Raw genomic sequence first — 72,089 nt, 5'->3', positions numbered from 1 at the left:
CTTTTCATGCTGAATCTTGTACTGCTTTTCAAAAGGCAACAGTAGATTGGTTGTCTATGCATGGATTGAGAACAATTTTCTATTTTGTTCAAAAGCACACCATTCTAACCATAAAAGCTAGAATGAAGTATTTGCTCTTATTTCATCAAATTCTACTGAATTATTCAGCAGTTTAGGATGTATTTAGTCTACATAGAAAGGGTAAGTCTAGAATGCTAATCTTATTCAGTTAGAGTAGGTATTAAGTACTGGGATTTGAATCATTCTACCATATTTAATTTACTGCCTACAGGGGCCAGATCTGTTTTGAGTATATCCTAATGAAGACCTGATTTAGGAGGCTCTCTGCTGTGCATTCTTCAAAGCAATTAGTGAAAACAATCCAATTTAAAGAACAGTTGTTGGGATTAACATATACACACTACTGTATATAAAATAGATAACCAACAAGGACCTATTACCTAGCAAGAGGAACTATACTGAATATTTTGTAATAATCTATAAAGAAAAAATATGAAAAGGAATCTGTTTATCTATTGTACAACTCAATCACTGTACTGTACACCTGAAACTAACATGACACTGTACATCAACTATACTTCAATTAAAAAAAAGTAGATTAAAAATAAAAAACATTTGTTAAAACAAGAAGACATTTTCAAATAACATGTTAAATCTTCTGTGCTATGATATTATTTGCAATATATATACATATGAACATATACCACAGACTCTCACTTCGATTATATATATATCTAAATTCTATTATCTTGACCCAATTAAATTGCATATTTATTCTGATTTCTACTGTATATATTTCCTTCCATTAGCTGGACATTGTATCAGAATTACTTCTGATTTTCTTAAAGTTAAGGTAAAGATGTTTAATTTTGCTTCATTCAGGCTCCAGTGATAGAACCTTAGCCTAGAAGTAAAAAGAGATGGGTTTGAGTCCCAGACCTCGCTCTCTAGGTCATTCATGGATCTCAGTTTCTTTATCCAAGATTCTTTCCAGAAAAAGTAATATATAAACATATGATCACTTTTCCAATTTGCTCACTATTCTTATTTCAGTCTCTTGCTAGTAAATCACAATTGAACAGATTCTTCTCTGGAGATAGTTTGGAGCTAGGATTTCTAGATACTGATTTTCTTAGGGAACAGGGCTAGAAATGAAAAGGAAAGAAAACTGGGGAACTCATCACAAAACAAACTATTTCTATTACTATTAGTAGTTAAACATAGACTGAATTCCAATGCATTAGTGAAATCTTGACTTGCATTTTTCTTTTCAACTACTCTGTACCCAGAGTAACCAATAAACACATCTAGGAATTTCAAACCTGGGACTGATTAGCCTCTTTGCATTTTCCAATTAAATACGTTTATATTTATGAGGAATTTTTTTTTTCTATCTGGATTTAACTTTTTCATGGGGTATGACAATCTAAAAATAAGTTAATGTAGTTTATATCTATATTGAATGCTGCTAAGTCGTTTCAGTCGTGTCCGACTCTTTGTGACCCCATAGACAGCAACCCACCAGGCTCCCCCGTCCCTGGGATTCTCCAGGCAAGAACACTGTAGTGGGTTGCCATTTCCTTCTCCAATGCATGAAATTGAAAAGTGAAAGTGAAGTTGCTCAGTCGTGTCTGACTCTTAGTGACTGCATGGACTGCATCTCACCAGGCTCCTTCATCAATGGATTTTCCAGGCAAGAGTACTGGAGTAGGGTGCTATTGCCTTCTCTGATATCTATATTGAATGATTTTAACTCAATTCTTTCAGTAGTAAATCTGCTAATATTACATAGCATGGATGCAAAGATGATCCAGAGTTAGATTTCAAGATCCAATAGGATTGTGATAATCATATAATATTACTATTACTCATGATGACTTTTCCAATCAAGTTTTACAAAAAAATCCATATTTTTCCCCCATGGGAAAGAAAATTCAATAACTGTAACATGGATCAAGATGTACTATTTTTCAAAATATTTTCCTTTTTGGCTATTTGTGCCATTCACTTTATGTCACTTATTAGCTCTATATTTCATAGCTAAAATTATTAACTAGCTAAAGAAAAGAACAGCAAGTTCCTTTAAACCATCAAAGAAAACCATCAGTGTCTTTCACTCAAATGACTAGTGTGAACTCTTGCTTTTTCTACTTCTGCTTTGTCCATCTGGAATATTTTACTTATAGTATTTGTCTTGCCTTTGGTTTTTGTGTTTCTGTGTAACCTGGCATCTGATTTCTGATTTTCTTGTTAGTCTGATATTCTAGTATTTATATACTATGAATTCTTGCCATGTTTAGCCCATTCACTGAGAGTATGACAGTCATATTGGCATAAAGAGTAAAAAGCCATTAATATGCTTCTACCAAAGCTGGAGCCTAGTACTTTTCAGATCTACTTCTTAGTATGTTTCCTCATGGTTGGAAACGCTGTGACTCTGGATTTGGATTCCTGTGTCCTTGAATGAGGGCTTGCCAAGCGGCAGTAGTGGTAAAGTAGTGGTATGTCTCTCCAGCGCAGGAGACATAAGACATGAGAGTTTGATCCCTGGGTCAGGAAGACCCCTGGAACCCACTCTAGGACTCTTGCCTGGAGAAACCTATAGACAAAAGAGCCTGGCAGGCTGTAGTCCATAGGGTTGCAAAGAGTCAGACATGACTGAAATGACTTAGCATTTGGATAACATTTTCAGCCTTCTACTATTAGACCACAAGTTCAATGAAGGCAGACATCTTGAATTTCTGTCTGTATCATGCACACACCAATATAAATGAAACATATACTTCAATATTGAGATTCTAATCAATATATATGTAGTCACTTTAGTTTTCCTAAGTCATAACATCACTGAAAAACACATGTTAATGATTTACTCAAAACCATTCAACTAATAAGTACCATGGCCAGAACAAAACTCGAATGACAGCCTTCTTCACAGTCCAACTCTCACATCCATACATGACCACAGGAAAAACCATAGCCTTGACTAGACAAACCTTTGTTGGCAAAGTAATGTCTCTGCTTTTGAATATGCTATCTAGGTTGGTCATAATTTTCCTTCCAAGGAGTAAGTGTCTTTTAATTTCATGGCTGCAGTCACCATCTGCAGTGATTTTGGAGCCTCCCCTTCCCCAAATAAAATCTCTAACGGTTTCCATTGTTTCCCCATCTATTTGCCATGAAGTGATGGGACCTGATGCCATGATCTTAGTTTTCTGAATGTGGAGTTTTAAGCCAACTTTTCACTCTGCTCTTTCACTTTCAACAAGAGGCTCTTTAGTTCTTTCCTTTCTGCCATAAGGGTGGTTTGTCTGGGTATCCGAGGTTATTGAGATTTCTCTCAGCAGTCTTGATTCTAGCTTGTGCTTCACCAACCCGGCAATTCACATAATATATTCTGCATATAAGTTGAATAAATAAGGTGACAGTATACAGCCTGGATGTATTCCTTTCCGGATTTGGGATTCTTGACCTGCATATAGATTTCTCAGGAAACAGGTCAGGTGGTCTAGGATCCTTGTCTCTTTAAGAATTTTCTACAACTTGTTGTGGTCCACACATTCAAAAGTTTTAGAGTAATCAATAAAGAAATAGTAGATTGTTTTTTGGAACTCTCTTGCTTTTTCAATGACTAGCGGATGTTGGCAATTTGATCTCTGCTTCCTCTGTCTTTTCTAAATCCAGCTTGAACATTTGGAAGTTCAGCGTTCATGTATTATTAAAGCCTGGCTTGGAGAATTTTGAGCATTACTTTGATAGAGTGTGACATGAGTAAATTGTGTGGTAGTTTGAATAATCTTTGGCATTGTCTTCTGTGGGATTGGAATGAAAACTGACCTTTTCCAGTCCTGTGGCCACTGCTGAGTTTTCCAGATTTGCTGGCATATTGAGTGCAACACACTTATGGAGGAAAGCAAAGAAGACCTGAAGAGCCTCTTGATGACAGTGAAAGAGGAGAGTGAAAAGCTGGTGTAAAACTCAACATTCAGAAAATTAAGATCATGGCATCTGGTCATATCACTTCATGGCAAATAGATGGGGAAACAGTGGAAACAGTGGCTGACTTTATTTTGGGGGTCTCCAAATTCAGGTATGACCTAAATCAAATCCCTTATGATTATACAGTGGAAGTGAGAAATAGATTTAAGGGACTAGATCTGAAAGATAGAGTGCCTGATGAACTATGGACGGAGGTTCATGACATTGTACAGGAGACAGGGATCAAGACCATCCCCATGGAAAAGAAATGCAAAAAAGCAAAATGGCTGTCTGGGGAGGCCTTACAAATATCTGTGAAAATAAGAGCAGTGAAAAGCAAAGGAGAAAAGGAAAGATATAAGCATCTGAATACAGAGTTCCAAACAATAGCAAGAAGAGATAAGAAAGCCTTCTTCAGTGATCAATACAAAGAAATAGAGGAAAACAATAGAATGGGAAAGACTAGAGATCTCTTCAAGAAAATTAGAGATACCAAGGGACCATTTCATGCAAAGATGGGCTCAATAAAGGACAGAAAATGTATGGACCTAACAGAAGCAGAAGATATTAAGAAGAGGTGGCAGGAATACACAGAAGAACTGTACAAAAAAGATCTTCATGACCCAGATAATCACGATGGTGTGATCACTCACCTAGAGCCAGACATCCTGGAATGTGAAGTCAAGTAGGCCTTAGAAAACATCACTACGAACAAAGCTAGTGGAGGTGATGGAAATCCAGTTGAGCTATTTCAAATCCGGAAAGATGATGCTGTGAAAGTGTTGCACTCAATATGCCAGCAAATTTGGAAAACTCAGCAGTGGCCACAGGACTGGAAAAGGTCAGTTTTCATTCCAATCCCAAAGACAGGCAATGCCAAAGAATGCTCAAACTATGCTCAAAGGATGCTCAAACAATGCTCAAAGAATACACAGTTGCACTCATCTCACACGCTAGTAAAGTAATGTTCAAAATTCTTCAAGCCAGGCTTCAACAATACATGAACCGTGACCTGCAGGATGGTCAACTCGGATTTAGAAAAGGCAGAGGAACCAGAGGTCAAATTGCCAGTATCCACTGGATCATGGAAAAAGCAAGAGAGTTCCAGAAAAACATCTATTTCTGCTTTATTGATTATGCCAAAGCCTTTGACTGTTGTGGATCACAATAAACTGTGGAAAATTCTGAAAGAGATGGGAATACCAGACCACCTGACTTGACTCTTGAGAAACCTATATGCAGATCAGGAAGCAACAATTAGAACTGGACATGGAAAAACAGACTGGTTCCAAATAGGAAAAGGAGTACATCAAGGCTGTATATTGTCACCCTGCTTGTTTAACTTATATGCAGAGTACATCATGAGAAATGCTGGGCTGGAAGAAGCACAAGCTGGAATCAAGATTGCTGGGAGAAATATCAATAACCTCAGATTTGCAGATGACACCACCCTATGGCAGAAAGTGAAGACGAAAAAGCCTCTTGATGAAAGTGAAAGAGGAGAGTGAAAAAGTTGGCTTAAAGATCAACATTCAGAAAATAAAGATCATGGCCCCTGGTCCCATCACTTCATGGGAAATAGATGGGGAAACAGTGGAAACAGTGTCAGACTTTAATTTTTGGGCTCCAAAATCACTGCAGATGGTGACTGTGGCCATGAAATTAAAAGACAGTTACTCCTTGGAGGAAAGTTATGACCAACCTAGATAGCATATTCAAAAGCAGAGACATTACTTTGCCAACAAAGGTCTGTCTAGTCAAGGCTGTGGTTTTTCCAGTGGTCATGTATGGATGTGAGAGTTGGACTGTGCAGAAAGCTGAGCGCTGAAGAACTGATGCTTTTGAACTTTGGTGTTGGAGAAGACTCTTAAGAGTTCCTTGGACTGCAAGGAGATCCCACCAGTCCATTCTGAAGGAGATCAGTCCTGGGTGTTCATTGGAAGGACTGATGCTAAAGCTGAAACTGCAATACTTTGGCCACCTCATGTGAAGAGTTGACTCATTGGAAAAGACTCTGATGTTGGGAGGGATTGGAGGCAAGAGGAGAAGGGGACGACAGAGGATGAGATGGCTGGATGGCATCACCGACTCCATGGACATGAGTTTGAATGAACTCCGGGAGTTGGTGATGGACAGGGAGGCCTGGCGTGGTGCAATTCATGGGGTCGCAAAGAGTCGGACATGACTCAGCGACTGAACTGAACTGAACTGAAATCACTGCAGATGATGACTGCAGCCATGAAATAAAAAGACACTCCTTGGAAGAAAAGCTATGAAAAACCTAGACAGCAAATTAAAAAAGCAGACATATTAAAAATTTGGCATTGCTTTGCCAACAAATTTCCCACTAGTCAAAGCTATGGTTTTTCCAGTAGTTATGAGTGGATGTGAGTGTTGTGCTATAAAAAAAGCTGAGCGTCACAGAATTGATGCTTTTGAACCGTGGTGTTAGAGAAGACTCTTAAGGGTCTGTTGTACTGCAAGAAGATACAACCAATCTATCCTAAAGGAAATAAGTCCTTAGTATTCATTGGAAGGACTGGTACTGAAGCTGAAAATCTAATAGTTTGTCCACCTGATGCAAAGAACTGTCATTTGAAAAGACCCTGATCCTGAGAAAGATTGAATGTGGGAGGACAAGGGAACAACAGAGGATGAGATGATTGTGTGGCATCACTGACTTAATGGACATGAGTTTGAATAAACTCCAGAAGTTGGCAATGGACAGGGAGGCCTGGCGTGCTGCAGTCCATGGGGTTGCAAAGAGTTGGACACAACTGAACAGAACTGAACTGAGTACAGCGCTTTCACAGCATCATCTTTTAGGATTTGAAATAGCTCGACTAGAATTCCATCACTTCAAATAGCTTTTTCATAGTGATGCTTTCTAAGGCCCACTTGACTTCGCATTCCAGGATGTCTGGCTCTAGGTGAGTCATCACACCACCGTGGTTATCTGGGTCATGAAGATCTTTTTTGTATAGTTACTCTGTGTATTTTTGCCACCTCTTTTAAATATATTCTGCTGCTGTTAGGTCCATACCATTTCTGTCATTATTGTTCTCATCTTTGCATGAAATGTTCACTTAATATCTCTAATTTTCTTGAATAGAATCTAGAGTTTCCCATTCTATTGTTTTCCTCTATTTCTCTGCTTTGATCACTGAAGAAGGCTTTCTTATCTCTCCTTGCTCTTCTTTGGAACTGTGCATTCAAATGGGTGTATCTTTCCTTTTCTCCTTTTCCTTTAGCTTCTCTTCTTTTTTCAACTATTTGTAAGCCCTCCTCAGATAACCATTTTGCCTTTTTGCATTTCTTTTTCTTGGAAATGATCTTGATCCCTGCCTCCTGTAGAATGTCATGAACCTCTGTCCATAGTTCTTCAGGCACCCTGCCTGTCAGATCTAATCCCTTAGAATCTATTTGTCACTTCCACTGTATAATTGTAAGGGATTTGATTTAGGTCATACCTGAATGGTCTAGTGGATTTCCCTACTTTCTTGAATTTAAGTCTGAATTTGGCAATAAGGAGTTCACGATCTGAGCCATAGTCAGCTTCTGGTCTTGTTTTTGCTGACTGCATAGAGCTTTTCCATCTTTGTCTGCAAAGAATACAATCAATCTGATTTTGATGTTGACCATCTAGTGATGCCCATGTGTAGAGTCTTCCTTTGTGTTGTTGAAAGAGGGTGTTTACTATGTCCAGTGTGTTCTCTAGGCAAAACTCTATTAATCTTTTCCCTGCTTCATTCTGTACTCCAAGGCCAAATTTCCCTGTTACTCCAGTTATCTCTTGACTTCCTACTTCTGCATTCCAGGATCGTATAATGAAAAGGACATCTTTTGGGAGTGTTTGTTCTAGAAGGTCTTGTAGGTCTTCATAGAACTGTTCAACTTCAGCTTCTTCTGTGTTACTGGTTGGTGCATAGACTTGGATTACTGTGATACTGAATGGTTTTCCTTGGAAACGAACAGAGATCATTCTGTCATTTTTAGATTACATTCAAGTACTGCATTTTGAACTCTTTTGTTAACTATGATGGCTACTCCATTCTTCTATGAGATTCTTGCCCACAGTCATAGATATAATGGTCATCTGAGCTAAACTCACCCATTCCAGTCCATTTTGGTTCACTGATTCCTAAAATGTCAATATTGACTCTTGCCATCTCCTGTTTGACCACTTCCAATTTGCCTTGATTTCATGGACCTAACATCCCAGGTTCCTATGCAATCCTGCTTTTTACAGCATCAGAAGCTTTACTTCCACCACCTGTTACATCCACAACTGGGTGGTGTTTTAGCTTTGGCTCCATCTCTTCATTCTTTCTGGAGTTATTTCTCCACTCTTCTCCAGTAGCATATTGGGCACCTACTGACCTGGAGAGTTCATCTTTCAGTGTCATATCTTTTTGCCTTTTCATAATGTTCATGAGGTTCTCTCAAGGCAAGAATACTGAAGTAGTTTGCCATCCTTTTCCAGTGGACCATGTTTTGTTAGAACTCTCCTCCATACATGTCCGTCTTGGGTGGCCTTACCCAGCATGGCTCATTGTTTCATTGAGCTAGAGAAGGCTGTGGTCCATGTGATCAGTTTGGTTAGTTTCCTATGATTGTGGTTTTCATTCATTCTGCCCTCTGATTGATAAGGATAAGTGGCTTATGGAAGCTTCCTGCTTGGAGAGACTGACTGAGTGGAAATCTGGGTCTTGTTCTGCTGTGTGGGGCCAGGTTCAATAATATAGTTTAAAAAAAAAAAAGAGTAAATACTAACAAAACTCTAATTGTTTTCATAAATGTAGTATTTAATCCCATCACAATATACTGTCTTTAACGTTTAATATTCTACCTTGACAGATTAAGTTTGGCAAACAACTCTGTTACAAGTGGTTTTGTATTTATCATGTTCATTTTCATGAGATTTCCAAGAAAAGAGGAGTTAAAAGTCTGACTAACTCAAAACCAGCAGAAATTTTATTTCCTGTTTTGTATTCTTAACTGGTACTTATTTCAGAGGAATGAGTACTAAAAGACAGATATTCCTTTTTTTTTTTTTTTCTTTTCCTTAGGTAGAAAACTTACTATTAATCAAAAGTAACATATATGCTAAGTAATTACTACCTGGAAAATTTAAAACTATATACCTTTCTTGCCTTATCTTTTTTAATTCCATCATATATGAAAACAACAAACAAGAGATATGGTTGTTATTTAGTTTAGCATAGAATGGTTTATCATTCAAACTAGTTAGCATACAAAATAGATGTTTTCTCTTCAAATGTCTAGGTTTGTATTTTAAGATAAATGTCCTCTGAATTTATTTAGCAAATTCCCATTTGCTATTATAGTTTCTCTTTTATAACCAAAAGATAAAAGAATCTTTGTGTAATTTAGGTAAGAATATATAGAAATGTAAATAAAATGTTAATGTAATGACAAAATAGATATACCTTTCTAATATTTTCAGATGAGCCATAGTTTTATTAATATTTTGGCAACAAACATAGTGTTTTACATTTACATTGTTCAACCAAAGAATAGTTCTATATCACTATAAGCAGCTTACATGTTTTCTTTGTGGAATGAAACATCCACATAATGGAACATTAAAACTCTGTATTAATGGAAAGGAATATTCAAAACGATGAGGCTTAAACATTTTGGAATGATGTTAAATTCTGGAGTGTCTTAACAAGTCTAAGTCCGTTCTCCTTCACCAAAATAAAAATAAAATTATTGTTGAAGTAAAGCCTAAACTAAACAATAACAACAAACTTGTGCTTCATATTAAGAGACTCTCACTTACAAAATATATAGAAAAACATGATCATAACTAATATGTGTATGGATGAGTGCATGCTCAGTCATTTCTGACTCTTTGTGACCCCATGGACTGTAACCCTCCAGTCTCTAGTGTCCATGAAAATTTCTGGGCTGGAATACTGAAGTGAGTTGCCATTTCCTTCTCCAGGAAATCTTCCTGACCCAAGAATCAAACCAACGTCTCTTGCATTGGCAAGTGGCTTCTTTACCACTGTGCCTCCAGGAAAGTCCAAAAACTAGAAGACTGGGAAATTATGTTTGTTTGGATAAATACTTGCCTTACACAGGAGTTTAGAAACATTTTCTTGAGTCTCCACTTAATGAAATAAAGCAAGCAAAAACTTCTCAGGATTGGATATATCAGTATGCATATGTGTGTGTGTGTGCTGTGTGCTAAATTAGTTCAGTCATTTCTGACTTTTGCAACCCTGTGGACTGTAGCCCACCAGGCTCCTCTGTCCATGGGATTATCTATATTATATATAGAATTTATTCTATATATGTATAATGCACTTGGTTTTGCTACATGTGTTCATATTGAAATTTCTTCAGCAAATTATACTAATTTGTGAAATGATTATTGATAAAAATTGTTCAGTATTAGTCTTTATAAAACTTAAAATATTTCAGCATTTAGAGTGCAAAAAAAAAGCCCAATATATACAGTAGCTATATACTTTTAAAGGGACATTATTTTTAGAAACAAAGTGGTTGGTAACTCTGGGAGTTATGCAATCATATTCCACATTTAAAATTAAACTTCTGGGGATTAATTAAAATATGTTTATGAAAAAATCATGACAACATATTAAAAATATTTTCACCATGGGCTTAATGATTTGAATGAAGGAAGCAATTATACAAAAATACATTTTATAATAAGTAGTAGAATTTCATGGGACATAAATAATATGTGAAGTTCAATTAAATCCAGAAAACCTCCATGTGAATTCATTACTTTAAGTTTTCTATGCTCTCATATTTTAATACTTACCCATCTTTAAATTTAGATTATTTTAAAACATGTTATAATCATTCACTAAGAAGATGTCAAGGACATTTTTTATTTTTGTTTTGTTTTAAATACTGTGCCATCCCCAGACAGACATCAGAAATGTTGTATTCTTGATTTTTAAGATTAAACTTTGTTTCATAGAACTTTGAATAGAAATATTAGTGATATTTCTAATTGAAGAAAAGGATATTACTACAAAAGTTGTGTTTTATGATTCTTCAAAGAGAGTCACGTATAAAATTCTATGACATGCAGATAGAACCCATTCCTGCTTTACTAACAAATCTAAATTCTTTAGCATTAAAAAAAAAAAAAAGAAAAAGTTAGAATTAAATCTCAACTGCCTAAACAGGACCTGCCCTAAGAACAGAAGTATCAGAAGAAAAAACAAAAAGAGTTCTTAAGGAATTTCTCTGTGGGAAGCAGTGTCTTGCTGAATAGCCAATAAATCAAATACACATACAAAGAGACTAGTCAAAAAACAATCATTTAGGTAGTCATGCACATCCTTACAGTCATGAGGAAAAACATACGAATGAGGAATATGCAAAGTTTCAATTTGATATTTCCTTTGATCGTTGGAGAAACTAATGTTTCCCAAGCATTCAAGGAAAAGTCAGTGGTCTTCTGAGGCAAACAACAACTGGGAAAAACCCCACCAAAATTTGTAATAAGAGATGAGAATACCAGCAAAGGCTTTATGCTGTCCCAAAACAGCAACCAGGTTAATACCTCCAGCAGCTGTCCTGATCTCTGTGGTCTAAGCTTTTAACTAACTTTAATTAAATGGAACCTTTGGTGTGCAAGGGTACATATGCCTGGGATATGAATAAAAGAAACAAATAGCAGAGCCTGGCATATGGTTGCACACACATGCATCATTTGATTTCTGGTTTTTTTGCAAGAATATTTTAACATTCATGAGAGGTAAGAAAGATGAGAGCAGAAATAGAATTGTCTCTCTGGACTTCAACTTTTTGCCTACACTTCCTACTATCACAGTAGTATTAAAAAAAAAAAAAAAAAAAACTATAAGTCTTAATTGTCAGATGCACAATCTGCAATGTTTAAATGGACCCTGTGGATTTTGGTCCAAAACCAAACCAATTGGTTGCAAGCTATTTTTCTCTTTCATTAGATGTTCTGCTGCAGTATTTGCATAAATGTAACCGTGCTGTCCGTCTTTTAACTTTCACTCAATTAATTATGCTTCCAGCCCCCTGCTGATGGACAAAAATGAGACTTCATCTGCAAATAGCTTCAGCAGTTTACAGCTTATTAAATGCCAAAATCTAGTTAAGACAGTTTGAGAATTCTCATGTCAGGCATTTCAACATGCCATTTTTAACACAAAATTCTTATTAAAAAAATGAACCCACTACTCCAAATCAGGGGGAAAAAATCACTGGTATAAAGGTAATGAACATATTAGAATTTTATACAAATTGTGCACTTAGCATATGTGGCTTACTCTGAGCACACTTAATTGGTTTGCCTAATAATGAACCCTCTATGAGAAAGATTACCAAGTTGACAAGAAAATGGTCTCCACAAATTATAAACAGCTTTCATCTAAGGACCCACCTTTTATAATTTATATAGAAATCTGCGTATGGTCTGAAAAAAAAGCAGATGAATCAGAGTTATATATTCAAATATTCTTTTAAAAATAACTTTTCTCCTACTTTGTGTGACAGGTTTTGCATATTGCATCAAACATCTGGTGTGTTCACAAGCTAGTATTCTTTACGCCATTTGGGGTTAGCTCTTCATCTAAGCTAGAAAGAGAAAGAAAGAACAATCTATTCAGCAAAGCTAAATGAATAGATAAAACATGGCATTTTGCATTCTACTATGAAAGGACAGGAGTCATTCTTTCCATAATTCTATGTGATTACTGACCTCCCTACATCCCCATGAGCACACTGATAAAATGAGATAAAATCAAAATATCCTTAAGAAACTTAATTTTCCTCAGGTATCTGAGGCATAAAACACTTTGTTCATTTCTGTACATACTTATTTTCTATGTCTATTTTGGAATGATATTTTTATTACTAAGATATATGCAATTAAATTTTCTTAATTTGGGGAGAAGGGGAAAGCATTCTATTTATTCCATTTGAAGAAATTAAAGTATTTACTAAAGTATGTTTGCATTTAATTCAGCATTAACAGTGTTATTGTCACAAAAAAGTCAAGTTAGGTTCTCATGGCAATTGGCCATCACACTTTAATCTGAAGTTGTTGACTTCCTTCTTCAATCTTGTGTCATATTGTATGGTACTCTACTCTTAGATTTTATTGACAAATTGTGTCATGTTTATGCTCTTTTCTTATAAACAATCATGATAGAGTGGAATGTGACATGATGATTTATGACAGAAATGTCAGGGATTATTTTAAAAGCAATTTCTGTCTGATCATATACCAATTAACAGCTTTCATAACAAATTCCTAAATACATAGTTGGCATTTGATCAAAAGGAGCGTATTTCATTGCTGATATTGGAATATTTGGGACATATCAGAAAGATCCCCTGGAGAAGGAAATAGCAACCCACTCCAGTATTCTTGCCTGGAAAATTCCATGGGCAGAGAAGCCCATGTAACTGCGGGGTTACAGTCCATGGGGTCGCAAAGAGTCAGACAAGACTTAGCGACTAAACAACAACAACTACAAAGGAAATTCATGTTTCCACTCTGGTTATGATTGTGGAAACATGCAATGGCTACCAGTATTGCTCTGACACAAAATGACATTATTCATTATTTCAATAATGTGTCAAAAACCTCTTTCTAGAGCATCTGATAAAAGGGTGGAAAATACAGAAAGCCAAACATTTTATCTTAAGTTTCAATGAATCCTGTGTCATTTTGCTAACCTGGAAGAAAATAAAACATCAAAATAACATTAAAGTAAGCGGAGACTTAACATTACACATAAACTTTGTGAAGATACATAAATTGTGGTACAGATGTTGTTAAGCAGTTCTAAAATCTCTTGGGATTCTTTTTTTCCCTGTGGGTAATTTGTAGGCAGCAAGTGGGAGATAAAACAGATTTTGCTTGATCTACTTTTTTGTTGTTTTGTATTTTGATAAAAATAGGGTAAATTTTCATTTTCTCATTCCTCAGAAAGACTTGAAGACGTTATTGGTGTATGGTGGTGTGTGATTTCTTGAAATGTTTTATATGTGTCTGCTTATTGGAATACTGTAGAATATGGAACAATTGCAAGTGATCTATGAGGCAGATGATTTGACCATTTTATCTGCTTTAGTTAAATTATGTAATAGTGTCTGCAAGAGGGTCACCAATACCTAACTTTAGTGCTAGAGATAGATCATAGAATTTATTATGAAAAAAAGTAAAATTCTATGCAGAGAAGTAGTAAGGACACACACAATCTTTTGAAGCTCCACTGCATATGTGCTAAATTACTTTAGTAGTGTCTGACTCTTTGTGACACTATGGGTTGTAGCCTGCCAGTCTCCTCTGTCCTTGGGATTATCCAGGCAAGAATACTGGAGTGGGTTGCCATGCCCTTCTCCAGGGTATCTTCTCGACCCAGGGATTGAACCTGTGTATCTTAGATATCTTGAATTGGCAGGCAAGTATTTTACCAGGTGAGCCATCTGGGCAGCCCATGAAGTTCCATTATTTCATAACATAAATTAGGAATAGAACTTCTACATATGTCATGGTTAAGATTCAGCAGAGGAGGCCTACCTTAATCAGCAGGCTGGAAATGGAGCATGATGGAGGTAGTGAAAGTGTTAGTTGTTCAGTCATGTCCAACTCTTTGCAACTCCATAGTCTATAGCCTGCAAGGCTCCTCTGTCCATGGGTTTCTCCAGGCAAGAAGATTGCAGTGAGTTGCCATTTCCTTCTCCAGGGGATCTTCCCAACCTAAGGATTGAACACATGGCTCCTACATTGCAGGCAGATTCTTTACTACTGAGCTACCATGGAAGCCCCAATGGAGGGAGGGGCACTCCTAGAAGGGCCTAGCCTCTCTCCAGCCCAACCCCATACCTTTATATATTTATAACTGAGTCTAAGATGTCAGAGGACACTTGAACAGAAGATACTTACCATCAAGGGGTCAACATACCCAGAAATATCACTAAGTATCTTGTGTACATAGGGTGCTCATCTTGTCTGTCAAGAAAGATGACATCAGTCCCAAGCCTGGACTCTTTGCAGGCTGGCTTAGCTCCATGGAGCCAGCTCTCTGCTCTAAAGGCCATCCAAAATGGTCTCCAGTCAAATAGAAATTTAGGCTTTTAATGGACTTTAAAATTTCTTTTAATTCCTCTTGCCTTTTCAGAAACTTCGTAAAATCAATTATATTTTTGGTTTTAAAAGGTATATCTTATTCTCTTATATTCTTCCAGCTTCCTGTTTATTCCTGGAACTTCATAGCCAAACTACTCTGAAGAGTTGGCTAAGCTTCCTGTCTCTTTCACTCACCAGCCTCTAAACAAAAGTGTCATCTTCTATATCACTCCATTGAAATAGTTCTCCCTAAGACCACTGATTACTTCCATAACTCTAAATCCAATGCACATTACTCAAGCTTCAGCTTTTTTTTTTTTTTTTTTTTAGTAAAATAGTCTCTTCTCTTGATTTCTTTTACACTATCCTCTCCAAGTTTTCCTAATTTTTTGTGCTTACTACATTGCACATTTCTTTGCAGATTCATTCTATGCTATCTGATAAGTATATAGTGAAGATTGGCAAGGCTTGATTTTATTCCATATTGTCCTCTCTTGTAGATATTCTCTAGGAAATGTCATCCAGGCCCATTCAATTACCATCTATGGGGTCATGGCTTCCAAAGCTATAATCCAAGTTCAAAGAACTCCTCTGAGCTCCAAAAATGGATATCTCCCTGCCAATGGACATTTCTACTTGGATTTCTCAAAGATAACTTAAACCTAACAAGTCTAAGACAAAGCCATGATTTTCATCTGAACATTGGTTTTCTGGTGGTATTCTTAGAAAGCAAGACAACACAAATTACCCAGTTAGAATGAACTTCTACCACATACCTCTTCCATTTAATATCCAATTTCTCAGCAAGTCCTCTCAATTTTACCATCTAATCATCTCCTATTAAATTTTACCATTAAATGGTAAATTAAATTTTATCATTAAATGGTAAATTAAATTTTATCATTAAATGGTAAATTGAATTTTACCATTTAATAATCAATCCTAAAGGAAATCAATCCTGAATATTCATTGAAAGGACTGATACTGAAGCTGAAGCTCCAATATTCTGGCCAGCTGATGCAAAGAACTGACTCAATGGAAAAGACCATGATCCTGCGAAAGATTAAGGGCAGGAGGAGAAGGGGACGGCAGAGGATGAGATGGTTGGATGGCATCACCGACTTGACAGATGTGAGTTTGAACAAGCTATGGGAGTTGGTGGTGAACAGGGAAGCCTGGCGTGCTGCAGTCCGTGGGGTTGGAGAGTCGGACACGACTGAGTGACTGAACTGAACTGAATCGTCTCCTACATTTATATGTGTCTCTATCACCACATCCACTACCCTTATGTTATCTAACAAGAAAACTTAGATTGTCCCCATTAGATCAGATCAGATCAGATCAGTCGCTCAGTCGTGTCCAACTCTTTGCGACCCCATGAATCGCAGCACGCCAGGCCTCCCTGTCCATCACCAACTCCCGGAGTTCACTCAGACTCACATCCATCAAGTCAGTGATGCCATCCAACCATCTTATCCTCTATTGTCCCCTTCTCCTCCTGCCCCGAATCCCTCCCAGCATCAGAGTCTTTTCCAATGAGTCAACTCTTCACATGAGGTGGCCAAAGTACTGGAGTTTCAGCTTTAGCATCATTCCTTCCAAAGAAATCCCAGGGCTGATCTCCTTCAGAATGGACTGGTTGGATCTCCTTGCAGTCCAAGGGACTCTCGAGTCTTCTCCAACACCACAGTTCAAAAGCATCAATTCTTTGGTGCTCAGCTTTCTTCACAGTCCAACTCTCACATCCAGACATGACCACTGGAAAAACCATAGCCTTGACTAGACGAACCTTTGTTGGCAAAGTAATGTCTCTGCTTTTGAATATGCTATCTAGGTTGGTCATAACTTTCCTTCCAAGGAGTAAGTGTCTTTTAATTTCATGGCTGCAGTCACCATCTGCAGTGATTTTGGAGCCCCCCCAAAATAAAGTCTGACACTGTTTCCACTGTTTCCCCATCTATTTCCCATGAAGTGATGGGACTGGATGCCATGATCTTTGTCTTCCAAATGTTGAGCTTTAAGCCAACTTTTTCACTCTCCACTTTCACTTTCATCAAGAGGCTTTTTGTCCCCATAACCTGGCATTTTCTTTCTTCATCTAAGTACCTATGCAGCTGCTGGACTTACATTTTCAAAATCAGGTCTTATCATTAAACCCTCTACATATCAAATTCTTTAATAAGTTTCAATTTTTTCATAGAATAAATTTCTTAACACAGGCAAAGATAATTTTGTGATCATAATTGTATTTATCTCTTTAGTCTTCTCTTGTGCCACTTCACTTATTCCTCTTTGACATCTAGGGTCTAGGAATTCATTCTGATTTCTAGAAATATTATAACATGTCGGCTTCCCACACCTTCCACCAACACCGAGGTCTTCCCATACTTTTGTTGGATTTTGTGAGGATAGAAGTCAAGTTCTAATGACTATTTTTTAGGCCATTTCTCTAGCTTCATGGAAGCCTGAAGATATGACCCTTGAGCTAACCTTATGGTAATATGAAATTAAAATTGGTGATGGACAGGGAAGCCTGACATGCTGCAGTCCATGGGGTTGCAAAGATTCAGATGTGACTGAGTGACTGAAGTGACTGATAGACAAAAAACTGGATCCCAGACAAATGAGAACCTGACTGAGAACAGTGTTCCAAAGTAAGCACCTATACTTACTGTTTATGCAGTTATTGCAGAACAAGTACCTGTTATTAATAAGATGCGTTTGCACTGGAGGATGGATTCTACTCACATTATCTTTAAGGAGCATAGGACCAGTAGAACTTATAATGCAATGGTAATCATGGCTTATTGATTCTCTATTGTGAGGTTGTTTACACTCACCTGTTTCTACTCGACACTATAGTCATCACCAGTGTGATGTTCCTGATGTCCATGAAACCTCTACCTTGTGTTTGTCGTGAACCTTGTATTTTTGCCTACCTTGTTACTTCTTTTATGACAAAATAAATTGGTATTGGGGGAAACCTATTGTATCTTATGTATTTTATTATCAACCCCCAACTTAGGAGCACAGATGCAAGACAAGTGTAATAGATGTGCCACAAGGAGACATACTCTTGTCTGCTTGTGTAAGGTAACTGTGTATCATGCTACTTAAACATTCTTCTTCATCTTAATTTCAACTCCATTAATATTTCCTCTGTGACAAAGTCCTTAACTGACAATGTAATTTGCAAGTTCTCATAGAACTTTCCTTCAGATCAAAATGTCTGTCTAAAATGAACATGGTTTAGTATGACACTTTTAATATTACCTTCCCATAAATTCCATGAAGGTGGTACCATATCTATTACATCAGATACCCAAACATTCTCAAACCCAAATCCTATGTCTGGTGTATGAGAGAAAGTTAGTAAGTACCTTTAAAATGGAAGAATACAGAGAAGGTGCTGTGATATCTTGTATCATAGGTATATGTTCTGGTCTAATAACCTGGGGATTAGTACTACATTCATGGAGGAAATAACATTAAGTTAGAACCTGAGGTTTAACTAGTGATTGGGGAAATTGAGAATATTGCATTTCAGGCAGGAAAATATCTATTAACGCTGTGATATATGGGATGTGGGGACCAGGTCGCATTCAAGTAATTGAAAAAACTCCAGTGTGGTCAGATTATAACTAATAAAATTTTGCAGAAAGATATCACAGAGTTCATCAGGACTCAAGTCAGGGAAGCTTTATGTTTTTAATTTTATATTTTGGTTGTATTGTGTAGCATGTGGGATCCTAGTTCCCTGATCAAGGATTATATCCATACCCCTTATGTTGGAGGCACAGAGTGCTAATCACTAGATGGCCAGGGAAGTCTGAATCAGGTAACCTATAGTTCAGTTCAGTCACTCAGTCGTGTCCGACTCTTTGCGACCCCATGAATTACAGCACACCAGGTCTCCCTGTCCATCACCAACTCCCGGAGTTCACTTAGACTCAGGTCCATCAAGTCAGTGATGCCATCCAGCCATCTTATCCTCTGTCAACCCCTTTTCCTCCTGCCCTGAATCCCTCCCAGCATCAGAGTCTTTTCCAATGAGTCAACTCTTCGCATGAAGTGGCCAAAGTACTGGAGTTTCAGCTTTAGCATCATTCCTTCCAAAGAAATCCCAGGGCTGATCTTCAGAATGGACTGGTTGGATCTCCTTGCAGTCCAAGGGTCTCTCAAGAGTCTTCTCCAACACCACAGTTTAAAGCATCAATTCTTTGGCGCTCAGCTTTCTTCACAGTCCAACTCTCACATCCATACATGACCACTGGAAAAACCATAGCCTTGACTAGACGGACTTTAGTTGGCAATGTCTGCTTTTGAATATGCTCTCTAGTTTGGTCATATCTTTTCTTCCAAGGAGTTCAGTTCAGTTCAGTCACTCAGTTGTGTCCGACTCTTTGCGACCCCATGAATCGCAATGCCAGGCCTCCCTGTCCATCACCAACTCCCGGAGTTCACTCAGACTCACGTCCATCGAGTCAGTGATGCCATCCAGCCATCTCATCCTCTGTCATCCCCTTCTCCTCCTGCCCCCAATCCTTCCCAGCATCAGAGTCTTTTCCAGTAAGTCAGCTCTTTGCAAGATGTGGCCAAAGTACTGGAGTTTCAGCTTTAGCATCATTCCTTCCAAAGAAATCCCAGGGCTGATCTCCTTCAGAATGGACTGGTTGGATCTCCTTGCAGTCCAAGGGACTCTCAAGAGTCTTCTCCAACACCACAGTTCAAAAGCATCAATTATTCAACACTCAGCTTTCTTCACAGTCCAACTCTCACATCCAGACATGACCACTGGAAAAACCATAGCCTTGACTACACGGACCTTTGAGTATTTGTTACAGGAGTTGGCATTTCACAAGCTAATCATATGCATTCTGAAAGCAATGTGACTAAAACCATGTTGTAGAAAGCAGAAAGTATTTCCTCTGTGGGGACATTGCAGCATATCAGGAAGAACCAGGGACATTAATGCTGTGACTAATTCTCTTGGCCAGTTTACAACAGATAATGTGGAAATTGATAAAGATTATAATTGAATTTATTCAAGGATTTCTGTGTGGTTTTAAAGAGAAAAACAATTAGTACTTACAACTAAAAGCTTTCTGTCTCTTAAAGACAATCTGAAGTGAGTTAATAAAGGTGATAAGCACTCACTGATTAATCACTAGTCCATTGGGGGAAACAATGAATATAAACCCTGAAACTTATAAAAGTCTCAAGGTGAAGTTTGAGTTTATGGATTTGCACATTTCTTGAATTAAGAAATAAGACATTACAAACTTTTGTAAGAGCATTTGAAGAAAAATTAAATGTTTCTATAAAACAAAATTATAAAAATTACAAATTATGAAAAAGTCACATGCTGCAAATCATTTTCTCCTAAATGAGTGCAATTATCCCTTTGCTTGTTCATGATACTATGACTTTTGTCACAATAGCTTTGGGGGAATAAATGTGTAAAACAAACATATTTTGAGAACTAGTTACAGTCTGGCTCAAATACAATCATAAGAAATAATTTCTTTGTATCTTATTCCATCATTTGTCCTAAATTTCTAGATACTCAGAGAGCACTGTTACCACTCCTCACATTTCAGTCTTAGTGGCCTTCCAGAATATAGTTCATTCAATAGAATATTCCTAATGTCTCCCTTTCTCTTTCCCCAAACTATCATTTGTGTGTCTTATTCTTGAGAATTCTGAATTTTCTTGTTTGAGAGCTAATGTCATAAATGTGTAATGTTAATTTTGAGTGACTTTTCATATATTAAAGTGTTTTCTATGTTTTATAAGTAATATCAGACAGTTATAGTTTTCTTGAAGCCACGGCCTTACTTTACAAGAATAATAGTAAAATAGAAGGAAAGGCTATCTTCAGATACTTTTTATTTACTTTCTTCTCTGGCCCACATATTCATTTTTTGAGCACTGTATCATATGCACAGAGGAGTATTTTAATATTATCTCTACCCCCCTCTTCTCTAGCCAATGTATGCTTTTGCAATCTTCTAAGTATGCCAAGCCCTCTTACCTCTGAGTCTTTGGACATATGATGTTTCTGGTAAGCAGATGTTCTCTGCCAGAAGTCTTATGCTTGATCTTCAATAAATTTTTTAGTACAGTTCAAACTCACTTATTTACGATGGCATCTTCCATTTCTGCCTGCTACCCTTTGATTATCCACAGTTATTCCATCCTCTTTTTTTTAAATTTTTTTTAAAATTTATTTTAATTGGACACTAATTACTTTACAATATTGTAGTGGTTTTTGCCATACATTCATATGAATCAGCCATGGGTGTACATGTGCTCTCCATCCTGACCCTCTCTCCCTCCTCCCTCCCCATCCCATCCCTCAGGGTCATCCCAGGGTACCAGCCCTGAGCACCCTGTCTCATGCATCAAACCTGGACGGGCGATCTATTTCACATATGTTAATATACATGTTTCAATGCTATTCTTTCAAATCATCCCACCCTTGCCTTCTTCACAGAGTCCAAAAGTCTGTTCTTTACATCTGTGTCTCTTTTGCTATCTCACATATAGGGTCATCATTACCATCTTTCTAAATTCCATATATACATGTTAATATACTGTATTGGTGTTTTTCTTTCTGGCTTATTTCACTCTGTATAACAGGCTCCAGTTTCATCCATCTCATTAGAACTGATTCAAATGCATTCTTTTTAATAGCTGCATAATATTCCATTGTGTATATGTACTACTGTTTTCTTATCCATTTGTCTGCCAGCGGACATCTAGGTTGCTTCCATGTCCTGGCTATTGTAAACAGTGTTACAATGAACACTGGGGTACATGTATCTCTTTCAGTTCTGGTTTCCTTGGTGTGTATGCCCCCAGCAGTGGGATTGTTGGGTCATATGGCAGTTCTATTTACAATTTTTTAAGGAATCTCCACACTGTTCTCCATAGTGGCTGAGCTAGTTTGCATTCCCACCAACAGTGTAAGAGGGTTCCCTTTTCTCCACACCCTCTCCAGCATTTATTGCTTGTATACTTTTGGATAGCAGCCATTCTGACTGGCGTGAGATGGTACCTCATTGTGGTTTTCATTTGCATTTCTCTGATAATGAGTAATCTTGAGAATCTTTTCATGTGTTTGTTAGTCATCTGTATGTCTTCTTTGGGGAAATGTCTGTTTAATTCTTTGGCCTATTTTTTGATTGGGTAGCTTATTTTTCTGGAATTGAGCTACATGAGTTGCTTGTATATTTTTGAGATTAATTCTTTGCCAGTTGCTTCATTTGCTATTATTTTCTCCCATTTCAAAGGCTGTCTTTTCATCTTGCTTATAGTTTCCTTCATTATGCAAAAGATATTAAGCTTAATTAGGTCCCATTTGTTTATTTTTGCTTCTATTTCCATTACTCTGGGAGGTGGGTCATAGAGGATCCTGCTATGATTTATGTCAGGGAGTATTTTGCTTATGTTTTCCTCTAGGAGTTTTATAGTTTCTGGTCTTACATTTAGATCTTCAATCCATCTTGAGTTTATTTTTATGTATGGTGTTAGAAAGTATTCTAGTTTCATTCTTTTACAAGTGGTTGACCAGTTTTCCCAGCACCACTTGTTAAAGAGATTGTCTTTTCTCCACTGTATATTCTTGCCTCCTTTGTCAAAGATAAGGTGTCCATAGATGCATGGATTTATCTCTGGGCTTTCTATTTTGTTCCATTGATCTATATTTTTGTCTTTGCACCAGGACCATACTATCTTGATGAGAGTTGCTTTGCAGTATAGCCTGAAGTCAGGCAGGTTGATTCCTCCAGTTCCATTCTTTCTCAAGATTGCTTTGGCTATTCGAGGTTTTTTGTATTTCTATACAAATTGTGAAATTACTGGTTCTAGTTTTCTGAAAAATACCATTGGTAGCTTGATAGGGATTGCATTGAATCTGTAGATTGCTTTGGGTAGTATACTCGTTTTCACTACATTGATTCTTCTGATGAATGATCATGAAATATTTCTCCATCTATTTGTCTCATCTTTGATTTCTTTCATCAGTGTTTTATATATATATATATAATGTCCCTTGTTTCTTTAAGTAGATTTATTCCTAAGTATCTTATTCTTTTTGTTGCAATGGTGAATGGAATTGTTTCCTTAATTTCTCTTGTTTTCTCATTGTTAGTGTACAGGAATGCAAGGGATTTCTGTGTGTTAATTTTATATCCTGCAACTTTACTATATTCGTTGATTAGCTCTAGTAATTTTCTGGTGAAGTCTTTAGGGCTTTCTATGTAGAGGATTGTGTCATCTGCAAACAGTGAGAGTTTCACTTCTTCTTTTCCAATCTGGATTCCATTTATTTCTTTTTCTTCTCTGATTGGTCTGGCTAAAACTTCCCAAACTGTTGAATAGTAGTGGTGAGAGTGGGCATCCTTATCTTGTTCCTGACTTCAGGGAAAATGCTTTCAATTTTTCACCATTGAGGTTAATGGCTAATGATAATGATGTTTATCATATATAACTTTTATTACATTGAGATATGTTCCTTCTATGCCTTCTTTCTGGAGGGTTTTTATAATAAACGTATGTTGAATTTTGTCAAATGTTTTCTCTGCATCTATTGAGATAATCATATTGTTTTTATCTTTCAATTTGTTAATGTGGTGTATCACATTGATTGATTTGTGAATATTGAAGAATCCTTGCATCCCTGGGATAAAGCCCACTTGGTCATTATGTATGATCTTTTTAATATGTTGTTGGAATCTGTTTTCTAGAATTTTGTTAGAGATATTTGCATCTATGTTCATCAGTGATATTGGCCTGTAGTTTTCTTTTTTTGTGGCATCTTTGTCTGGTTTTGGTATTAGAGTGATGGTGGCCTCATAGAATGAGTTTGGAAGTTTACCTTCCTCTGCAATTTTCTGGAAGAGTGTGAGTAGGATCAGTTCAGTCACTCAGTTGTGTCTGACTCTTTGCACCCCCATGAATCACAGCATGCCAGGCCTCCCTGTCCATCACCAAGTCCCAGAGTCTACTCAAACTCATGTCCATCACGTTGGTGATGCCATCAAGCCATCTCATCTTCTGTCATCCCCTTCTCCTCCTGCCCCGAATCCCTCCCAGCATCAGAGTCTTTACCAATGAGTGAACTTTTCACGTGAGGTGGCCAAAGTATTGCAGTTTCAGTATCAGCATCAGTCCTTCCAATGAACACCCAGGACTTATCTCCTTTAGAATGGACTGGTTGGATCTCCTTGCAGTCCAAGGGACTCTCAAGAGTCTTCTCCAACACCACAGTTCAAAAGCATCAATTCTTCAGCGCTCAGCCTTCTTTACAATCCAACTCTCACATCCATACGTGACCACTGGAAAGACCATAGCCTTAACTAGACGGACCTTAGTTGGCAAGTAATATCTCTGCTTTTGAATATGCTATCTAGGTTAGTCATAACTTTCCTTCCAAGGAGTAAGCGTCTTTTAATTTCATGGCCACAATCACCACCTGCAGTGATTTTGGAGCCCCCCCAAAATAAAGTCTGACACTATTTCCCCTGTTTCCCCATCTATTTCCCATGAAGTGATGGGACCAGATGCCATGATCTTTGTTTTCTGAATGTTGAGCTTTAAGCCAACTTTTTCACTCTCCTCTTTCACTTTCAACAAGAGAACTTTTAGTTCCTCTTCACTTTCTGCCATAAAGGTAGTGTCATCTGCATATCTGAGGTTATTGATATTTCTCCTGGCAATCTTGATTCCAGCTTGTGCTTCTTCCAGCCCAGCATTTCTCATGATGTACTCTGCATAGAAGTTAAATAAGCAGGGTACAATATACAGCCTTGACATACTCCTTTTCATATTTGGAACCAGTTTGCTGTTCCATGTCCAGTTCTAACTGTTGCTTCCTGACCTGCATATAGGTTTCTCAAGAGGCAGGTCATAGGTATTAGCTATTCTCTACATTTTTGGTAGAATTTAGCTGTGAAGCCATCTGGTATTGGGCTTTTTTTTTTTTTTTTTGCTGGAAGATTTCTGATTATAGTTTTGATTTCTATGCTTGTGATGGGTCTATTAAGATTTTCTATATCTTCCTTGTTCAGTTTTTCATAAGTTATACTTTTCTAAGAATTAGTGCATTTCTTCCAAGTTGTACATTTTATTGGCATATATTTGCTGATAGTAGTCTCTTATGATCCTTTGTATTTCTGTGTGGTCTGTTGTGATTTCTCCATTTCCATTTCTAATTTTGTTTATTTGATTCTTCTCCCAGCCCCCCCCCCCTTTTTTTTGATGAATCTGGCTAATGGTTTGTCTATTTTATTTACCTTCTCAAAAAGCCAGCTTTTAGTTTTGTTGATTTTGGCTATGGTCTCTTTTGTTTCTTTTGCATTTATTTCTGCCCTAATTTTTATGATTTCTTCCTTGAACTAACCCTGGGATGCTTCATTTCTTTCTTTCTTTTTTTTTTTTTTCTAGGTGCTTTAGGTGTAGAGTTAGGTTATTTATTTGATTTCTCTCCTGTTTATTGAGGTAAGCTTGTATTGCTATGAACCTTCCCCTTAGCACTGTTTTTACTGAATCCCATAGGTTTTGGGTTGTTGTGCTTTCATTTTCATTTGTTTCTATGCATATTTTGATTTATTTTTTGATTTCTTCTGTGATTTGTTAGTTATTCAGAAGTGTGTTGTTTAACCCCCACATGTTTCTGTTTTCAATAGATTTTTTTCCCTGTAGTTGACATCTAATCTTATCACATTGTGATCAGAAAAGATGCTTGAGATGATTTCAATTTTTTTGAATTTATCAAGGCTAGATTTATGGCCCATGATGTGATCTATCCTGGAGAAGGGGGGAAATCAAAAGGGGAGAGAGCAATCTAGCCAGTAATCAATTCCCTATTTGCTCTCCACAGTCTGGAACACTCAGAGAGGTACATAGAGTTCCATAGAGAAGAGAAGAGGGAGGAAGGAGATAGAGGTGACCAGGAGGAGAGGAGGAGGAGTCAAAAGGAGAGAGACCAATCTAGCCTGTAATCAGTTCCCTAAGTGTTCTCCACAGCCTGGAACACCCAAAGAGATTCACAGAGTTAGGTAGAGAAGACAAGGGGAATGGAGGAGATAGAGGTGACCTGGGGGGGAAAAAGGAGAGTCAAAAGGGGAGAGAGCAATCCAGCCAGTAATCACACTCCTAAGTAAAAATGGGTACTGAAGAACGAATTCTTAAAGGTACAGAATTGATAACAAATACCAAAAAACAGAGATTAAAAATCTAGAGTAGAGGTTAGACTCCCAAAAATACAATATTAAAAAATGAAACAAAATCACAAAAGTTATTTAAAAATATATGAAATTTGCTCTAACAATAGGATCTTTATTTTTTTTGCAAGGTAATAGTAGGTTTTAAAAATGAAAATTAAAGAAATAATAAAGAACTTAAAAATTTAAAAAGTTAAAAAATGATAATAGTAAAATATATCCAGGATTTTCTCTGGGGCTGTTGAGGGCAGTGTGGGGTCAGTTCAGTTTTAGATAGTTCCTTGTTCCAGCTTATACTTCTTCTCGAGTTCTAAAGGTCCCTTCCAATGTAACAAATGCTAACTACAAGGTTTTAACCTGTTGCACCTGTCACTTCCAAAGCGGTTCCCTTTTCTTTGTTTATTTTGTCTTCCTTTGTTTGCAAGTCTCTTCAGTATCTAACTTCCACCCTGACACAAGGAGGCGAAGGTGGTCACTTATTTAGGCTCACTTGTTCAATTGTGCTGCGGGGAGGGAGGAACATTACAAACAAATATCACTGGTGTGTGTGGGGAGTGCTCGCAGTGTCTGGGCCATACTGGGTTTGCCTCCGCTCATGGCATGTGTGCTTTCCCGGTCTATGCTGCTCCGGCTTCAGGTTGCTCTGTAGGGGAATCGTCTAAGGCAGGCCCTCGGTTGCATGTACTTCCTAGATCTAAGCCGTTCAGGTTCTCTGGTTCTCCACAAAGAGCACAGACTGGTTGGGCCTGTGTTTTGTGCCCTTCCCAGGCCCAAGCAGCCCAGGTGACCAGGTGCTTGGCCAGCACACTCTCCCCAGGTGGGATGGTGCATCTTGTCACCTCCCCTGTCCCAGCCGCTTGGTTTCCTGGGTGCGCAGTGGGAGTGCCATCTCAGGTGTGCCGTGTGTCTCCTCTGAAAAGCTTATCTCTGGCTGTGACCCTCCTGGCAGATATCAACCATCCAGGATCCCAGGAAGACTTGGTTAGCAACTGGGAGCCTGCTTGCAGTTTGGTAGAGGATGCCATCTCTGGGGCCGAGTTTGCCCCTTGCCTAAAGGCTCTGGCTGCCACCCGCCTGCCTCCCTGCCTCCAGCGGTGGATGGGCCGGTCCGTTGCCAGCTATCTCTCTCTGGTATTTGCTCAGTCCTTTGTTCTGTGAGTGGGCCAGCAGTGCCTTAGGTTAGAGCTTTATGTGGGAAAGTTCTCTCTCTCTCTCTCTTTCCTTTTTTCCTCTCTCTGGCTATCCCATGGTTTGGGTTGTTATCTCAAGTTAACTCCCTCAGATTGTCCTCAGGGCATTCTGGCCCAGTCCTAACCCTAAGCAATGCAGCTTGCACCTCCCTGTTCAGCCCCCACTTGCTGGTGGTGGACGTGAGCCTCTGGGCTACTTCTCCATTGGGAGTTGCAGTTAGGCACATAATCTGTGGGTTTTATTTATTTTTTCCCCCAGTTATATTGCCCTCTGAGATCCCAAAACTCCCCACAGACCTGCTGGTGAGAGGGTTTCCTGGTGTTTGGAAATTTCTCCTCTTTTATGACTCCCTCCTCCAGATGGTTCTCCATCCCTAACTCCTTTGTCTCTCCTTTTATCTTTTATATTTTGTCCTACCTCCTTTCAAAGACAATGGGCTGCCTCTCTGGGAGCCTGGTGTCCTCCGCCAGTGTTCAGAAGTTGTTTTGTAGTATTTGCTCAGCGTTCAGATGATCTTTTGATGAATTTGTGGGAGAGAAAGTGGCCTCCCGGTCCTATTCCTCTGCCATCTTAGGACTGCCCCCTATTCCATCTTCTGATATATAATTATCACATTTAATTATAACTGTTTTCTAATTCATCCTTTTTATCACTAATCTTTATAAGTTTACTGAGGGCAGGACTTTATATTTGAATCTTTGTAGAAATCAGAACTTTCCTTATTTTGGTAATCAGTATAAAAAATTTTGTAGAAGGAGTGAATGAATGAGTGCAAACTTAACTCTGTAGTGGGAACATTATGGTGTGTAAGCTCTTAATAATAAAATAGCCAAAGCCAATATATGAACTAGTGAGAGGTGACATGTGAAAATCATAGTGTTTGATCAACTGAAAGTAACTAAATTGTGATAGACTTCCTTTTCTTTTATGATTATAGAATGAAATATTCCAAAAAAAAAAAAAATTAGACTGCTGCTGCTGCTGCTAAGTCACTTCAGTCGTGTACAAGTCTGTGCAACCCCAAAGACAGCAGCCCACCAGGCTCCTCAGTCCCTGGGACTCTCCAGGCAAGAATACTGGAGTGGGTTGCCATTTCCCTCTCCATTTCATGCATGCATGTTAAGTCGCTTCAGTTGGGTCCAACTTTGTGTGACCCTATGGATACCAGCTCACCAGACTCCTCTGTCCACGGGATTCTCTAAGCAAGAATACTGGGGTGGGTTGCCATTTCCTCCTCCCCAAACAGACTAGTTGACATCAAATAGTCTTTCTGATTAATCCCAAATTCAGTGGAATTGTTATTGGGTCCAACAAATTCTTCCTCCCTGGGATACTCAAAAGAGTCTCTAAGCTTGTCACTAGATATGATCATGAGAGACATCAGCCATACTTTCACCCCTTATTATCTGTTTCTGGATCAGATACACATCATATATTATATTCTGTCACAAAGCATATACCATATGTCTTAAAAAAAATTCAGCCTCATAAGATATTTTCAACCTTAGCAATAGCTATATTGAATAAACCTTTGTACTATTCTGCAAGACCATTTGATTCTAAAATAAACAAGATAACAATTAGAAAATCAAGTGCAGTCAAAGACCAGTGAATTTCAAAGGAATTATCCCATTACCTCACATTGGGAAGTAATTTGAATACTATGGTTTGCACAACATTCTTAAATGAGTTTTATTTATTTATTATTATTATTATTGGCAAAAAAATAGGAAAATAAATTAAAATAAAAAATATGTGTCTGTTACAGTAAGGAAATCAAACTAACTGTGCCCTCCTCCTGATGGAAACATCCAGTATAACTAGTCTGCTAAAGACAAGCAGTGTGGAATCATGTCAGGAACTCAGGGGTTCTCAATGTTTAAAACATCAAAGAGTCTAGTGAACTCACCCTTGGTTAGTTTTTTTTTTTTTTTTTTTTTTCAGACTATCTTTAACTACCAGAACATAATTTCCATGAGAACAGACTTCCTTATTGTTTGGTGTATTTTGTTGCTCTCATTGTTGCATCATCAGAGTCTGGCACATGGTAGGAATTTAATAAAATAAACATTGTGTCCATGGATACTGTTTTTGAATCTGTTTTTTGGTACCACTAGGCTGGCAGATCCTATCATGGCATCTGGTCCTTATACTTCATGGCAAATAGATGGGGAAAATGTGGAAACAGCATCAGATTTCATTTTCTTGGGCTCCAAAATCAATGCAGATGGTGACTGCAGCCATGGAATTAAAAAGCACTTGCTCCTTGGAAGAATAGCTATGACAAATTTAGACAGTGTGTTAAAAAAAAAAAAAAAAAAGACATGACTTTGCTGACAAAGGTCCATATAGTCAAAGCTATGGTTTTTCCAGTAGTTGGGTATGGATGTGAGAGTTGGACCATAAAGAAGGCTGAGCATGGAAAAATTGACACTTTCAAACTGTGATGCTAGAGAAGACGCTTGAGAGGCCATTGGACAGCAAGGAGATCAAAGCAATCAATCCTAAAGGAGATCAACCTTGAATATTCATTGGAAGGACTGATGCTAAATCTGAAGCTCCAATACTTTGGCCGCCTTATGTGAAGAGCTGATTCATTGAAAAAGACCCTGATACTGGGAAAAACTGAGGGAAAGAGGAGAAGGGGGTGACATAGGATGAGATGTTGAGTGGCATCGTCAACTCAAAGGACATGAGTTTGAGCAAACTCCAGGAGATAAAGAAGGACAGAGAAGCTTGGTGTGCAGCAGTTCATCAGGTCGCAGAATTGAACACGACTTAGCAACTGAACAGCAAGGTTGTCAGAAAAGGCAAGTATCAGTCTTATTATGGGTCATCCTAATCATTCTACTGTTTAAATACATATTGTCCTTGGTGCATTTCTTTAGGTGAGAATTCATGGCATAAAAAAATATGCTCAGATTCTGGGCCATTCCAAAGTGTTCATCTGTGGATACCTTCTCCATCTTCTTTATCAATAATCATTATACAATATTTTGCTACTGCTCAAGAATCTATGCATATTTCTACCCCATCCTGTTTTTTAAAACAATTTTAAAGCTATATAAACTACTTATCATTATCCTCATTAGAGAATTTCTTTCTCCACTGGTCTGTGCAGACTCCAGAATCTTGGCTTTAATGCTGGTTTATCAATCAAATGCTTGACTTTTTCGTTCATTTTCATTATGAGATTTGTGTATAGCAGCAAATTCCTTATATGGCATGGACTAGAGAGAGAACTTGTAGCATAGTTTCTTGCTCTTATTACATGCCGGAGGAAACTCACTTGATAAACTGGAACTGATATGGTTTCTTTAACTTAATGGAAGAACCTGGTTGTCAGAGACTAAGTAGCATAGAAGCAGGACAGATTTTAATACTCATATTGCTGGGAATGAGTTGACAGTGAAGTCTTTGGTTATGGTCCATGGATTATGAGGTTCCCAGAAATAAAGAGCACTAAGGCCTTATCTGATTTATATAGTAACCAAAATAAAGGAGGTGGGGAACACCTTCCAGTTTTGCCAAACAGAAGACTTCAGACACTGTATTAGAGATTTTGGACCTTTTCCCAATTTTATGTACTTGCTTCTCTTCACAATCCAGAGTTCCTAAGTGAAGAGTGATCAGATTCCTTGAGGAAAGATTGTGTACTCATCTTTTAAACAAAAAGTAACAGGTGCTCCTCACTTTTTACCTTTGTGTAACTTATACTCTCTCCAGTTGATGAGAGAAAATTTCAGTTCATTATTTCGGCATGATAAATAACCACAATTTCATTTCACTCTTTTCATATTGAAATTGTTCTTTTCCCATTTTAGAATGTATATCACCCCCTGACACACACACAAACACAATTATGAAATCTTAGAAAGCTATGATCAAGTTTTATTCATTTTTCCCCTTTATACTTTTCCATATGTTTGCTGCATTATATTGAATTGTAACTATAATTCATTTCAAAGTTTTATTGCCTGCCTAAAAACAACAAACCACATTATGGCCTATTTTAGAAATGTGTTTTCTCTCAATTTCATCACGCATGTGAACTTAGCATGTTCCTAAATAATGATACACCAAGGAAGAATATGTGGAAGTTCACAAATCTTTGAATACAGTGAAATGATATGTTATTTAACAATGAAAGCAAATACTCTGCATATGTATATTACTCCAAATCTTCTTTCTGTATTGGCACTGTTGAACCATAGACAAGTGTATTGGCCAACTAACCAATGAGACCAACTATTGTTTAGTGTATCAAAGAGGGCAAGCAGAAAAAAAAAAAAGCAATTGTATCACAACCATGATTATAGGAGGAAGTGTAGCATTATAGGGAGAAGGAAATGGCAACCCACTCCAGTGTTCTTGCCTGGAGAATCCCATGGACGGAGAAGCCTGGTAGGCTGCAGTCCATGGGGTTGCACAGAGTCAGACACGACTGAAGCAACTTAGCAGCAGCAGCAGTAGCATTACAGAAGAAGAGAATTTGAAAGTATTTTCTCAGTTTTCCATAATTTGGAAAATATAAATACAATGGGAATATCAGACCACCTGACCTGCCTCACGAGAAACCTATATGCAGGTCAGGAAGCAACAGTTAGAACTGGACATGGACAACAGACTGGTTCCAAATAGGAAAAGGAGTACGTCAAGGCTGTATATTGTCACCCTGCTTATTTAACTTCTACTCAGAGTACATCATGAGAAACGCTGGGCTGGAAGAAGCACAAGCTGGAATCAAGATTGCCAGGAGAAATATCAATAACCTCAGATATGCAGATGACACCACCCTTATGGCAGAAAGTGAAGAGGAACTAAAAGCCTCTTGATGAAAGTGAAAGAGGAGAATGAAAAAGTTGGCTTAAAGCTCAGCATTCAGAAAACGAAGATCATGGCATCTGGTCCCATCACTTCATGGGAAATAGATGGAGAAACAGTGTCAGATTTTATTTTGGGGGGCTCCAAAATCACTACAGATGGTGCCTGCAGCCATGAAATTAAAAGGCACTTTCTCCTTGGAAGGAAAGTTATGACTAACCTAGATAGCATATTGAAAAGCAGAGACATGACTTTGCCAACAAAGGTCCGTCTAATCAAGGCTATGGTTTTTCTTGTGGTCATGTATGGATGTGAGAGTTGAACTGTGAAGAAAGCTGAGCGCCGAAGAATTGATGCTTTTGAACTGTGGTGTTGGAGAAGACTCTTGAGAGTCCCTTGGACTGCAAGGAGATCCAACCAGTCCATCCTAAAGGAGATCAGCCCTGGGATTTCTTTGGAAGGAATGATGCTAAAGCTGAAACTCCAGTACTTTGGCCACCTCATGAGAGGAGTTGACTCATTGGAAAAGACTGACGCTGGGAGGGATTGGGGGCAGAAGGAGAAGGGGACGACAGAGGATGAGATGGCTGGATGGCATCACTGACTCAATGGACGTGAGTCTGAGTGAACTCCAGGAGTTGGTGATGGACAGGGAGGCCTGGCATGTTGCCGATGACAGGGTTGCAAGGAGTCAGACATGACTGAACGACTGAACTGAACTGATACTTTATTAAATTTTGTAAACTGACTTTCACATAAAACCAAAATGTCTAGGTATGAAATATGAAGTATATCATTATTTGGTCTGCACCCAAAACTTTCACTTTTCACTTTCATGCATTGGAGAAGGAAATGGCAACCCACTCCAATATTCTTGCCTGGAGGGATCCCAAGGAAGGAGGAGCCTCATGGTTTGCCATCTATGGGGTTGCAAAGAGTCTGACAGGACTGAAGCAACTTCGCAGCAGCAGCAGCAGTAAATTCTCTAGCTTCTTCATTACTAGTTATATTGACTTGACTTTTGAATCATTTTCTTTTTTTCAATTCTGTGTTTTGCAAAGGTATATGGCTTTCACACTTCATCTCTTCAACTTCTTTGTTTCTCATCCTTTGTATTTTCTAGAAGCAGATACAAGATGAGGTGTAGGAAAAACTGATAGAAAAGTGGAAAAGTTGGATGGGAACGATATAAGAATAAGCAAAGTGTGCGTTGTCAAGTAAGTTGATACCAACAGTAACTGATTCTATTGGTACTCTAGCTACATGAAAGAACATTGTCCCACAAGAGGCATGGTAACACTAAGTGTTAATTCACTTACTTCCAGCAATCATTGTCTAGTCAGTGACTCATTTGTTACTTTAAGTGTTTTTTACTTAAATTATCTCCATTATGTCAGAAATAGAGGGCAACTGAACAACAACAATGTCAGAAATATTTATTGTCAGATACTTATTTGATTGTTCTATTCCAACTTGTGGACAAAAACTCAGATTTCTGAAAATAATTATATTAGGAAAAATAGAGCTCTACCATGTAGATTTAAAAATGTAAATAAATATTTTCAAATCTTTGTTCTTGTGAAAAAATATATTAGGAGAATATTCATAAGAAGAAAAGTGAAAGTCTACATGTTCAACCTTATCTTTCTTGTTTTCAAAGTTATCCTAGACTATTAATTTGAGAACAAAGTAAGTGATTTTAGCAAAGATCCTGGGAAAATTATGTTCCCTTTTTTTTTTTTTTTTTGATTCTCATTGAGAGTGGAGAAAATTCATCACTATTTTAGTTTTCATTTGCTTTTTACTGTTATAATGCCAAATAATATACAGTATATCACAGTAAAAGCAAACAGGTTAACCTTATGGTGCTTTGTGTGTTAATGGTGATGTTTTTCATTGTTTGTTTTGCAACAAAGTATTGCGGAAGTAATAGAAAAAAATAGACCTTGTAAAACACTTTATCACCTATTCATCTTAAACAAAAGTATCATATATTTCAATATGGTACAATATTGTAGCACAAAATTATGCAAACTAGAAAGCATTTCCACCTGCAGGAAAACTGTTATTATAGAGGCCGAGGAATAAGCAGACAAATTAAGTTACCTGTGTTGTATTGCTGCAAAAATGTTTTACAACACTCAAAATAATTTAGTGATATCAATAACTCAGTTATGGCCAAAACATATCCCTATTATGTGTAGATTTGCTGTCCCATGTTGACAATAGTAAGATGTTTTTGAAAGGACAACAACAACAAAAAAGAAGCAAAGTTAAAAGCAAGTGACACACAAAAAATATAGCAGAGTATTTATTGTTGTTTAGTCACTAAGTCATGTCCAGCTCTTTTGCAACCCCGTGGACTGCAGGCCACCAGGCTCCTCTGTCCTTGAGATTTCCCAGGAACAAGCAATGAACTGGGTTTCCATCTCCTTCAGAGAATCTTCCCTGACCAGGGATCTAACCTGCATCTCCTGTGATGGTAGGCAGATTCTTTACAACTGAGCCACCAAGGATTTGTAAGCCATTTTGAAAGATATGAGAAAGTGTTGATCCTAGATGAATCTATATAAAATAAAAGATCCAAATATCAAATCTAAGTGATGCTGAATAATGTTTGCTCATTTGGACTATGATCCTGGTGGCTCCACTGGTAAACAATCTGCCTGCAATGCAGGAGACCTGGGTTTGATCCCTGGGTTGGGAAGATCCTTTGGAGGAGGGCATGGCAACCCACTCCAGAATTCTTGCGTGGAGAATCCCCATGGACAGAGGAGCCTTGTAGCTTACAGTCCATGGGATTGCAAAGAGTTGGACATGACTGAGAGACTAAGCACACACATACACATCATATTTAGAACTCTACTTTCCAACTTTTAATTTCTCTAAATCTTATCTCTTTACCACTGTATAAATATGCACAATGTGAAAAATAAAAACATTCTCAAAGGGTTTTTGAGTCTCTTCCTAATATTACTTCTCAAGTGGTGCACTATGGGTCACCTGATTCAGAATCAACCAGGTGAATGCTAGCTGACCAGGACACAGCCCATCTGAGACCAACTGAATGAGAATCATGAGAGCCAATGATGGTGGCGAAGAGAAGTGAAAGGCATTCAGTTGTGTCTGACTCTTTGTGGCCCTGGAATCTCCAGCAAGAATACTGAAATGGGATGCCTTTCCCTTTTCCAGGGCATCTTCCCAACCCAGGGATTGAAGCCAGGTCTCCCACATTGTAGGCAAATTCTTTACCAACTGAGCCACCAGGGAAGCCTATGGTGGTGGGGAATCCATGTTTTTAATATACTCTGCTGCTAATTTCTTGAGACCTCATGGCTTTAAGTGGGAAGATTTATGTGAGACTTCAATTATTGTAAATTTATTATAGTCTGATATACTTTTTCAAGTATTTGAACATTATAAGAGATGTTGAAAGGTCTTTCTCTAGTCCAAATAAAAGTTTTTTTTAAAAAATAATATTCAGTTCAGTTCAGTCACTCAGTCATATCTGACTCTTTGGACATGGACTGAAGCATGCCAGGGGTACCTGTCCATCACCAACTCCCAGAGCTTACTCAAGCTCATGTCCATTGAGTCAGCGATACCATTCAACTATCTCATCCTCTGTCATCCCTTACTCCTGCCAGGTTCAATCTTTCCCAGACCCTTTTCAAGCAGGGTCTTTTCAAATGAGTCAGTTCTTCACTTCAGGTGGCCAAAGTATTGGAGTTTCAGCTTCAGTATCAGTCCTTCCAATGAATATTCAAGACTGATTTCCTTTAGGATGGACTGATTGGATCTCCTTGCTGTCCAAGGGACTCTCAAGAGTCTTCTCTAACGCCACAGTTCAAAAGCATCAATTCTTTGGCCCTCAGCTTTCTTTGTAATACAGATCTCACATCCATACATGACTACTGGAAAAATCATAGCTTTGACTAGACAGACCTTTCTTGGCAAAATAATGTCTCTGCTTTTTAATATGCTGTCTTGATTGGTCATAACTTTTCTTCCAAGGAGCAAGCGTCTTTTACTTTCAAGGCTGCAGTCACCATGTGCAGTGATTTTGGAGTCCAAATTAAGTCTCTCACTGTTTCCAGTTTCCCCATCTATTTGCCATGAAGTGATGGGACCAGATGCCGTGATCTTCGTTTTCTAAATGTTGAGCTTTAAGCCAACTTTTTCACTCTCCTCTTTCACTGTCATCAAGAAGTTCTTTAGTTCTTTGCTTTCTGCCTATAAGGGTGGTGTCATCTGCATATCTGAGGTTATTGATATTTCTCCCGGCAATCTTGATTCCAGCTTGTACTTCTTCCAGCCCAGCATTTCTCATGATGTACTCTCCATATCAGTTAAAGAAGCAGAGTGCCAAATTATAGCCTTTTAGTGACATCCATTTATTTACTCTTGTTCTTATCTTGCCTTGTGAGACAAATAAAAAACATTGCTATGATTTATATCAAAGAATGTTCTGCATATATTTGCATTTGTGAGTTTGAGTATTGCATTTAGGTTTTTAATTCATTTTTAGTTTATTTTTCTATTTGATGTGAGGAAATATTATAATCTCATTTTTATATGATGTTTTCTAGTTTTCTGAACACCACTTACTGAAAAGACCGTCTTTTACTCATTGTATATTATTGCCTATTTTGTTGCAGATCAATTGACCATCAGTCAGTTCAGTTCAGTCACTCAGTCATGTCCGACTCTGCAACTTCTTGAATTGCAGCACGCCAGGCCTCCCTGTCCATCACCAACTCCCGGAGTTTACCCAAGCTCATGTCCATCGAGGCGGTGATGCCATCCAACCATCTCATCCTTTGTCATCTCCTTCTCCTCCTGCCCCCAATCCCTCCCAGCATCAGGGTCTTTTCTAATGAGTCAACTCTTTGCCTGAAGTGGCCAAAGTATTGCAGTTTCAGCTTCAGCACCAGTCCTTCCAATGAACACCCAGGACTGATTTTCTTTAGGATGGACTGGTTGGATCTCCTTGCAGTCCAAGAGACTCTCAAGAGTCTTCTCCAACACCACAGTTCAAAAGCATCAATTCTTTGGCACTCAGCTTTCTTCACAGTCCAACTCTCACATCCATACATGACCACTAGGAAAACCATAGCCTTGACTAGACGGACCTTTGTTGGCAAAGTAATGTCTCTGCTTTTGAATATGCTGTCTAGGTTGGTCATAACTTTCCTTCCAAGGAGTAAACATCTTTTAATTTCATGGCTGCAGTCACCATCTGCAGTGCTTTTGGAGCCCCCCAAAATAAAATCTGACACTGTTTCCACTGTTTCCCCATCTATTTTCCATGAAGTGATGGGACCAGATGCCATGATCTTCGTTTTCTGAATGTTGAACTTTAAGCCATTTTTTTCACTGTCCTCTTTCACTTTCATCAAGAGGCTTTTTAGTTCCTCTTCACTTTCTGCCATAAGGGTGGTGTCATCTGCATATCTGAGGTTATTGATATTTCTCCCAGCAATCTTGATTCCAGCTTGTGCTTCTTCCAGCCTAGTGTTTCTCATGATGTACTCTGCATATAAGTTAAATAAGCAGGGTGACAATATACATCCTTGACGTACTCCTTTTCCTATTTTGAGCCAGTCTGTTGTTCCATGTCCAGTTCTAACTGTTGCTTCCTGACCTGCATATAGGTTTCTCAAGAGGCAGGTCAGGTGGTCTGGTATTCCCATCTCTTTCAGAATTTTGCACAGTTTATTGTGATCCACACAGTCAAAGGCTTTGGCATAGTCGATAAGGCAGAAATAGATGTTTTTTGGAACTCTTGTTTTTTTCGATGATCCAGCCAATGTTGGCAATTTGATCTATAGTTCCTCTGCCTTTTCTAAAACCAGCTTATACATCTGGAAGTTCATGTATCCCTGAAGCCTGGCTTGGAGAATTCTGAGCTTTACTTTCCTAACGTGTGAGTGTTAAATTATTTGTGGGCTCTCTCTTCTGTTCCACTGATTGTTTTTTTTTTTTTTTTTCCCTCCATTGCCTGTTTTTGTGCCAGTGGCATGCTGTTTTCTGTTTGTTTGCTTATTTGTTTAACGTCAAAAAAATTTTTAATGTTGTATAGAGTATAGCAGATTAACAATGTTGTGATAGTTTTGGGTGGACAGCAAAGGGGCTCAGCCATAGGATTACATGTATTTATTCTTTCCCAAACTCCCCTCTCATTCAGGTTGCCACATAAAATTAAGCAATGTTTGGCTCAGATGATAAAGAATCTGCCTGTAATATCAAAGACCCAAATTCAATCCTGGTTAGGGAACATACCCTGTGGAAGAGAATGACTACCCACTCTAGTATTCTTGCCTGGAGTATTCCATGGACAGAGAAGCCTGGCAGGCTACAGTATATGGCCTTGCTCAGAATCAGACGTGGTTGAGCGACTAATACTTTCACTTTCACCTGTGCTATGCAGTAGGTCCTTGTTGATTATCTAGTTTAAATGTATCAGTGAGTGCATGTCTGTCTCAAACTCATTTACTATGCCTCCTTCTTCTGATAATCATAGGAAATCCTCTGTGAGTATGTCTGTTTTGTAAATAAGTTCATTTGTATCATTTTTTTTTTTAGATTCCACATGTAAGTGATATCGTATGATATTTCTGTTTTTCTTTGACTTACTTCAACTAAGTATGACAATCTCTAGGTCCATCTATGTTGATGCAAATGGCATTAATTCATTCTTTTTATGGCCAAGTAATGTAGCCATGAATGAGATGATTGCTTCTTGGCAAGAAAGCTATGACAAACCTTGGCAATATATTGAAAAACAGAGACATTACTCTGTACAGACAAAGTTCTGTACAATCAAGCTATGGTCTTCCTAGTGGTCACTTACGGTTATGAGAGCTGGATCATAAAGAAGGCAGAGCAACAAAGAACAGATGCCTTTGAATGGTGGTGCTGGACTCCTTGAGAGTCCCTTGGGCAGCAGGGAGATCAAACCAGTCAATCTTAAAGGGAAACAACCCTGAATATTCATTGGAGTGACTGATGTTGGGGCTGAAGCTCCTGTATTTTGGTCACCTGATGTGAACAGCCAACTCATTGAAAAAGTCCCTGAAGCTGGGAAAGATTGAGGCTAGAAGGTGAAGAGGGCATCAGAGGATAAGATGGCTGAATAGCATCACTGATGCAATGGATATGAACTTGGGCAAATTTTGGGAGATGGTGAGGAAAAGGCAGGCCTGGCTTGTTATAGTTCATGGGGTCATAAACAGTTGGACATGACTGGGCAATTCAACAGCAATAATATTCCAATGTATATATGTCCAACATCTTCATTTTTATTCATTCTTCTGTCGATGGACATTGAGGTTACTTCCAAGTCTTGGCTATTGTAAACAGTGCTGCAATAAACATAGACTGGGGTGCATGTATCCTTTTAGACCATATTTTTCTTCAGGAATTCACCCAGGAGTTAGATTGCAGGGTCATAGGTTCAGTTAAGTTGCTCAGTCGTGTCCAATACTTTGAGACCCCACAGACTGCAGCACTCCAGGTTTCTCTGTCCATCACCAACTCCTGTAGCTTGCTCAAGCTCATGTCCTTCCAGTCAGTGATGCCATCCAATCATCTTATCCTTTATAGTCCACTTCTCCTCTTGCCTTCAATCTTTCCCAGCATCACGGTTTTTTCCAAGGAGTCAGTTCTTCACATCAGGTGGCCAAAGTATTGGGGCTTCAGCTTCAGCATCAGTTCTTCCAATGAATATTCAGGACTGATTTCATTTAGGACTGACTGGTTTGATCTCCTGGCAGTTCAATGGAATCTCAAGAGTCTTCTCCAACACCACAGTTCAAAAGCATCAATTCTTCAGTGCTCAGCTTTCTTTATGGCCCAACTCTCGCATCTATACGTGACTACTGGAAAAACCATAGCTTTGAATAGACAGACCTTTTTTGGAAGAGCTTCTCTGATAGCTCCTTTGTTAAAGAATCCAACAATAACTCAGGAGCTGCTGCTGCTGCTGCTAAGTCGCTTCAGTCATGTCCAACACCGTGCAACCCCATAGACAGCAGCCCACCAGGCTCCCCCGTCCCTGGGATTCTTCAGGCAAGAACACTGGAGTGGGTTGCTATTTCTCTGATGCATGAAAGTGAAAAGTGAAAGTGAAGTTGCTCAGTCGTGTGTGACTCTTAGCAACCCCATGGACTGCAGCCTACCAGGCTCCTCCATCCATAGGATTTTCCAGGCAAGAGTACTGGAGTAGGGTGCTATTATCTTCTTCAGCAATTCAGGAGACCCTGGTTCAAGTTCTGGGTCAATTTCTCCTGGAGAAGGTATAGGCTACACATTCCAATATTCTTCGGAATATTCCCTTATGGCTCGACTGGTAAAGAATTTGCCTGCAATGTGGAAGACTTTGGTTCGATTCCTGGGTTGGGTAGAAGGGTAAGGCTATCCACACCAGTATTCTGGCTTGGAGAATTCCATGGGCTGTTTAGTGGATGGGGTCACAAAGATTCAGATATGACTGAGCAACTAGCACTTTCATGTTGTCAGCAAAGTAATGTCTCTGCTTTATAATGTGCTGTCTAGGTTTGTCATACCTTTTCTTCCAAGGAGCAAGTGTCTTAATTTCATGAGTGCAGTCACCATCTGCAGTGATTTTGTACGCTAGAAAATGAAGTCTGTCACTGTTTCCATTGTTTTACCATTTGCAATGAAGTGATGGGGCCAGATGCCATGATCTTGGTTTTTTGAATGTTGAGTTTTAAGCAGGCTTTTTCACTTCCCTCTTTCACTTTCATCAAGAAGCTCTTCAATTCCTTTTCACTTTCTGTTATAAGGGTAATGTCATCTGTGTATCTGAGGTTATTGGTATTTCTCCTGGCAGTCTTGATTCCAGCTTGTGCTTCATCCAGCCTGGCATTTCGCATGATGTGTTCTGAATATAAGTTAAATAAGCAGGGTGACAATATACAGCCTTGAGGTACCCCTTTCCCATTTTGGAACCATTCCTTTTTTCTATGTCCAGTTCTAACTGTTGCTTCTTCACCTGCATACAGGTTTCTCTGGAGGGAGGTAAGGTGGTCCAGTGTTCCTATCTCTTGAAGAATTTTCCACAGTTTGTTGTGATCCACACAGTCAAAGGCTTTGGCATAGTCAATAAAGCAGAAGTAGATGTTTTTCTGGAACTCTTGTTTATTTGATGATCTAACAGGTATTGGCAATTTGATCTCTGGTTCCTCTGCCTTTTCTAAAACCAACTTGAACATCTGGAAGTACTTGGTTCACATGCTGTTGAGTCCTCCCTTGGGGAATTTTGAGCATTACTTTGCTAGTGTGTGAGATGGGTACAACTGTGCTATAGTTTGAACATTCTTTGTCATTGCCTTTCTTTGGGATTAGAATGAAAACTGACCTTTTCTAGCCCAGTGGCCACTGTTCAGTTCAGTTCAGTTCAGTTGCCCAGTCATGTCCAACTCTTTGTGACCCCATGAACCACAGCACACCAGGCCTCCCTATCCATCACCAATTCCCTGAGTTCACCCAAACCCATGTCCATTGAGTCGGTGATGCCAACCAACCATCTTATCCTCTGTCGTCCCCTTCTCCTCCTGCCCTCAATCTTTCCCAATATCAGGGTCTTTCAAAATTTGAGAGTCAGCTCTTCTCATCTGGTGGCCAAAGTATTGGAGTTTCAGCTTCAACATCATTCCTTCCAATGAACACCCAGGATTGATATTTAGGATGGACTGGTTGGATCTCCTTGTAGTCCAAGGGATTCTCAAGAGTCTTCTCCAATACCACACAGTTCAAAAGCATCAATTCTTTGGCACTCAGCTTTCTTTATAGTCCAACTCTCACATCCATACATGACCACTGGCCACTGTTGAGTTTTCCAAATTTGCTAGCATATTGAGTGTAACACTCTAACAGCATCATCTTTTAAGACTTGAAATAGCTCCACTGGAATTCCATCACTTCAACTAGTTTTGTTCTTAGTGATATTTCCTAAGGCTCACTTGACTGCATTCCAGGATGTCTGGATCTAGGTGAGGGATCATAGCATTATGGTTATATGGCTTATGAAGATTTTTTTTGCATAGTTCTTCTGTGTATTCTTGCCATCTTTTCTTAATATCTTTTGCTTCTGGTAGATCCATAACATTTCTATCCATTATTGTGCCCATTTTTGCATGAAATGTTCCCTTGTTATCTCTATATGGTAGCTCTATTTTTAGTTTCTTGAGGGACATCCATATTGTTCTCCATAGTGGGTGCCCCACTTTACATTCCCACCAACAGTTTAGGAGGGTTCCCTTCTCTCCATACCCTCTCCAACATTTATTGTTTGTGGATTTTTTAATGATAGTCATTCTGACTGGTGTGATATGATATCTCATTTTGGTTTTGGTTTGCATTTCCCTATGATGCTAAAGCTGAAACTCCAGTACTTTGGCCACCTCATGCGAAGAGTTGACTCATTGGAAAAGACTCTGATGCTGGGAGGGATTGGGGGCAGGAGGAGAAGGGGACGACAGAGGATGAGATGGCTGGATGGCATCACTGACTTGATGGACGTGAGTTTGAGTGAACTCTGGGAGTTGGTGATGGACAGGGAGGCCTGGCGTGCTGCAGTTCATGGGGTTGCAAAGAGTCGGACATGACTGAGTGACTGAACTGAACTGAACATCTTTTCATTTGCCTCTTGACCACCCGTATGTCTTTTTTGGGAAAATGTCTACTTAGATATTCTAGGACTGATGTTGAAGGTGAAACTCCAATACTGTGGCCACCTGATGTGAAGAGCTGACTCATTGGAAAAAACTCTGATGCTTGGAAAGATTGAGGGTAGGAGGAGAAGGGGACGACAGAGGATGAGATGGCTGGATGGCATCACCAACTCTATGGACATGGGTCTGGGTGGACTCCGGGAGTTGGTGATGGACAGGGAGGCCTGGGGTGCTGTGGTTCATGGGGTTGCAAAGAGTCAGACATGACTGAGTGACTGAAGTGAACTAAACTGAACCCACTCTTTGATTGGACTGTTTTGGTGATATTAAACTGCATGTGCTATTTGTAAATTTCAGAGACTAATCCCTGTTGGTCACATTTGCAAATATTTGCTTCCATCTGTGGGTTGTCTTTTCATTTTATTTATGATTTCCTTTGTTGAAAAAAATCTTTTGAGTTTAATTAGGTTTAATTTGTTTATTTTTATTTCCATTACTCTGGGAGAAGAATCTAAAAAGATATTTCTGCTATTTATGTCAGACAGTTCTGCCTATGTTTTCCTCTAAGAGTTTATAATGTTCAACTTCAAATTTAGGTCTTTAAACCATTTTGAGTTTATTTTTGTGTATGGTGTTAAACAGTGTCCTAATTTCTTTCTTTCTTTTTTTTTTTTTTGCATGCAGCTGTCCAGTTTTCACACCATTTATTGAGGAGACTGTCTTTCCCTCATTGCATAGTCTCGCCTCCTTTGTTGTAAATTAGTTGACCATAGGTGAGTGGGTTTATTGATAGGGTTTCTATCCTGTTCCATTGATCTATGTATCTATTTTCATTCCAGTATCATACTGTTTGCTGACTATAGCTTTGTAGCATAATCTGATGTAGGAAGCTTGTTCCTCTAACTCTGTTTTTTGTTTGTTTTTTTTTTTTTAAGATTTCTTTGGCTATTTGGCAATATTGATTTTGACAGTATTAATTCTTTCAGTCCAGTAATATAGTATATCTTTCCATCTGTTTGAGTCATCTTTGATTACTTCTATCAGAATCTTATAATTTTCAGAGTGCAGTTCTTTTGTCTCCTTAGATACATTTATTCTTAGGTATTTTATTTTTTTATTTTAATTTTAAATGGGGTTCTTTCTTGAATTTCTCTTTCTGGTCTTTTATTGTTAGTGTATAAAAATGTAAAAAATTTCTGTATTATTAATTTTTTAACCTTCAAACTTTACCAAATTCATTGATTATTGTAGCTTTGTAGTGTCCTATGAAGTCCAGGAGATTATGCCTCCAGCTTTATTTTTTCATTCTCAAGATTGTTTTGGCAACTTAATGTCTTTTGTTTTTTCATATACATTTTAGGATTCTTTGTTCTAGTTATATGAAAAATGTCGTGTGTATTTTGATAAGGATTGAACTAAATATGTAGATTTCTTTAAGTAGTATGGCCATTTAAAAAATATTAATTCTTCCAATATAAGAGCATGGGATATCTTTTGATTTCTTTGTATCATCTTTAATTTCCTTCTTTGGTGTTTTATAATTTTCAGAGTATAAGCATTTCACTTTCTTGGTTAAGTCTATTCTTAAGTATTTTATTATTTATGATGAATTTTAAGTGATTTTTTTCTCTTTTTTCTTTCTGATATTTCATTATTGCTATGTAGAAATGCAACATATTTCTGTGTATTAATCATGTATCCTGCAACTTAACTGAATTTATTTATTAGTTCTTATAATTTTGGGGGGAGACTTTTCTATATAAAGAATCATATCATCTGCAAATAATGACGAATTTACTTCTTTCCTTCCAATATGGATGTTTTATTTCTTTTTGTTGTCTGACTACTGTGGCTAGGACTTTCAATACTATGTGAAATAGAATTGGTGAAAATGGGCATTCTTGCCTTGTTGCTAAATTTAGAGGAACAGTGAATAGTGAAAAGTTTCAACTTTTCACTGTTGAATATGATGCTAGTTGTGGGTTTGTCATAAATGACCTCTATTATTTTGATATATGTTCCATCTATATCTCCTTTTTTAAAAGAGTTTTTACCATGAATGTATACTGCATCTTGTCAAATGCTTCTTCTCTGTCTGTTGAGATGATTGTGATGTTTTTTACCTCTTTTTAACTTAACATAGTATATCAAATTGATTGATTTACAGATATTGAACAATTTGTGTGTTCATGGAATAAATGCCACTTGATAATATTAAATCCTTAAATATATTTGTTGGACTTTGTTTGCTGATATTTTGTTGAGGATATTTGCATCTAAATTTATCAGAGTTTTGGGCCTGCAATTTTCATTTTTGGTACTATTTTTATTTAGTTTAAGTAACAGGGCAATGGAGGTCTAACAGAATGTTTTTGGGAATGTCCCATCCTCTTCATTTTCTTGGAATATTTTGAGGATAGGTATTAATTCTTCTCTATATGTTTGGTAGAATTCCCCTATAAAACTGTCCAGTCCTGAACTTTTGTTTTCTGGAAGTTACTTTTATTACAAATTGAATTTCAGTACTAGTAATTGATGTGTTCATATGGTCTGTTTCTTCTTTATTTGGTCTTAGCAGTGTGTATGCTTCTTGAAATTTTGTTATTTCTTCTTGTTTGTCTAATTTTTGGCATATAACTATTCATATCACTCCTTTATGACTTTTTTGTATCTCTGTAGTGCTGTTATTTATCCTTTTTTCATTTCAAATTTCCTTATTTTGCTTATCTTAGTCAGCCCTCTTTTCTTCTAGATAAGCCAGGCTAAAGTTCTATCATTTTTTTTTTTTTTTAACTTTTCAAAAAGTCAACTCTTGGTTCCACTGATATTTTCTATGTTTCTTTTTTTTTTTTTCCAATCTCTATTCTATTTCTTTCCTCTCTAGACTTTAGTATTTCCTACACTCTGCTGACTTTGGGCTTTCTTTGTTCTTTTTTCTCTAATTCCTTTAGATGGTAGGTTAAGTTGTTTGAGATTTTTCTTGTTTCTTGAGGAAGGCCTGTGTCTCTTCAAACTTCCTTCTTAGACCTTCTTTTGCTATAGTCCATAGATTTTGGAGAGTTTATTTCCATTTTCATTGGTCTCAAGTTATTTTATGATTTCCTTCTTGAGTTTTTAATTTGCTCATTATTATTTTAGTAACAGGATGTTTAGTCTCCACATGTTTATTCTTTCCTTACTTTGTTTTCTTGATTTATTTCTAGTTTCATACCATTATGGTCAGAAAAAATGATTGCTGTAATTTCTATCCTCTTTAACTTGTTGAGACTTGTTCTGTGGCTTAGCATGGAGAAGGCAATGGCAACTCACTCCAGTACTCTTGCCTGGAAAATCCCGTGGACAGAGAGAGGAGCCTGGTAGGCTGCAGTCCATGGAGTCGCTAGGAGTCGGACACGACTGAACGACTTCTCTTTCACTTTTTCATGCATTGGAGAAGGAAATGGCAACCCACTGCAGTGTTCTTGTCTGGAGAATCCCAGGGACGGGGGAGCCTGGTGGCCTGCTGTCTATGGGGTTGCACAGAGTTGGACATGACTGAAGCGATTTAGCAGCAGCAGCAGCAGCATGTGATCTATTTGTGAGGTTATTTCTTGTGCACTTGAAATATTCATGTGCACTTAGGGCTTCCCTTGTGGCTCAGATGGTAAGGAATCTTCTTGCAATGCAGGAGACCAACTTCAGTCCTTGGATTGGGAAGATCCCCTGGAAAAGGAAGTGGCACCTTACTCCAGTATGTCATCTGGATATCTTTTATTTTTTAATTTTTTAAAAATCTTTTAAATAAAAGTCCTTTAAGATCACTGTTGCCGTATTGATTTTCTGTCTGGATGGTTTATTCATTGATAAGAAAATTATCAGATTATTTTTTATTATAGTCAATTTTCCCTTTATTCCTGCTGTGTTTGCTTTATATATTTACGTGCTGTTATATTGGGTGCATATATGTTAATGAGTATAATATCCTCTTTACTGATCTCTTCATCTTTACGTAATGCCCTTCTTCACCTTTGGTTCCAGCCATAGTTTTAAAGTCTAATTTGTCTAAGTATTACTATCTTCATATTCTTGTCATTTCTGTTTACATAAAATAAACTTTAGTTTTAGGGTGTTTGTATCTTTAGCTCTGAAGTCAGTCTCTTGTAGGCTGCATATAGATGGGTCTGGTTTTTTTTTTTTTTTTTGTATCCAATTAACTTCTCTGTGTTTTTGGTTATAGCATTTAGTCCATTAATGTTTAAAGTAATCATCAAACTCATCATAATTAATCCCATTTTATTGTTTTTCGTTTTTTTTGTAGCTCTCTCTTTACTTTTCTTCTCTTTGATTTTTCCCTTGTGATTTTATAATTTACTTTAGTAGCTTTCTTTCTGTTCTTTTCTTTGAGCTTTGGTGTGTCTATTGTAGATTTTTCACTTGTGCCATGGAGTTCCTATATATTGACTTATAACAGTATCTACATTTAAGTTCAAATACATTCCAAAAGATTCACATTTTTACTCTGTCTCCCGCATTTTGTGCTTTTGATGCCATATTTTATATCTTCATATTTATCCTTTAAATTTTTGTATAGTTGCATTTGCAATATTTTCTTTTAATCTTTTGTTACTTTGAATGTATAATGCCTATCCCTTCTGGCTTGTAAAGTTTCTTCAGAAAAACGGCTAATAGCCTTATGAATTTCCTTGTATATTTTTCTTTTGTTACCTTTAGAATTCTAGCTTAAACATTTGTTATTTTAATTATGATATGTCTTCCTGTGGGTTTGTTTGGTACCCTGTGTGATATGCTTTCTTTTTCAGATTTGCCAAGTTTTCAGCCATATTTTTTTCAAATACATTTTTAGTCCCCTTCTCTCTCTCCTTTGTATATATGAATCTTATAATGTAGATGTTTATACTCTTAATGTTTTCCTAGAGATTTTTTGAGATGAAATGAGAAACTGATCTCATTTGTTAAATTTATTTATTTTTTGCTGTTTTGATTGGGTAATATTTATTACTCTATCATCTATATCACTTTCATTTCTGTCTGAGTTTTTAAATTTTCTAATTTCTTGATAACATTATCACCATGTTCAACTGATTTTATTCCCCCCCCAACTCAGTTATCATTCCTATTAATAATTCTTTGAATTATTTATCTGGTAAATGGTCATTTCTGTTCCATTTTTTTTTCAGGATTTTTTCTGGCCCTTTTAATTGAGACTAATCTCTCTGCCTTTTCATTTTGCTTAACATTCAATAAAAGTTATATATTGCTGTCTTGAAGAGCTGTTCTTTTGTGGAAGCAGCCATATACTGACTGTGTGTGCCCAGTGTCTTTGGTGGGAGTACTGGGTTTGGCATGAGTTTGGAGGGTATATTGGCAGCTACCGCCTTCATAGAAGATGTGACTGGATGTTGAGTGGCTCGAAATGGAGCTGGTGTGAGGTGGGGCTTCCCCTCTACTTGTGGCCAATGATACCCTATGAAGGGTGGTGCTTGATTCCAAGTTGCTGGAACAGAAGCCCTGAGCTAGGTTCAAGTTGGCTCTATTTCTTTTAAGCATGTGCTTTCCCTTTCCCAGAACCAGGAACCTTGTCCCAGAAGAGGAGAATGCTAAAGCAAGGGGGCATATGTGGTCTTTTGGCTCATATCAGATGCAGACAGATGTCTAAGATGTCTCTGATGCATTGCTTGTGCAAGTAGCAGTAATTGTTTCCCTTATTCTGCTCAGATGCAGCTTTGGGCCCAAGTCCCCTTGGCCCCACAGCCAATCATTTACCTCCAACATTTGTTGCCCTTTTCCCACTGTGGATCTGTATCACAAAGCAAGCAGGACCTGCATGGACTCTTGGCATGTATTTTGGGGTGAGCTATGATTGGCTGACATCAGAGTTCTGGGGTTCTTCTCATGCATTACTTGAGTAAGTGCCAACAATGGCCATCAAAACCCCACCAAGGTGTGAGACCAGGTCACCTCCCTAGTTGTGGCAGTCCTGTTTCTAGTGCCGTGCTGTAATATGAAACAAATGGGGCTGGAGAGTTCGCTTGACTTGGGCTGGGGTGCATGGTAAGGAAGTTGGGGGAAACCTGGCAGCTACTAGCATAGTGGCAGTTCTCCAACCAGCTGAGGAGGCTTGTCTTTCCTGTGTGGGACCCAAACAATAGGAAACCCTGTCTGTGGCCGACTACTCACTCTCCAGGGCCAGTGTACACCCACGTAATCTCCCTTTTCCTGTGAATCCCTTCCCAGAAGCACAGGTCCTGACTTTGTCGCTTTTCTTCTTGTCCTATCTGATTGTGTGTGTGTGTGTGTGTATATGTGTATAATTCTTACAGCCTTGGTTGTATAAGAATCTTTTTGCCAGTTTCCAGTGAGAATTGTTCTACACGTATATATCATGTATATATAATTGTGATTGTAGGGAAAGGTAAGTTCTGTGTCCTTCTTTTCCAACATCTTAATCAATCTCCTCTATTCATATATAATATAATATATATAGGTATATATATTTAGTTATTTATCTAGGCTTGCTAATATTCTTTTAAACTTTGGTTCTAAAGTCTCAGAATTGTTCTTCAAATATTCTAGTATGGCTATAAAATTTTTGGTCTTACTATAAAATAATATGTTTAGTCATTTACTGTATAAGTTTCTCACAATAATAGCAACTATTAAAGTATTAGTTATTCCCTGTTTTATTACAAAATATACTTTAAATATTACACATACTTTCCAGGGAATATATAGTTTCAAAATTATTACAAAAGGTAAATGAAGAGAAAAATAAAATGTATTATATAGAAATACATTATGCTAATTACTGTGTATATCCCAAGTTTAACTTCTACCCAAAGCAAATAATAACAAAAAAACAACAGCAACAATAAATAAGTAATTAGGACATGGTGGATATACTTATAGCATAGATTGTTGTGATGATTTCATGGGTATACACTCATCTCCAAACTCACTGCATGTATTAAATTTGTGCAGATTTTGTATTCAGTCATACCTCAATAAAATAGTATTTTTTAAAAGGCAATTAGAGAACAAGCAAATGAATAACAAACCAGGATCAAAACTAAGGTAATAGTGTCCCAAGTGGCACTAGTGGCAAAGAACCTGCCTGCCAATTCAGAAAACATGAGAGAGGCAGGTTCTATCCTTGGGTCAGGAAAATCTCATGGAGGAGAAGATGGCAACCCACTCCATTATTCTTGCCCTGAGAATGCCATGGACAGAGGAGCCTGGCAAGTTTCAATTCATAGGATCACAAAGAATTGGACACAACTGAAGCATCCGAGCATAGAGTGTATATATACATACACAAACTCTCTGCTCCAGATTTGGATCATGTGACTCAGTTCAAGCATACAAAGATTGACAGCATAGAGTTCCTAGCCAGAAAAGAGGTAAGCCAACTTCCATGATTTCTGTAATCCTCAGACTCTCATTCTTAGTTTGGGTATCACACCTACTACCTCTCATAATAATCTGTGAAAAACTAAGTTGTTACACACAACTTAGTTAAAACTAAGCTGTTACACTCTACCCGACATTTTAATATTCTGTCACTTGTCTACTGGACTATAAACTCCCAGAGAGCAGGAAATAATGCTCTTCATCTTGGCATATCCAGGAACTCTACTGTATCAGAATACTCAACAAGTGCCTGTTGAATGTTATGGAACAGAGCAGAATTCCCTGTACAAAGTAGGAGGCTATCTTCCCCTGACCTCTTGTTTGAAAGAAATAATACAATGTCCCAGGTTTCATTCATTAGTGACAAATGCTGCCTTGTTTTCTAAGAAATTAATTGTATCCTTATGCAAGTTGAACTCCTGGCAGATTTTCCTGGTAAGAACTCACAACTTATGTATGTATATAATCCTTCCCGCTAAGAGACCTTGTTTAAATTCACATCATGTAATAGATATGGAACCTTATATCATTTAACCTTCTCAAAATATTATACTGTAGTGAAAGCAAAGGTCAACTTGTTTTGCTGAGTTGCAAAATTAAGCCATTGCACAGACTTTTAAAAAATGTCATACATTAGATTAATATATGATAAACCCATTATATAAATATGATTTATTTTGGCTGAGAACATTTTATTTTGATTACATATATTTATAGTAATACTAAAGATCTAAATATTATATCACATTAATATTAAAAATTAAGCAAATTTCCAGAAATTTAAAGCTGGTAAAGCTTGGTTGAAGAGAGCAGAAGAAAATTACTCAGGTGGGCAGTAAGGTTTATGTAAATATATTTTATAAACCTTATAATATCTGAAGATATTTAGATATAATATTCTTGGATAATAAAATTTGCTTTTGATATTTTATAGAATTGGATTTTCATAGAAATATAAAGTTAGCTTCTATTTGGGTTATTTTTTATTTTATTTTTTTTAAATTTGGTCTTTTGCATATCTTTTTTCCCTCAGATATTAGAATCCCATGAAGTTTTAGTTGTTTATGGATATGAATTACTTGCATTGATTTTGACAAAGTTAAATAGTTCCATTTTCCTGAATCTTTGGGACCCTTTTAAATTCAGGAAGAATTTTCCGTGTTATGGATTTGCTCTTTTTCTATTTACTCTACTTTTTTAAATCAGAAATATTGTTTTACCTGGATCCAAATCTATTTTTTCTCATAATTTTTATATCTGTCTTTTTCTTTTGGGCTATTTGAATTCTTAAGTATTAATATTTCTCAAATGTGAACTGTGCATCCATGGTCTTCTACATTATATAGTTTGCATTATAAATATGCATAGTTCATACAGTATTTAACCATATTGTGTAATATTTCTTTATCTAAACTGATTGTTTCTTCTGAGGGTTTTGTTATTGTTGTTTTTATTTGGTCTGGTTTGGAATTTTTTTTTAAATTTCATCTTGCTACTTCCTCTGATTTTAAATGTCCTTCAATTTTTTTTCCCCCCACAGCATTCCTTTGATGTGTTATGGAAATTTTGTATAGGATTTTGTTTTTAACACTGCTTTGACTTGATCTAATTTTCTTCTCAACTATATGCAGATGACACCACCCTTATTGTAGAAAGTGAAGAAGAACTAAAAGCCTCTTGATGAAGGTGAAAGAGGAGAATGAAAAAGTTGGCTTAAAACTCAGCATTCAGAAAACAAAGATCATGGCATCTGGTCCCATCACTTCATGGGAAATAGATGGGGAAACAGTGGAAACAGTGTCAGACTTTATTTTTGGGGGCTCCAAAATCACTGCAGATGGTAACTGCAGCCATTAAATTAAAAGACACTTACTCCTTGGAAGGAAAGTTATGACCAACCTACATAGCATATTGAAAAGCAGAGGCATTACTTTGCCAACAAAGGTCCATCTAGTCAAGGCCACAGTTTTTCCAGTGGTCATGTATGGATGTGAGAGTTGGACTGTGAAGAAAGCTGAGTGCCGAAGAATTGATGCTTTTGAACTGTGGTGTTGGAGAAGACTCTTGAGAGTCCCTTGGAGTGCAAGGAGATCCAACCAGTCCATTCTGAAGGAGATCAGTCCTGGGATTTCTTTGGAAGGAATGATGCTAAAGCTGAAACTCCAGTGCTTTGGCCACCTGATAGGAAGAGTTGACTCATTGGAAAGACTCTGATGCTGGGAGGGATTGGGGGCAAGAGGAGAAGGGGACGACAGAGGATGAGATGGCTGGATGGCATCACTGACTCGATGGACGTGAGTGTGAGTGAACTCCGGGAGTTGGTGATGGACAGGGAGGCTTGGTGTGCTGCGATTTATGGGGTCGCAAAGAGTTGGACACGACTGAGTGACTGAACTGGACTGAACTGATACATAAGAAAAGGCTTTGTATATTGCCCTAAACCCCATTCCCTATTCTGGGACCCTTGTGGGTATTTTCTCAAATTTTAAGAAGTTAGGAGCCTATAAAAAACCTCAAGAAGGACCCTTGGTAAATGAAACAGGAAATCTTCCAAATTCACTGAACATTCTCTGACTGTGAGAAGTATACTGACTATTCTCAAGAATGCTAGGAGGTTTATAACATAATTATTATAATAATTAAACCAACCAGTACAATTTATAAGCACCAGGTGAATACTCATACTGACTATAATCCACTAATGAGCCTTAAAACTAGGTGATATTATTCATAGTACTGGTATTTGTGTTAATGAATGTTATGGATAGGAGAAATAGAGATGGATTTAAGTTAAACTTGTCACATACTGATTTTGATGGGAGAAAAGAAAAGGATAGTCAAGTAATAATGGGAAAAAATGCTTTTAAATGAGTAAGCATGTGGTGAAATTGTATAGCTGAACAACTTTCAGCATTCATTTCAAAATATTTATATCTGAGAAATTTTAAATTAAAAACCATTAATAAAACTAAATACTTCCTGATTTGGTGATATGTCTGTAAAACTTAATCTGAAATAATATTTATATAAATTAAAATTCAAAACTTGATCAGCTTATGCAATTTTATTTCTCTTACATTGACAGAAGTAAGTAAACATTTATATAGTAAAATTGCACTTAAATTACTGCTATTAGGAAAACAAAAACTTTTTTTTTTTTGCCATTTCACCTGATAAATTTTTAATAGAAGTCTTATATATAAACATTTTTGGAATTTCAGTTTATCTTGCATACTATATGGACATATCCTATGTATTTCTGTTTAATAGTGTTTGTTCCTTATATTTAGATTGCTTTAAAATAAGGTAAGACTGTTAAATAGAGCAGGATTATGCTGCATTAGTGAAATATAACATTTCTTTGTCTGGATTACAATATGCCTTTCCTCAACTTTCATCAAAGTTAAATAATTATTCAAGAACATATAATTAGCTTGTTTTAATCTTATCATTTTCAGATACCTGCTAAAGTAATTAGCTTTCTCTTCTTTTTAGTTAAAAGATTGCTAAGGAATCAATGCACAATACATCATTTTCTATTCTGCAACTCCAATTACCTTGAGCCTCAGTGTAAATTTATTGATTTCTCTTAGTAGTACATTATCATCAGTTATTCACAGCATGGTGGTTATTAATTAGCCATAGAAATACAGATTCGTTTGTGTATAGTTATTTTAATTTTCTTTCTAGAACATATGCGATAGTACAGTACTTACTAGTGGCACTTAGAATTTAAGACGGAGAAGGCAGTGGCACCCCACTCCAGTACTCTTGCCTGGAAAATCCCACGGACAGAGGAGCCTGGTAGGCTGCAGTCCATGGGTTCCCTAAGAGTCGGACACGACTGAGCAACTTCTCTTTCACTTCTCACTTTCATGCATTGGAGAAGGAAATGGCAACCCACTCCAGTGTTCTTGCCTGGAGAATCCCAGAAACGGGGGAGCCTGGTGGGCTGCGGTCTATGGGGTCGCAAAGAGTCAGACACGATTGAAGTGACTTAGCAGCAGCAGCAGCAGCAGCAGCAGAATTTAACAACACAGTTTTTTTCTCGTTCCCATAGTTTCCTATTGTTCTTTTCAGATGCATCATAAACTTAAAGTTAGAAAAGAAAAAAAAAAAAAAACAAGAAAGGAAGAAATAAAGGATAAAAACCTTATGTAAATGACTAGAAAGTTAGAAAAAAGTTATAAAAAGTTCAGGTATTCTGGACTTTATTCTCAATTAAACAGATTTTTGCTTATGATCAAGAAATATGAAGCAAGTGCACTAACTACCTCTTTATAATATTAGTTTTTACAACATTATATTACATAGAAATTATAAAGTTGAAGTAAATATAACTTGATATAATGAAGGAATATTCTTTTTTGCTTTTTTGTGTAGCTTTCTTACCTATTAGATTGAAACTTTCTGGATGACAAAAGTGAGTGTCCGACTCTGTGCGACCCCACGGACTGCAGCCTACCAGGCTCCTCTGTCCAAGGGATTCTCCAGGCAAGACTACTGGAGTGGCTTGCCATACCCTTCTCCAGGATATCTTCCTGACCCAGGGATTGAACCTGAGTCTGTTATGTCTCTTGCATTGGCAGCGGATTCTTTATCACTAATGCCGCCTGGGAAACCCAGATGTTCTAAATACAGTGCACTTAGTAGAAGTTACAGAAACAAGGCCAAGAGTAGAATGCCACTCTTACTTTTCATCTATTGGCTTGTTTGTTTTTTTGCCTGTTTATTTATTTATCAGTCAGGTTTCTGTGTTCATGTCCTCAAATTCATCAATATTTTCTGTTAAGTGATTTTCTCTTTTGAGGAATTTGAGGATACTTAAATAAAGCATCCCTCACTCCAAGGTTATATATATAGTCTACTCTGTGTCTTCAAAAATATTTTTAGTTTTATTTTAATCTTTGTTTTCTTTTTAATATTTATTTTTAAAACAATTAAAATTTTGAATTTTTTTATACATTGTTTGGTCTTTTCTTACCATTTATTCAGTTTTTTTTTATTTTCTGACATTAAAGATGCATAGTTTTTGCCAAAGAAGTCTTAGACCTTGCTTATTTGATTTATCCTTAGATACTTTATTGATCTTGTTGATATATCATATCTGGAATATGTTTGTACAGTAGGTGTTGTAATTTGTATAATATGTATTACATAATTCTTACTGTTTTTAGTAAATTTGGGGGAAGGGGAAGAAAGCAAAATAGATTTATTCTACTTTTCGATTCTTTCATTTTCATCTAAATGTGAATTTTAAATTCATTAAACATTTATTGAATAACATAATTGCATACACATATCATAAATTGAAATTCATATTGTTCCAATAAACTGCAGAGTTAGTATTTCAACGCTGAAAGTTGTATACAGCTTCAACAGACAGTCTTGATGGAATTAAGCTTACATATTAGAAATGTTAATATTAGCCTTAACAATGCCTATATATTTTCTACATTGGTTTTCATTTAGTTTACTAAGAAAAATAAGTTCCTTGTAGGTTGCTTTGAAGGCCAACATGCTCAATATTCTTTTACATACATCATTACTTATTCTAATGATCTTGAATAGGATTTTTATTTCCCCTGCCATTTAAAACACTATTGGAAGTCCCATTTAATGAGTAAATACAGATATACTCAGACATTACTTAGCACAGGCTGAATTTGTTTGTTTTATATTTTCTTTTAATCAAAGTATATTTGATTTACAATATTATATAAATTTCAGATATACAGAATAGTGACTCAGTATTTTATCATTTAGGCTGATGTTTCCACCATTTTCCTAGTTAGAGATTTTAAATCTTTGATCATTTTTCTATTATTTCTCTTGTTTTCCAAACTCTATGATTATCCTTTTATTAATAACGTTTACCTTTGTTGCATTCTTCACAATCATAACCCCAGATCTCTATTTACATTAGCCTAATGTCACTTAATTGATATCCCTGACCCTAGTGATTATAGCTGCAATCTAGCTTTGCTACCACTGAAAATTCACTTCCATAAGGGAAGGTTAGATCAAGGCTGCCCCTTCTTTTAAAGGTTGAATGGCTTTGCACTCTCAAATATTTAGCCTGGCATTTATGGTCCTTTACGATTTGGCTTAACCTACCTTTATTTTGTTCTCTCTGAGTAGCTAAGTTCCTTTCCATAGTCCATAGGCATAGTCAACCCTTCATCCATTAAAGGTTTCTTATCACTTTTTATTTTCCCTAAATTTCCACAGTTTTTCATTATCATGCCTTTGTCTTTGCTTTTAGTGGTGTGTAAAACGTCTTTTCACTACATTCCAAACTTGCTAACCCTTGTAGGAGACCTACATTATTTGCCTGCCTGCCCAATATCTTGGTTTCATTATACCGCTCAGATATACCATGGGAAACCTCTAATTCCTCAGTTCCTGTCCATTAAAGTTCAGTGGAACTCATTCTACCCTTGGTTCCGGGAGTTGCTACAAACTCTATGAATGGTAATTCATCAATCACCTTCATTTTGCCAAAGTGATTGGTTCATATATGGAGCCATGACACAATTAGAATTAAGCCTGCATATTTTCTGAAGAAAAAAGAGAATTTCTTAACTTTCTGAACTTCTCTCAGAGTTAAAGCAGCAAGAAGAAAGCAGAATAAAAGTACGGAGAGTGAGGAAGAGAGGTGGAAGAGGAAGAGAAGGGGAGCAGAGAGGAGAAAGAAAATATATAACATCTGATGAGTCCCTGATTCCAGTTATTTCCATAGACTTTCACTTATTAAAGAATACCCCGCTTTTTCACTTGAGGTGATGTAAGTTGGTTGAAATTTCTTAAACTTTGAACAAAACTAAAAGAGGGACATTCTATCACTGAAAATCCACATAATGAATATTAAAATTCTTAGTAACTGATTTTGTAGAATTTCAGTTTTTGAATTGAAAAAAATTGGATTCATTTTTAAATTATTAATAATTCAGATTAAAGTAAGAATTGGAAGATTATTTTTCCTTATGTTACATGTGCTATTTGTAAAAATAAGTACATTTATTATTATAAATAAATGTATTTATTATAATATTTGTGTGTATTTGTATTTTATTAAAATGTTTATGTGTATTATCCATGTGAAGTATTTTTATACAAACATATTTTATATAATTTGTGTGAATATAATGTATCTGAGCATTCAGATTTTAAACACTACAGGCCATTTTGTTTTTAAACAACAAATATAAAGGTTGTAGAACTAACGAGGCTAATAATTAAATTTAGCCTATAGGACAGGAGAATAAAGCACTATATCAAAAGGACATATGCTTAGCCTCTGATGACCAGCACCACCAAATTATGTGTTTCTTTACTTCTATTTCTTATGTGACTCATTCTTGTTATGATAAGGCTGTGGAACTTTTTTTTTGGAAGTGACTACCTTATCATGTTGGGAACTTTTGTTCCTCCCTTTCCCTTAAACAAATCTTTTCTGTGTTGGACAATAAAGTCCATTTTCTAATAAAGCTGATAGGAGCCTGGCCTGTGAGTTTTGTTCTTTGTCTTTTGCTGTGTCAATTCAGACAATTAAGATGAAAAGCACATTTACATGAAAGTAGAAAATTGAGATTACAGAAAGCAATGTTAGTTTTAGTTATCTTAGTAATATTCTAAATTTCATTTGCACTAGTTGTCAAAAATAGAGTGAGTTCAAAGGATTTTCTTTCACCTGAAAGTAAGGTTGATTTGTTTAAGAGACAGGAACAGCATAATTGATGGAACCTGTGGCCCTGCTATCTATCTTGTATGGTTGCATGATTTTGTGGGGTTTATATGGTATGAGTGGCTGTTTTTTAGTGTGTTTGAGGTGGTAGGGCTCAGGGAAAATAGCAGGGGATGTGAGAAAGAATGAAAAAATTATTGAAACAATATATAATCCCAATAGAATTAATACTCTTAGTTTGTTTCCAAACTAGCTTCCATCTGCCTTATTTATTATAAAAGGTCTGTGCTTTCATTGTGAAGTGATTCTGCATTGGGTATTCTAATCATACTTGTTATTTATTTAAAAGATATCTTCTGATATATATGTGCAAACACACATGTATATATGCGTATTATATACACAAAAACACATATTTCCTATTTCTCTGTGTATATATATATATATATATGGAATTAATATATATATATACACACACATGCACATATACTATGTGTAGATTATATGTATAATAAGTGTAGCTTTGCCTATGGAAATAAAAACTGTATATATTAACACATTTCCCCAAGAAAAAAAATAGTATTATACAACAATTTTCCTTTGTTGTCATAAAAATTGATGTAGCAAAGACCAGAAATGTCAAACTGGTTTCAAATCATGTTTTAACTGTAAATGATTATTAGGAGTTTCCCAAAACCTTGGATTGGAGATTTTGAGTCCTTGTTCTAGTTAATACTCTGTATCTGAGAGATATAAAGCACTGGCTTATATGCTTTCCCTCACCTGTCAAGAGAAATAGATATTAAGGAATTGTTAATTTTTTTCATATTTTAAAAATCATTTACATTTTGTTTAGCACTTAGCATAAGTTTAACATGCATATGAAATTCACCGCAGAGTATTTATAATTTACAAGTATTTCTCACAGGTATTAAATGTCTATGACTTTTGAAGTTGGAATCATTATTCTTCCATCCTTCAGTCTTTACATGTCTCCATTCAAATGGCAAACCCTCATGCATCTAGGTATGTAGCTCATAAATCTAGGTCATCAATCTTGACTTCTCCCACTCTGTGCCTCTCTGATCATATTAAAACTGGGGCACATAGATGAAACCTCTAAATCAAGATCCATAAATGTAGAGATGCCACCTTACCAAAGACTCAGATCACTAGTCAATCAACACTGTAGTTCCATCAATGACTATTTGCATTTGAATTAAAATATATTTGTCATTTTTATTTCAAACATTTATCATCTATATTCAGCCATTTCTAACTCATCTCCAAATGACCTCATTCAGGTATCTGTACAGGGTTTTGGTGGTTCAACTTTCTCACTAATATGTTTGACTTCAGTCCCGTTGTTTGTCTATGCTAATCTCAAAAAACCACCAGACTGTACCTACCTCTTATATCTCATCCCAACCAAAGCCTTATTTCTTCACATACCATGCATGCTTCATGGTATGTGTCATCTGAGTTTTGGTTTTCTTGCCTACTTGTCTAAAATGAGTCATTCATTCATTCAAAAATATATATTGAAGAGCATTTATGTGCTGGACATGCTGTAAGGTACCAGAAATGTTAATTCTTTCACTCTCCAAAATTTTGCTTTGTAAGTTCTGTTTTTATAGTGCCACTTCACATAAGGAGACTTTTCTAGTTGTTGCCTTTCTTCCATCAAGTTGTGTAGTGTAGTATGATTATTTCATATTACACTTTGTACCATGTTGTACCATAAGCATTTTTCTTTGTGTAATTGCTATTTTCTTATATAAGACTAATATTTTACTAAGAGAACACAATGTTAAATACATATGTTAAATACAGAGTATGTTTAATTTTTTCTGAAATCTGTAATTTCTAATAATTATATGTAAGTATAAACAAAGTCATAGTATACAAATGTTACTTATTGAAACAGTGTAACATTTCAGTGATAATTGGATGCAAATCTTAGTTTTACTTATCTCTGCAACATCGGACAAGTTTCTTGACATATTACCTCAATTTTTCATTCTTAAAAATCAGTGAAAAATATTATGCAAAAAACAGACAACAACAACGGTGACATAAAATTAAGTCGTATTTTAAATTTCATGTCAGGTAAAATGAAATAGGTGTATTCTTCTTTGACTTGTAGAATATTCATATATCAAATATGGTAATAGTATATGCCATGCATATTGTACTATCAGTATCTAATAATATAAGGAACATAAAAATACTTTGCAAAATATAAAATATTACAGAAATATAATATTGCTAGATATTTTTGTTCAATATTTTAGTGGTAGTAGTAGTCGCTGTGTTGGCATCCTCTTTAGAGCCTCAGAGTATCAGATGGTCAGTGTACCACACCCCATACGCTTTGAGTGTTGGCTGCTAATGGCAGCCTTGACTGCTCCTGTCTGAAAATTTGCCTTCAGGCTGAACAAGAAAACTTTCTCTTGGAAGCTTAGACACCATCCTCCCAGCCTGCATACAATGACTGATGGACAAAGGGGAGCAAAATACAGGGTCTCCTTGCTTCAAGATGAGACGGTGAGATGAAATTCACATGTGGAGTTCCCACCCGTACTCAGTTCCTTCAGCTTCTCTATCCTGCTTTTTTCACTCATTTTATCGTGAGATCAGGCCTTGCATATAGCACATGCTTTTTAACTCTTTTCTCAGGGTCTACTTTGGGGAAACCCAACCTAAGATATGGAGAAGGCAATGGCAACCCACTCCAGTACTCTTGCCTGGAATATCCCATGGGAGGAGCCTGGTGGTCTGCAGTCCTTGGGGTCGCTAAGAGTCAGACACGACTGAGAGACTTCCCTTACACTTTTCACTTTCATGCATTGGAGAAGGAAATGGCAACCCACTCCAGTGTTCTTGCCTGGAGAATCCCAGGGACGGGGGAGCCTGGTGGGCTGCTGTCTATGGGGTCGCACAGAGTCGGACACGACTGAAGCGACTTAGCAGCAGCAGCAACCTAAGATAACGTTTTATGTTAATTAGCAGCCCTCCCCTCATCCTCCTCTATTTTCTCCTAAGCCTCTTAACCTACTTGGTAAATAAATACTGAAACAACTTCGGAGTGAGCAGAGCATCTTGGAACATCATAAAGCAAGAGAAAATGACAATGCTTTCACCTGGAGTGTCCAATATTTCAAAGTACTTTAAAAAATGATGAAAAAACAAAACTATATCTAGATGCAGGGAGATACACAGAAAACTGAAATGTTCCCTTTGGGGGAAAACCATTTTTAACCTATCTTTTAACAATTATGTGAAAAATAAAAAAAGACTTTTCATGAAAGAGGAAAAAAAACAAAAAAACCAAAAAAGACCTATTAGAGCCTATTTCTCAACCTACTTGTATTGCTTTCCTCAACATTTTGGTTATTCCTATTTAAGGATTAAAACACATACTTTACCTACTTAAATATTTTTTTCTCATCTTAAATGATTTAAAATATCTAAAAAGCAATACATACACTCAGAGAAAAAATGGCCAAAAACAATCATGAAAAATATAGCCAAGGGAAAATAGTACATGAAAAAAATATCATTCTCTCTGTAAGTTAATTCCAAAATATTTAAATGTGCCTTTCAACATGAGCAAATGACTAATCCCATTATCATAATTTATTAACCAGATCTTTTGTTCTATGTAGTAATACACTGTGTTTCCATGCTGTGTGTTTTTTATCCAGTGACCTAATTTGCTTAAAAGGAAACTCTTAAAACTCCCTTGTTGTAATGAATAAAATGTTAATGAAGAACTGCAGAGAAATCCCCTTTGCATTAGTTCCATATTCCCAGGAACATCATCATAAATTTGTTTGCCTGGTTGTGACAATGGTAGTGATGTTCCAGCTGCGCAGAAGCATAGTAATGCTAAATGGTTCTGATGGAAAAGTTAAAGATGTTCAAGGCACTGTCATTTGGGATGGACGATGGAAGTTATTTTTTGGAGGGAGTATTTGATGGATTTGGCTTTCATCCAACTTTTTTAGCATTTATTATTTGCATTGATAACTACATTACTGGAACCTTTTTTCAGAAAATTATAAATGGAAACTAGGCAGGCAGATACATTTTCAGTAGAAAATGTGAGATTTTAAGTCGATCCTTTTTCTTCCTCCATATAGCCCTCAGTAATTTCTCAGAAATGTTGGCTAAATTTTAAAAAATAATCTAAATCATGAAAAAGTTAAAAAATTTTTCTTGGTTATACTAATGATCATATTTTTCTGTCTAGACCTCTCCCCTAAATAATGAATATGCACATAGCAATTTGAATAAAATGATAGCTAAAATAAATGAAAAAATATATAGCAGTTTAAATGTTGACAAATTCATGTGAATATAGCACTGATAAAATTTTCAAGTTCAGGTAGAAAAATTGAAACTCAGTTTGAAACTTGCATGCTTGAATTGTTACATCTCTAATGTATGAAAATTAAAAAATCTTTTATTTTCTACCATGTTACAAAGATATCTGATTTTGGAAACATTAAGATCATAATGTGCTAATATCAATTTAACTTCTCTAGAAAAGATGTTTAATAATAAGCCAGTGGCTGCAATTTTACTTCTACAAAAAATACTTTGCATGTGTTTATACATTTGAAAATAAAATAAAAATTCAACATCAAACTAATATAGCAATTAAGGAAATATAATTTGTAAATCAGAAAGAAGACTACATGTAGTTAATCTCTTGTACCATATCTGTGGAGTTATTAACATGTGTAAAATGAAGTATTTTTAATATTTTTGCTTTGGGGTATAAAGTTCTAATATCTTGTCAGTTTATGTTGTCTAAATTTCTATCAACTTTTCCCTTAAACTATCAAAAGCCTGTCTCTCTTTGTTCTATACTCAGAGGATCTGTATGGTCACTGAGTTTCTACTAACTTAAAAGAAAGTATCTTGTTTATATTCACTTTGAAACAGGTGCAAGATGAGTAGCAAAGAGACTTATAGTGTAAGCAACACATTTACCTTTGTGAAATATTAGTAAAAACAAAGAACCTTGAAATATGTGAAAAATAATCATGTTAATTATTCATCAGTATATAACTTCAGTTGAGTGAAGTGCTCAGGAGAATAGGAGAAATAGAATGGCTCTAATATTGAACAATAATGTTCTATGTATGAAAATCTCCACATTTCTTTTTTTTTCTCCACATTTCTATAAACATTTTGTTAAAGACAGTTTAATTTTTCATTTACAATGGACAATCCTGTTGAATTGACAAAAGCTGTTGAAAGCAAAAGAACTAATACATATATGTATATATGCATGTGTGCTAAATTGTTTCAGTTGTGTCCAACTCTTCATGATGTTATGGACCATAGCGTACCAGGCTCCTCTGCCCATAAAATTCTCCAGGCAAATATACAGGAGTGTGTTGTCATGCCCTCCTTCAAGGGATCTTCCTGATCCAGGGATCAAACCTGAGTTTCTTACATTAGGTAAGTATTACCACAGTGGAAAGGAACAAGATTTGACTTAGAACTTCATGCAGTTCCGAACTGTGAGGCCTTCAGTTTGCACTCAAGTATAACAGACTTTAAATCCCATGTATTTTCCACTACATCATAATGCCACAATCTTAACAAATGGAGAAAGCGTTAACACATAAGACTTTAACATATCACAAGTTACTGACAATTAAATTAAATTAAAAAATTTAATTGTCAGTAACTTCCAATTGCCTCTCCTGAACAATGCTATGGGTTCTATGTTCACATAATTATATCTTTTTTCAAAATTCTAAAATTGAAACATTTGATATAATTAGTCTGAATTTCCATTTTTTTCAGATGAGAATTACCTAAAATAGAAAGTGTCCCACTCCTGTATTTATAAGACAGAAATACAATGCTACAAAGAGTGTTAAAGAACTTATGTAAAGCTGCTTGAATTTTCACACACAATAAGACACTCAGAATTTATCAATGACTATAAAATTTTGATTATAATTTTTAAAATTCAATTCAGCTTCCTGTTTTCACATCTTATCCATGTTAAAGATATCTTTAGAAGAAATCGTATATAGGAAAGCCTATAAGGAATTAAAAGCTTCATCTTTTGGTTTTACACATACATGTGCATTTAAGTGTGTGTGTGCATACACTAGAGGCAGAATAAAGAAAGCATGGGTCTTACTGACAAGGCCATGACGCCATTACAGTGGGATTAGACTCAAATGGACAAACATGATCCCAGTAAAACAAATTAAACATAATGGAAATAAGCAGGAATTAGTATTTAAATGTAAAAAGAAATGAGAAAAGAAATAGATACATTAAAATACTCATGGTTTATCATGGTCATAATCCAAGCAAGAATATGGATACTAACCCAAGTAAATTAGATATTTTTTATTAAGCACTTACTATGTCTAGAAATTGATGGAATGGGTGCTCAGCACTAAAATATGGCAATGATAGGAGATATCTTGCTTAAGACATGTTTAACATTTACCACAGATTATATCATCATATATAACTACAGTATATTTATGAATGTGAGTCTATAGAAAATACTTGGATAGGATGAAATAGCTGTTAACTCAGTGTTTATTTGCAATGACAGGCTCCAACCATACAGATGTCATTTATAAAGAATTATCATTTACTAAAGCACACAATTTATAAATGTTGAAATAGTCTCAGTTAGATTCCTTTAAAATATCCAATTCCTAATGCCTATTATGAAAACAGATTTCAAAATTCACCATTTACCAGTTTTTCAGAGGAGTAAGATATTGGAATATAAGCAGCTTAGATCTTAGTGTCAAAGACTACTATTGGTTTTTCTGGCTGTGCGAATTCAGAAAAACCAAAGTTTCTTCGTCTGAAACTTAAAGATATTAATATTCAACTTACCTAGCTTTATGTTTTTTATAAATAGCTTAAAGGATGTCTATGAAAAGAGCCTTGCAAGTTAAAGACAAATAATAAATGGAAGGTATTATTATTTCCCTCCAGTGTTCACTTAATTTTCAAATATGTACTCTTTTTTGTTTTTTTTTTTCATTTTCCCAATTTATTCAGATTTCTTGGATTCATTTATGTCTTCATTCACTGAAATAGTTTTGGAGTAGGTATATGTAATTCATAAAAGTACCTGACTCAGAATTTTTCCTTCCAGTAACTCCATACACTATCTATAGTTGTGCAGGCATTTGACTAATGCAAATCTAGCCACTTGACTTAGATTTTATTTTTGTCTGCATTTCAAATTACACAGTGGAGTGAGGAGAAATCATGCAATAACTTTCCCTTACAGATGCACTGGCCCGAAGAATTCAACTCTATCTGTTTAGCAAAAGTCACATAAACCAAGCAAAACAGAACAACAACAAAAATTAACAAGTCAAGAAAAAATAATTTTCAGGAGCAAATATTTTAAAATGAAAATAAGCTAGGAGTGTTTCTTTCTTGTCCCTCTCAAAGTAATTCAGATTCTATGATTCTAGCTGAGGGAAGTCATACTGAAGATCACTATTGTTTTGTGTTTGTACTTGTAGGTATTAGTTTTCAGTTGTTTGGTTTGTTGATGTGTCTGTTTAGATACAACTTGGTTTCTAAGATAAATTAACTACCTCAAGTAGTGCTCAAATGAGGAAGCATCACCTTCTTTGAAGGCTGCTGCTGCTGCTGCTAAGTTGCTTTAGTCGTGTCCGACTCTGTGCGACCCCATAGACGGCAGCCCACCAGGCTCCCCCGTCCCTGGGATTCTCCAGGCAAGAGCACTGGAGTGGGTTGCCATTTCCTTCTCCAATGCATGAAAGTGAAAAGTGAAAGTGAAGTCGCTCAGTCGTGTCCGACTCTTAGCGACCCCATGGACTGCAGCCTACAAGGCTCCTCCATCCATGGGATTTTCCAGGCAAGAGTACTGGAGTGGGGTGCCATTGCCTGAGAAATAGTAAGATTTGTTTTAAGTGAAGGAATTAACACATAATGAAGTGAAGTCGCTCAGTCGTGTCCGACTCTTTGCGACCCTATAGACTGTAGCCCACTAGGCTCCTCTGTCCATGGGATTTTCCAGGCAATAGTACTGGAGTGGATTGCCATTTCCTTCTCCAGGGCATCTTCCCAACCAAGCGCTCGAACCCGGGTCTCCCGCATTGTAGACAGACGCTTTACCATCTGAGCCACCAGGGAAGTCCAACACATAATGAAGGCTTATTAAATTTTAGTGTTCTCCCTTATAATAAAATTAGATTTTTGGAAAGATATATTCTAAAGATGAAAGAGAGAACACAGAACTTACATGAATTCAAAAGAATGCTGCAAATTTCATAATAACCTAGTAGAAGCAAAAATATTATGATTCTAGATAAGCAGTTATTATATACTCAAATAAATGAAAGTTAATAGGAAAGAAATAGGACACTTGCATCAGATATATATCTCAATGTATATATATGCATTGAGGTGTATATATATATTTCAATGTTATTGAAAGGGCCTAAAATATATGATATTCAGAGTTACTGAAAAAACCAAGGTTTGAGAAAATAGATTGACGGTGCTATGATTAAGTATGGTAAGTGCTATCATGGAGCTCAATTAAAATCCTTAATTTGTGTCAGATAGTAGAAGTATTTTATGGATAAAATTACTTGGGATACAGTTATGTTCAAATTAAAATTATTTTCTAAATATTAAAACTTAGAAATGCTATGAGGCTTTCTAAAGAATGAATGTCTCAGTGGTAGAAATATTCAAACAGAAAGTTAGCATCCACTTCTAGCAGTTTCTATGGAATAAATGTAACACAGTTTGGAAGCTAAGGTAGATAGGATAGACCTTCATATTTTATTGCCTTTGAAACTATGGCTCTCTAAAAATACCCATTTTAAAGTTAAATTATTTTGAGGTTGTTTTTATAAGTCTGTGATTATTTACATAATCTATGATTTACTCCAGTGTCTGAATTATTGGAAAGCATGGAAGCATGAATAAGGAGGATCTCTGTCCATCATTATCAAAGAGAAGGATGCATAAAAGCCAAACCAAAAGGACACCATTGCCCACATTCTTATCTTGCTTTATTTTTTTCAGTTTAAATTGTTCAATGATTTTTCTCCAGTAGCTGTAAAAATTGGGCATCAATCAGCAAATTAAAGGATATTTATATTGAAGACATACTATGTTCCAGCAATTGTTCTAGATTAATCATATTTAAATAGACCCTACTTCTCACAGAGTTTATATTTATTTAGTGAGATATTCAAAATGTTCTAATAAAACAAGTACAGTGTTATAGGAATCCATAGTAAGGACACTTGATTCCAATTTGAAACTTCAAGAGTCTTTGCAAGTTTCCTAAAAACTGTGAATTTTCTTCTGGAAGTCAATAGCCTGAAAAAATAATGCTGAGGCTGCTAAGTTGGACACTAAATCTTCTATACATGTATCAGTTCCATTCAGTTGAGTCACTCAGTCATGTCTGACTCTTTGTGACCCCATGGACTGCAGCACAGCCAGGCTTCCCTGTCCATCACCAACTCCTGGAATCGCTGAAACTCATGTCCATTGGGTCAGCGATGCCATCCAACCGTCTCATCCTCTGTAGTCCCCTTCTCCTCCTGCCTTCAGTCTTTCCAAGCATCATGGTCTTTTCCAATGAGTCAATTCTTCCTCAGGTGGCCAAACAATTAGAGCTTCAACTTTAGCATTAATCCTTCCAATGAATATTCAGGACTGTCTCCTTGCAGTCCAAGGGACTCTCAAGCATCATCTCCAACACCACAGTTCAAAAGCATCAAATCTTTGGCCCTCAGTTTTTTTATGGTCCAACTCTCACATCCATACATGATGACCAGAAAAACCATAGCTTTGACTAGATGGACCTTTGTCAGCAAAATAATATCTCTGCTTTTTAATACTCTGTCTAGGTTGGTCATAGCTTAAATATTATTAATTGACTTCTGTAAATAATATTTTGTTACTTCAGGTGATTTTTGATAGAAAAAAATTTGAAGATGTATTTTCTATTTTTGGCTTAATATCTAGTTGGATAGAAATACTTAAGTACATAGAGCATATGTGTTGGTTCAGTTCAGTTCAATTCAGTCACTCACTCATGTCCAAACTTTGCGACCCCATGAATCTCAGCAGGCCAGACCTCCCTGTCCATCACCAACTCCCAGAGTTCACTCAAACTCACGTCCATCAAGTTGGTATTGCCATCCAGCCATCTTATCCTCTGTCATCCCCTTCTCCTCCTGCCCCTATCCCTCCCAGCATCAGGGTCTTTTCCAATGAGTCAACTCTTCGCATGAGGTGGACAAAGTATTACAGTTTCAGCTTCAGCATCAGTCCTTCCAATGGACACTCAGGACTTATCTCCTTTAGGATGGACTGGTTGGAACTCCTTGCAGTCCAAGGGACTCTCAAGAGTCTTCTCCAACACCACAGTTCAAAAGCATCAATTCTTCGGCGCTCAGCTTTCTTCACAGGCCAACTTTCACATCCATACATGACCACTGGAAAAACCATAGCCTTGACTAGACAGACCTTTGTTGGCAAGGTAATATCTCTGCTTTTCAATATGCTATCTAGGTTGGTCAGAACTTTCCTTCCAAGGAGTAAGAGTCTTAATTTCATGGCTGCAATCACCATCTGCAGTGATTTTGGAGCCCCCAAAAATAAAGCCTGACACTATTTCCACTGTTTCCCCATCTATTTCCCATGAAGTGATGGGACCGGATGCCATGATCTTCGTTTTCTGAATGTTGATCTTTAAGCCAACTTTTTCACTCTCCTCTTTCACTTTCATCAAGAGGCTTTTTAGTTCCTCTTTACCTTCTGCCATAAAGGTGGTGTCATCTGCATATCTGAGGTTATTGATATTTCTCCTGGCAATCTTGATTCCAGCTTGTGCATCTTCCAGCCCAGTGTTTCCCATGATATACTCTGCATATAAGTTAATTAAGCAGGGTGACAATATAAGCCTTGATGTACTCCTTTTCCTATTTGGAACCAGTCTGTTGTCCATGTCCAGTTCTAACTGTTGCTTCCTGACCTGCATATAGGTTTCTCAAGAGGCAGGTCAGGTGGACTTGTATTCCCATCTCTTTCAAAATTTTCCAGTTTATTGTGATCCACAGAGTTAAAGGCTTTGGCATAGTCTATAAGGCAGAAATAGATGTTTTTTTGGAACTCTCTTGCTTTTTTGATGATCCAGTGGGCGTTGACAATTTGATCTCTGGTTCCTCTGCCTTTTCTAAAACCAGCTTGAACATCTGGAAGTTCACAGTTCACATATTGCTGAAGCCTGGCTTGGAGAATTTTGAACATTACTTTACTAGTGTGTGAGATGAGTGCAATTGTGTGGTAGTTTGAGCATTCTTTGGCATGGCCTTTCTTTGGGATTGGAATGAAAACTGACCTTTTCCAGTCCTGTGGCCACTGCTGAGTTTTCCAAATTTGCTGGCATGTTGAGTTCAGCACTTTCACAGCATCATTTTTTAGGATTTGAAATAGCTCCACTGGAATTCCATCACCTCCACTAGTGTTGTTCATAGTGATGCTTTCTAAGGCCCACTTGATTTCACACTTCAGGATGTCTGGCTCCATGTGAGTGATCACACCATTGTGATTATCTGGGTCATGAAGCTTTTTTTTTGCAAAGTTCTTCTGTGTATTCTTGCCACCTCTTCTTAATATCTTCTGCTTCTGTTAGATCCATACCATTTCTGTCCTGTATCGAGCCCATCTTTGCATGAAATGTTCCCTTGTTATCTATAATTTTATTTAAGAGATCTCTAGTCTTTCCCATTTTGTTGTTTTCTTCTATTTCTTTGCATTGATCGCTGAGGAAGACTTTCTTATCTCTCCTTGCTATTCTTTGGAACTCTCCATTCAGATGCTTATATCTTTCCTTTTCTTCTTTGCTTTTGGCTTCTCTTCTTTTCACAGCTATTTGTAAGGCCTCCTCAGACAGCCATTTTGCTTTTTTGCATTTCTTTTCCATGGGGATGGTCTTGATTCCCATTCTTCTGTACAATGTCATGAACCTCTGTCCATAGTTCATCAGGCACTCTGTGTATCAGATCTAGTCCCTTAAATCTATTTCTCACTTCCACTGTATAGTCATAAGGGATATGATATAGGTCATACCTGAATGTTAGTGGTTTTCCCACTTTCTTCAATTTAAGTCTGAATTTGGCAAGAAGGAGTTCATGATCTGAGCTACATTCAACTCCCAGTCTTGTTTTTGCTGACTGTATAGAGCTTCTCCATCTTTGGCTGCAAAGAATATAATCAATCTGATTTCGGTGTTGACCATCTGGTCATGTCCATGTGTAGAGTCTTCTCTTGTGTTGTTGGAAAAGGGTATTTGCTATGACCAATGCATTCTCTTTGCAAAATTCTATTAGCCTTTGCCCTGCTTCATTCCGTACTCCAAGGCCAAATTTGCCTGTTACTCCAGGTGTTTCTTGACTTCCTACTTTTGCATTCCTGTCCCCTATAATGAAAAGGACATATTTTTTGAGTGTTAGTTCTAAAAGGTCCTGTAGGTCTTCATAGAGCCATTCAACTTCAGCTTCTTCAGCTTTACTGGTTGGGGCATAGGCTTGGATTACCGTGGTATTGAATGATTTGCTTTGGAAATGAACAGAGATCATTCTGTCGTTTTTTAGATTGTATTCAAATACTGCATTTCTGACTCTTTTGTTGACTATGATGGCTACTCCATTTCTTCTAAGGGATTCCTGCCCACAGTAGTAGATATAATGGTCCGAAGTCAGGGGCAGCAGCCAAGAGGAGCTACTCCACATCCGAGGTCAGGGGTGGTGGCTGAGATGAGCTACCACACCCCAGAGGTCAGGGCAGCAGCTGAGAGCAGCTACCACATGCCTGAAGTCAGGGGTGGCGAGGAGCAACCCCACATCCAAGGAGCGGTGGCAGTATGGGCGCAGGAGGGCGGAGAGGAGCTACTCCACGTTCAAGGTCAGGAGGGGCTTCCGTGAGGAGATACCCCTCATCCAAGGTGAGGAGATACCCCTCTTCCAACGTAAGGAGCAGCGGCTGTGCTTTGATGGAGCAGTGGTGAAGAGATACCCCACGTGCAAGGTAAGAGACACCCAAGTAAGATGGTAGGCACTGAGAGAGGGCATCAGAGGGTGGGCAGACTGAAATCACAATCACAGTCAACTAGCCAATCTGATCACATGGACCACAGCCTTGTCTAACTCAATAAAACTCAGCCATGCCGTGTGGGGCCACTCAAGATGGGAGGGTCATGTGGAGAGGTCTGACAGAATGTGGCCCATTGGAGAAGGGAATGACAAACCACTCCAGTATTCTTGCGTTCAGAACCCCAAGGACAGTATGAAAAGGCAAAAAGGTAGGACACTGAAAGATGAACTCCCCAGGTCGGTAGGTGCCCAACATGATACTGGAGGTCAGTAGAGAAATAACTCCAGAAAGAATGAAGGGATGGAGCCAAAGCAAAAACACCTAGTTGTGGGTGGGACTGGTGATAGAAGCAAGGTTCGATGCTGTAAAGAGCAGTATTGCTTAGGAACCTGGAATGTCAGGTCCATGAATCAAGGCAAATTGGAAGTGGTCAAACAGCAGATGGCAAGAGTGAACGTCGACATTCTAGGAGTCAGCGAACTAAAATGGACTGGAATGGGTGAATTGAACTCAGATGTGATGGATAGGACAGGAGTAAAGAGGAGGAGTATGATCATATCAGTTTTAAAAAATGATATTGTTCAAGCATAAACAAATATAAAATACTTTCATACACATTTAAAACATTATGATAGATACTAACATGAATTTTTATTTTAGTTTTAACTTTAATATACTTTTAAATTAAAATGTGTATTATATATATAATTAAAATTTGCATTATATACCATTTTGCTTCACTCAAAAATCATAAAGGGAAAATATTTTGATTC

The 72,089-nt window shown here is 37.0% G+C and overlaps 1 long non-coding RNA gene across 1 annotated transcript; it reads left to right on the top strand.

Annotated features, from left to right (window-relative positions):
• The first annotated feature begins 33,471 nt into the window (after positions 1-33,471).
• LOC147361731 (uncharacterized) lies at positions 33,472-46,858 on the top strand. The gene is made up of 3 exons (XR_015137613.1): positions 33,472-33,578; positions 43,743-43,831; positions 46,726-46,858. It is a non-coding gene; the product is annotated as an uncharacterized LOC147361731 (long non-coding RNA).
• The last annotated feature ends 25,231 nt before the right edge of the window (positions 46,859-72,089 follow it).

This window comes from Bos grunniens, chromosome 12 (assembly GCF_055505025.1).
Source record: "Bos grunniens cultivar Pamir isolate PY7600 chromosome 12, Bosgru_T2T1.0, whole genome shotgun sequence".
NCBI classification, from domain to species: Eukaryota; Metazoa; Chordata; class Mammalia; order Artiodactyla; family Bovidae; genus Bos; species Bos grunniens.
The sequence above is the reverse complement of the archived record's forward strand: the minus strand, read 5'-3'. Positions and strand labels throughout refer to the sequence as shown.